The 71,598-nt window shown below is 45.2% G+C and overlaps 2 protein-coding genes, 1 long non-coding RNA gene and 1 pseudogene across 9 annotated transcripts; 2 read left to right on the top strand and 2 right to left on the bottom strand.

Moving 5' to 3' along the window:
- Window positions 1-2,168: 2,168 nt before the first annotated feature.
- Window positions 2,169-4,138, bottom strand: LOC100384318 (LOC103629597-like pseudogene; annotated as a pseudogene). Of its 2 annotated transcripts, NR_159418.1 has the most exons (5): window positions 4,010-4,138; window positions 3,624-3,909; window positions 2,884-3,502; window positions 2,721-2,794; window positions 2,169-2,401 (listed from the first exon to the last, which is right to left on the bottom strand). The product of NR_159418.1 is annotated as a protein-like pseudogene, transcript variant 2 (transcript). The 2 variants fall into 2 exon arrangements; NR_159417.1 differs by having other exon boundaries at window positions 2,884-3,909.
- Window positions 4,139-17,873: 13,735 nt separating this feature from the next.
- On the top strand, window positions 17,874-46,236 carry LOC100275614 (protein LNK2). 5 transcript variants are annotated; one of them, XM_020541990.3, is made up of 10 exons: window positions 17,946-18,201; window positions 22,308-22,568; window positions 34,244-34,613; window positions 34,765-34,882; window positions 35,003-35,108; window positions 43,973-44,686; window positions 44,799-44,950; window positions 45,181-45,320; window positions 45,414-45,500; window positions 45,624-45,875. In XM_020541990.3, the coding sequence occupies exons 1-9, from the start codon at window positions 18,172-18,174 to the stop codon at window positions 45,497-45,499; spliced, it is 1,977 nt and encodes a 658-aa protein (XP_020397579.1). In that variant the 5' UTR covers window positions 17,946-18,171; the 3' UTR covers window position 45,500; window positions 45,624-45,875. The 5 variants fall into 5 exon arrangements, with proteins under 5 accessions (XP_020397581.1, XP_020397580.1, XP_020397579.1 ...); XM_020541989.3 differs by having other exon boundaries at window positions 17,947-18,201; window positions 45,414-45,522; window positions 45,624-46,236; XM_020541992.2 differs by lacking the exon at window positions 22,308-22,568 and having other exon boundaries at window positions 17,874-18,201; window positions 45,624-45,878.
- A 17,544-nt stretch (window positions 46,237-63,780) lies between these two features.
- Window positions 63,781-64,568, top strand: LOC103635219 (uncharacterized). Its single transcript, XR_002264374.3, has 2 exons — window positions 63,781-64,142; window positions 64,303-64,568. It is a non-coding gene; the product is annotated as an uncharacterized lncRNA (long non-coding RNA).
- Window positions 64,569-65,143: 575 nt separating this feature from the next.
- LOC100279381 (uncharacterized) lies at window positions 65,144-67,283 on the bottom strand. Its single transcript, NM_001152395.2, has one exon. The coding sequence runs from the start codon at window positions 66,963-66,965 to the stop codon at window positions 65,382-65,384; it is 1,584 nt and encodes a 527-aa protein (NP_001145867.2). The 5' UTR covers window positions 66,966-67,283; the 3' UTR covers window positions 65,144-65,381.
- Window positions 67,284-71,598: the final 4,315 nt, after the last annotated feature.

Raw genomic sequence — 71,598 nt, 5'->3', positions numbered from 1 at the left:
TTGTAGCATTGAAGCATCCATGTCTGCCGGTTTAGTGATAACACATAGTACTATTAGAAAAATAACTCTGACTGGAGGGGTTAAGCTATCCCTAATGGCATTAACTAATAAAGGGTCAGCTCTGCCCACTATGCAACATCCCCCAGGACGAAAGGTGGCCCACATAGTTTCCATAACACGAGAGTGGATGAAGCACAACGAGGAGATTTTTTAACTGAGGTCTGAAAATTTGTTTACACTAGGAATTCAACTCAGAACCTAAGAGTTTAGTACTACACCACACAAAAACCAAAAAAGTATAACAAGGTTGCTCGTACTGATTCCAGGGTGTCACCCATTTGTAACATGAATCCAATGTCACTAAATTATGATGCTACTAAAAGTAAGAAGCTGTGAAGAAAGAAGTCATTGACAAAGTGAAACCTGATGCAAGGATCAGAGACTCCTATAATAGGAATACAGTAGAACACACCACCGCAAAGGGAGTAGTTGGTAAGAACATTGGTAAGAAAAACACGGTGATGAACTTCTTTATTAGCTCACAGATAAGTCACATAGTTTTGTACAAAGCTATCACCATTAAGACTGGACACATGACCAATACAAATAGAGCCCAAATCATTGTTACTAAGTGTTCTACTATATATAATTAATAAAGTATATCTACTATAATAAGCTAAAACATGTCTCAATCTGGTATCATAGTTGTCAATTGTGCTTGTCTGTTCTCCAGAAATTTGTTGATGGCACGACTCCTTGGATTTTGAATCAACGAGTGTCGAATGACTGCAATTTAGAACATGATTTGTAAAAACATGATTATTTTAAATCATTATAATTTTAATTTTTTTAACAATATATTGCAAAAACCACTCACTCTGCAACCGGTGTGTAGTGTGATGATCTGGGTTGCAATGAATGGTGCTATGGTCCGAAGTTTCCAAACATCATATTGTTATTTATAGTATAGAATTAATGATAAACATGAAAATTGAATATATGTTGAAAGATGCTAGGTATAGGAGAAATTACTGTATTTATTGTTACGACGCATCATTGTTCCAATAATTATATTCTTGTCAACTTTAGCTAATGCCCATCGTAGAGCATTTCTCTGTAGGAGATCGGTCCATACCCCCATGACAATTAGATTCCACCTATAAAACACATACTAATTGTTTGAATAAAACCTAACAAATGTTTAATGTTTTAAAAAGAATGTAACTGTGAATTAATGTATAACTATGAATTAATATGACCAGGAATCCATTAGTACAACCTCTCTGTATGGCCTTCCACCGATATACTTTAATGGTTCCAAATGAACAACTATGTCAATAACGTCTGAGCCATTCACATGTGATTAGTTACCTTTGAATAATTTGCAAACTTCAGATGTTATATATATATATAGTTAGGGGCCCATGCGTTGCAACGGTATACAAAATATTAAATAAAATATTAGTACACAACAATTTTATAAAAACGAACACCATATATATCACTGACCTTAAATAAGAGATCCCCAAGAAATTCAATATAACTTTGCCTGGTATGCTAATTAACAATAGGGAGAAGCAAAAGAGTCAAGAACTTATTCAACAAAGATTGAGTTCCTAAGTGCAGCAACTCGAATAGATTATAAATTATTAGTAACACATTGTATTTACAGGAATATAGTCATACCATAACACATTCCCTTTTCTACTACTGGAACTAGGCTATATTATGGTAAATTGATTTGCTCAATGTTCTGGTAACTTTGGTCTCTGAAAGACTTGATAATTGCTTATTTGTTTACTTAGGTTATTGTTGGGGACTTGCTCTCAAATGCTTCAGCTTAAGAGCAAGGCAACACAAAGAATGTTAAACGTTAAAGTCATTCATCCTTCAAAACATTATTTCCCTTAGGATGTAACGATTTTCGGACGAAGGTTACGAAGGACATACCTTCGTAAGCATGACATATAAAAATAGAGAGGAAATCATACGAAGTATAAGAGACAACATGAACAATTGAATATGTTGTTATTATTGAATCATTTCTATTTTATTACTATGAAGAAATAGAAATGATATCATGTTACAAGTGTACCTTCAGCTTGAGGGAAGGTAAAGGGTACAAGCGTGACGCAAAAGCAAAATGCCAAGTCAGCGTGAACAGTACTGGAGCATTGTTCATCTATTTATAGGCACATGACGCAGCCCATGTAAAATTACACTCATGCCCTTTACATTTGCTAATAATTCTATAGTAATTCATCGGGGTCTAGATAGCCTTTTCCCCTTTAAGTCGGTTTCCTTTTCTGTTATCACGCCGAAGCTCCCTTGCGCACAGCTTCGGCTTCGTTCCATCCTTCGTATCCCTTGTGCTTCTTCACACTGTGATTTTGACTCAAGTCTGAAAGGTCCAAGTTCGAAGGTACTTGCTCATGTATTATACTACAGAAACATTGTTAAATCATGTTTTTGAAGAGCTTCGGAAGCCGAAGGTCCCCAACAGTTATCTTTGTTGCTGTTTTGGTCATGCCCTTCTTCACATCTAATTGAAGATATCTCTAAGGCCAATGATGATAGCCTATCAGGTGCACTGGGGGAAATCAATGCTACAATAGTTAAAACACCTCACGTATGAAATATGAAATCAAATTTTCAGGATATTGTTTCAAAGAGAATGTAATGTCACTAAAATTAGGAAGGACAATTGACCGCAAATGTACCTAAGACTTCAACAATAGTAGAAAAAATGGACATACTCCAGTGTCAAAACGTGGAATGATTATGTGGCCCTTCACTGAAATAAGAATAAATAGCTTTGGATATAGTTAATGCGGATTAATGGAAATAATACGGAGACGATTTCCTAGGAAATTCAGCGCTCACCTGCTCGCTATCGCTCCGGGCAACTCATTGACCTGCCCACCTTGCCACCGGCATGGTCTTACTAGCGGCTATAGTTGACCAGCTTCGCTAAGCTTACCCTGAAACTGGCCTTAGCCCTGCGGCCGTCTCCGGCATGGCCACATCGGAGGCAGCTTCACGTACCCGGTTGTGCCCATCTCCATCTGCGCGATACGCATGGCGCCGAACAGCCTCTCGGGCAGCTCCTCCTCAGGTTGGGACTCGACAAGGAACCCCATGTCGATGGTGACCGACATGATGGCGCCGAGCGCGAGGTGCAGAACGGCTTGGCGACCCATGTCGATGGTGACCGACATGATGGCGCCGAGCGCGAGGTGCAGAACGGCTTGGCGATCGCCAAGCTGCCGATGTCCACGTCGATCTCAAGGTAGCCATCATCCCTGTGGTAGCGGCACGTGGGCGCATGCCCAAGCAGGCAAGCCACGCACGTAGCTGCTACGGTGGCGCAGATGAGCCACGGCCCGTCGACGACGCGCCGTTGTCGTGGATGAAGCAGCCCAGCAGCGAGTCCGTCGGCTGGGATGGGCGCTTCCACCACCAAGTAGAACACGACGTTGTACGCATCTGGCCGACCTGATACCTATGGGATCAAAAGAAAGAAAAGAAATAGCATCACGCGCCTCCTTGTATGTCCCTGGTGGAATCTAGATGCGGCATGGCACGACCAGGGGTCGGGGCCTGGAGGTGGGGGTGCAGTGCACCTAGAGATTGACGGTGAGGAGGAAGTGGGTGGAGGGGTCCTTCCCAAGGCACACACAACGGAATGCGGCGGTGACGCGGTTCTCTTCGCGGGCGAGTACGTGGTCGAGGAGCACGCGTGAGCGAAGCCATTTGATGACGGCGGGGCGGAGCAGCTAGTCCGCGGCGGACAGCGCCTTGCCGCGCTTCCCGCTGCCACAGGAGAAGTAGCCGCGCGCACACAGGTGGAAGATATCCCTCGGCGGTGAGGCCTAGCCGTTGGTGCCCCGGATTCATCAGGGACCATACCTTCCGACCGACAACAGTGGATCGGGTTGGATGGTGTGGCAGAGATAGGATGACCACCCCACTATGGTTGGGGAAAAGACATGTGAAGAACCAGTTGTACCTTTCGACGACTCGAGCCTTCTTCCAGTTTGCGACGACAGCAACAGCCCGCCCAAGACGACGACGGCCACCGACACCGCCGCGCTCCGGGACAAATCTGATCATAGCCTCCGACAACAACAGCCCTCCCATGACGACGACGGCCACCAACCCCACTGTGCTCTGGAACAAATCTGACTGTATCCTCCCTCCGCCGCCCGAGCCTCCCCTCCTCTTCCATGGACTTTGAACACGGTCGTAGACCGACTCCATGAACGGGACCACCGTCGTCATCCACCATCTCCACTGAGGCACCGCCTGACGAACAGATCCACGATGCTATCTAATTTGGACGGGCATGGAGGTATGCAAGCGTTGCCTGCTCTTGCGGGATCTGCAACGCCTCCGCCAGGGCCGCAGCGCGCACGCGCCCATCAGGGGCAGATGCAGCGGGCTTATCCTTGAGCTGGGCGAGGGTTGGTGCCAGCATACCCTCTAGGAATATGAGCTTGGGGATGGGGTGGCGAGGGCCAGCGGCGTCGCTGGAGCCGGAGAAGAAGGCCAACTCGTGCTGGTGTCTCGCTGGGGGCAGGGGCGGTTGGTCGTGAGACAGGGGAACTGGGGTGGGGGTCGTTGGGTGGGTGGGGGCATCACAGGGCGATACGACCATGCGGCGGCCATACGAGATCCTGGGCGGCGATCTCGGGTGGGATTCTTGAGGTGCTTACGGAAGTGGTCGGAGGAGAGGCAGAACATGGTGCACGGTGTGGACACCTACACACCGTGCTTATAGAGTAGTAGGGATATATATATACATATGGAGGGAAGGGTCATTACCTATGAACGTCTTATGTGGTTGATGGTAAACATCATGAAATGGCATAAGATATTTTGGAAATGGAGGAAATTGAATTGGTTTAGTGAATGGTTCCACAATAGTATGTGTTATCAATCCCAACTCTAGCCCATGCCCAATATTTCGAAATTGAACCTCCTCCCAGTTTAGACAGAATGCCATTTTATACAATGTATATGTGCATCCTTGTTTGAGTAAGACGTCGAACCGTTCGACATTATTGCCACTTGAAATTGCTTCGATTTTGGCTCCCTAGATATTTTTTAGAATACATGTCGTATAAGTCAAAAAAGTTTATGATATAATAACATGATTATATTGACTCTATTTTAAAGCTTGATGAAGTGACTCACAGTGATATCGTGTAGGATGAAGTGTTGACTATCACGACGCCTAGGGAACTTAACAACTACTCTCGCAAAGACACTCTTTACTTGTGGTAAGTTATTGACATTTTGAATATCGTCAAATAGCACGAAACTACATAAAACACGAACTTTAGCTTAGGTTCTTGGTTCATATAGATGTGACAAGTGAACCATGTACTTATGAAGGAAAGGGACGCAAGCCTGCAACTGTCATATTTTGGTTAAGTGTAACTGATGTCATTGATCCTATAGGATCGATCATGACATCATTGCAAAGATACAAAAAATCATGAAAAGGATTAGATGAGATAACAGAAAACAATAGTAGTGTAACATGTAAGCTTTTTATTGTAAATTGCACATGTCTTCTGTTGATTTAACTTGACCGTTTTTATGTTTTGCAGTTAAACTACATTGTTGTTTGTTATCATACAAATTAGAACGGCATTGGACTACAATAATTGAGCAAAATGCTGAAGAGCATTGTTACATATATAAGATTTTTATCTTGTTGCTACTATGCCTTAGATTTACAGGGAGGTTTCTAAAAAATGAAGTAGTAGGCAATGGTCATGCTTTCATTTTTTATAATGCATGTAAAACATTGTAGCAATGCTACTCTGCACTGACTTTTGAAATGTTAGTTATGACCACCTATTAAACTATGTATTGATGGGGATGAGCAGAATCAATGATGAATATGTTGGTACATATCAAATGGCAGTTAGAATGTCTATGATCAAGGGTGTCTAAGTAGCTTTCAAGAAGTAGTCTATGCGAAGATATAAAGACTTATAAGGCATTCCCAAAAGCATATTTATTGATAAGTTTGGGTACCATTGGTATCAAACAGGTAAGGTTATCATAACTGGAAAAAAATGATTGAATGGTATGTTTGTCAAATTTTTTTGGATGTTTGGCTACATAATCATAAGGTATTAATAGTGTTTGTTGTTTGCAGACTTATATCTTAATGATTAAAGAGAGTAAAGGGTCTATTGAGGCTATTATATATCTTGATGATTAAAGAGTGTAAAGGGTCTGTTGAGGCTAAAGCACTAATATTAAGTAGAAAAGTATGGAGAAAAGAGCAAAAGGTATGAATTAGACATGTCGGTAGGGAAGGTTTTATGCATAGTCACAACAAGAAGTACAACCGCCTTGGTGGTGAGCAGCAAGAGGTGAGATAGTAGAGATTTTTTGGAAATCTAATTAACAGAATATTTTAAAGCATTATGGCAAATCTAATTTGCAACACATACATATACTTTATCCTGTTCCACACTTAGTGTGGAAACATAAACAACAAATTGTTATAGGGAGTGTTTGACATTAGCATATATTTACACATGCATATACTTAATTACTTTATCATGGTTCACACTTAGTTAGAAAACATGAACATACAATTGTTATAGGGAGTTGTTGGGGACCTTCGGCTTCCGAAGGTCCTCAAAAACATGATTTAACAATGTTTCTGGAGTATAATACATGAGCAGGTACCTTCGAACTTGGACCTTTCAGACTTGAGTCAAAATCACAGTGTGAAGAAGCACAAGGGATACGAAGGATGGAACAAAGCCAAAGCTGTGCGCAAGGGAGCTTCGGCGTGATAACAGAAAAGGAAACCGACTTAAAGGGGAAAAGGCTATCTAGACCCCGATGAATTACTATAGAATTATTAGCAAATGTAAAGGGCATGAGTGTAATTTTACATGGGTTGCGTCATGTGCCTATAAATAGATGAACAGTGCTCCAGTACTGTTCACGCTGACTTGGCATTTTGCTTTTGCGTCACGCTTGTACCCTTTACCTTCCCTCAAGCCGAAGGTACACTTGTAACATGATATCATTTCTATTTCTTCATAGTAATAAAATAGAAATGATTCAATAATAACAACATATTCAATTGTTCATGTTGTCTCTTATACTTCGTATGATTTCCTCTCTATTTTTATATGTCATGCTTACGAAGGTATGTCCTTTGTAACCTTCGTCCGAAAATCGTTACATCCTAAGGGAAATAATGTTTTGAAGGATGAAGGACTTTAACGTTTAACATTCTTTGTGTTGCCTTGATCTTAAGTCGAAGCATTTGAGAGCAAGTCCCCAACATTGGCGCCCACCTCCGGTGAACCCTTTCTGACCACTTTCGGCAAGCATCGACCTTCGTCATGCCGCCAAAGAAAGCTTCAGCAACAGGAGCTGCCTCTCTGCAGCCGCTGGACCCGAACCAGGAGACCCTTTCTCTTCGGGAGGCCCGAAGCCAGAAGAGGAAGGCCACCAGTCCAACGCCTCAGGAGGACGACTTGGACCAAGAAATCAGGAATATGGAGATGCTTCATCAGCAAGTGCAATGGAAGAAGGAAAAGATAGCTCGGCTAGCTGACCTGCAAAGGCAGATAGACGAAGCCTCTGAAGAAGTTCGTCATCTTGCTCAGGATGAGCAAAACCGAAGGCCCCAGCACAGAGAGCTTCACCAAGAGGGCTTCGTCAACGAGGATGGCTGGTATGAGGACTTCCACCATGGAAATTTTGCATTTGACGATGCTTCTCCTCTGTCAGCTGAACTGCAGGCTACACCTTGGCCCCCGTCTTACAAACCACCTCAGCTCCCCATGTATGACGGACACTCAGATCCGAAGCAATTTCTGATGAGCTACGAAGCAACCATATCTTCATATGGTGGCAATACTGCAGTCATGGCGAAATCCTTCGTCATGGCAGTCAAAAATGTTGCACAAAACTGGTACTCCTCTCTTCGGCCAGGAACAATCACATTATGGCAAAAGCTGAAGGACATGCTTATCACCAGTTTCCAAGGGTTTCAGACGAAGCCAGTCACTGCTCAAGCTTTATTCTAGTGCACACAGGATCATGAAGAATACCTTCAGGCGTATGTCCGAAGGTTCTTACGACTGAGGGCACAGGCGCCAACAGTGCCCAATGAAATTGTCATTGAGGCCATGATTAAGGGGCTTCGGCCATGACCTACAACCCAATACTTCGCCAGGAAACCCCCTCAGACCCTGGAGAAACTGCTTCAAAAGATGGATGAATACATCCGAGCTAATAATGACTTTCGACAGAGAAGGGAGGAAGCTTACAGATTCTCCGAAATGACCAGGGGCTTCGGAGGAAGAGTCCATCCTAGGCATGTCAGATCAATTCATTCCACTCAGAATGATGACAGAGCAAGCTAGCAACAGAGGCCACAATATTCCTCCCAGGCTTCGGGGCAGCAACAGAGCTATCCTCGGCCCCCAGCTCCAAGGGGCAGAGGCGCCAGGGGCTTCGGAGGAAGGTTTAGGGATCAGCCCAGAAAAATTTATTGCCTATTCTGCGGTGAGGACAAGGGCCATACTACCAGGATGTGCCATGTCACCATCCAGAAACAGAAAGAGATAGCAGAAGCTGCAGCCCAACAGAGCCAGCCGAAGCAAGTTATGCATACTGCTTCGTACCACTCACCGTACATTCCAGAGTATGTGGGTAACCATTCTGCAGCTTCTGTTGCTTCGGCAAGCTAATCTCAGGCATCTTGGCAATAGCTTCCACCTCCACTACCAATACAACGAGGCCAGCAGCCAGAAGGGAGCTAGCACACTCATCAGCAACGAGACTTCAGAGAGGAGTCCGAAGCTCGCACAGTCAACAGTACTGTACCAGAGTCGAAGCACATCTACTAGAAGATATCTTGCTGCTGAAATAGTTCCTGCATTTGTTACCATTTTTCTTTTTAATAAGGAACAATCATTGAAAGCCTAAGTTTTTCTTGTCGTTTTCAATTTCTTGTAACAGCTTCATTTTTGTCATAGTGAAAATATATCTTATACACAGACATACGGAATCCAAAAAGTTGCCGAAGCATGAAAACTCGTTCTTAAGAGCTCGTGGTTATAAAAGTATCTCTGAAGCTACAAAAAGTCGTTTTAAGAAGCGCAGTGTAAGTTTTTGTCGGGGCAACAAAAGTCGTTCTTAAGGGAACGCAGCGTAAGTTTTCTGCTCAAAAGTCGTTCCAAAGGGAATGCAGAGCTTACAGCGAAAAATAAACGCTGATACCGCCGAAATAAAAGGCGAAGAAGCTCCTAAGGGAGGCTTACAGCGAAAAATAAACGCTGATACCGCCGAAGTAAAAGGCGAAGAAGCTCCTAAGGGAGGCTTACAGCGAAAAGTCAACACTGATACACCGAAAAATAAGCGGTGAAGCCAAAAAATAAACGGCAAAGAGACTGTGTTCTACTGTGGGAACGTGTGTGTATCTTCGGCACAAATATCATTTTGCATATCATAGCATCATCACATCATTCGCATAACATGACATCATACATCATATTGCATTAATGGCACAAGAAGGGAATACAATGTTAATCTTCGGAAATTGTTTCGAAGAAATTGTGCCAAGGCACAAAATAAAGTTTGAAGAAGTACAATTTTTGTCAACTTTAGTATCAGAGGAGATTTATTGCTTACGAAGCATAATATTTTCACGAATATGGATATTCTTCACAAAGCATGAAAAGAAGGGAAGGTGTTTTTTCGCCAAAGGCTCAAAAATGGTATGTATGTAAAGTTTCATGCATCGTAAAGAACTGAATTACATACAGCTTATATATTACTTTCAAAACTATAGAATATTACACACTTTGTTCAGCAAATATTACATCAGTATTTTGAATGTTTTTACAACAATAGCTATTCTTCTTTTAGAACTACTTCCGCAACTTCGTTTAGTAGTTGAGTCACAGCTTTGTCCATAATAGCTTCGGCCATCTTAGTAATTTCATCTTCCTTTTTTGCTTCGGGGTCGGCTTGTGACTCGAAGGGCTCCGGGGGAGGAGATAATTCGGCTGCGATATAAAACATGAATAAGTTCGAAGTCACAAGAATAAAACATAAAGTCAAAAACAATTAGACAATACCTATCCGCCTTTCAAGTTCTGCAGTTTTTTTAGCTGCCTTTGCTGCTTCTCTACCATCATGGGTATCTTTTTCACTTTTCTTTATAATTTCGTGAGCCATCCCTCGGCCACCACTTTCCCAGATGTCGGTGAAAAACTCTCTGCCAACAAAGCTTGCTTCGGCCGAGGGGTCTTTTATATCTTCAATAGAGAACGCAGATTCGGCTTGGGCCAGAATCTTCACATGCTCGCATCCTGCCTTCTCCAAAATAGCTGCAATTCCCCTGGCACCTGAGAAGGCACAGACATCTCCACGGCCACTTAAAACTTCCTCAAAAGCTTCGGCTTCACCGTTGATCCAGTCGATTGGATCTTCAGGATCGCCCAGTACGAAGTTGTCTTCATTCGAATATGTGCCGACGCTGGCGAAACTAGTCTTAATTTTTCCCACACATTCTATGGATTTTTCATAACATCTTTCTTTTGAAGACCGAAGTTCTGCAGTTGTTTTCTCCCAATGATTTTTCCAGTAATCACTGGCGTCTCGGTCAGCTTTGGCAATTGCACATTTTAATTTTGCTTCTGCCAGCTGTCTCCGAAGATCATCAATTTCGCATTTCTGGGCTTCGGCTTGGGCTTTTGAAGTAGCTTCGTCCTCTTTTATCTTGTTCACCAATGAGTTCAAAATTTTATCTTTTTCAAGACCTTCGTTCCTTAGTTCAATTACCTCAGAACGAAGGTTGTTCAAAGCTATAGTGCATCCTTCATCTTCGGCGCTTTTTTGCGCCCTGAGGGCGTTGCTAAGAATAAGGCCCTAAAAAGGAATGCGGTATTAAGTATAAGCAAGTGGAAAAATTTTGCTTTTCAGTAAAATTCATTTCCTCACCTTTAAGCTATTGTATGCTAAGCTGTCGGCCAGTTCATCTTTTGATAGCACCGAGAGCTCGTCCTCTAGTGTCGGGAATCCGAAGCTTTTGCTCATCTCCCGGCAGACAGAAATCTCCTTGCTGTCTGGGAGACAATACAAGAAGTCTTCTTCTCCGCTACCGTTGAAAATCAATGCCCCTTTTGGATATTTCAATTTTTGGGCATAGAACTGAGCTTCTCGCTTTTCTTTTTTAGTCAACTTCTTTCCCGAAGCATGTCGTAAAATATAATTGAGAGCTTCGGAAAATACTTCGGGGGGGGGGGGGGGGGGGGCAGTGGCAGTTTTTTTAGCCAAAATTTGCTCTGCCGCTTTTGTCTCTTTTTCTCCGGTTTCCAAGGATTTCTCCTTGACGGGCTCTGAAGGCCCAGCTTCGGTCTCAGCCTGGTGCTTTGTAGCTTCGGCTTCAAAGGTTGTTGTCTCAATTTGTGCTTTTGGAGCTTCGGCAATTTTCCTCGGAGTAGAACTTGAAGACTTTATTGTCTCTAGTACATCTAGAACATTAACCATCCTTTTTCTTTTGGGGGTCATTGCTGGACCTTTCTGGGTTTTTGGCACTTCAACTTCTGCCGAAGGACTTAAAATTTCTGATGTTTTTGTCCCTTCAGCTCTCGGCTCTTCAATTTTTTCAGCCTTCGGCGTTGCAGTCAGCTCTTCAGTTTTCTGCGCAAGTGTAGGTTCTTTGGCTTCAGTAGCCGAAGAGGTCTCACCGCCAAACTCGGGCACTGAGGCCGGTTCGATGAAGCGCGGTCGGTGAGTAAGGACCTTCACCTTTTTCCTCTTTGGTGCGGCCTCACTTAGAGCAACTGAAGCATCACCTTTTCCAGAAGTTGCGCTTTTTCTCTTTTGCCCTTTCAGCGGGTAGCGGTAATCAGGGTACATAAACCCAATAGCATCGAAAACTCTATTCAGCCTCTTCTTCTTCCGGCCCCCGAAGGTCGCAGATAGCGCGTTATCTTCTGTCTTTGAATATGGCCCAAGCAGTTCGTCGCTTGTAGCTTCGATGCACTTCAGCCAATCATCATCTGGCTCAATAAACTTACCCTCGTATCTGAAGGTGTATTTCAACCTAACCAGTCCACCTTCGTCAGGCTTGCTGATAGTTTCCTTTGGCATTTCCCATTGCTCTACAAGCGGCCACACTCTGAAGGCTATGTGCTCCTGGACTAAATCCCTCGTCCCGATGAAAGAACAGACTATGCCGAAGGCCTTTTGGCATTCTTCGGCTGCTTCATCAATTTCCACCTTCGGTTTTCGAAGGCCGAAGCGCTGCCAGATAGGACGCATTATAATATCTTTAACGTCTTCTCGTGCCTTTAAATCGTTTTTCACGTAAAACCATTCCTTCATCTAGTCCCCAGGCCATCTTTTCCGGAAGGTTGGCACGAGACAGCTCGAGCCAGAACGAGCGACGAAGCTATAGCAGCCAAAATTGTTATGATATTGCTCTTTGCCCCAGGGTTTCGTCTCATATAATAGTTCATGCATATTGCAGAAACTTTTTGCATTCGGCTCCAAGCCCTGGCTCCTCATGGCCCAGACGAAGATCCCATTCTTATGATTGCTTCAGGAGTATTTTGATGAAGGTAGTCTTGATAGATCTTTAAAACCTCAACCACAAATTTGCTTAAGGGAAACCGAAGCCCAGCTTTAAAAAGCTTTGGAAGATCACAACTTCATTCTCTTCGGGAGTAGGCACAGTCCTCTCTCCGTCATCTGTCCTCACAGTAGACATGTCCCGAAAATATCTTCCCCTCATGTTATCGAGATGACTCTGTTTAATACTCGATTTTCCGAAGACTGTGTGACTTGGTCACCACGGTCGATCTTCGGAGTCTTCACCCCCACTCTCCACGTCATAACTGTCACTATCACCGCTGTCTTCAGATAAACCTTCTAAAATCTCTCTAGTAATCTTCTCTGTATTAGTCTTTGCTATTGATTCAAGAAACCCAAGATTCTTCTCCTCAGAAAGGCCCAGCTTTGTTTCGGCGGCAGCTTTGTTATCTTGAGACATCTCCGGAAATGTTGAAAACGTGCTCTTAAGGCCGAAGCTAAAAATTCTAAAAAGCCAGGCAAGCGTTGGTATGCAAGAACTAAAAATTGCGAAAGCAAGAGCAGATGGCAAGAGAGCGTGCAAAATGTGCTTGCGGTATGCTCTTATTTATACGCCTAGCGCGTTGCAAGTGGGAGGGCCCCGCTTGTCATTGACTGATGCTATTCTAACAAAGGGAAGGTGTTTTTTCGGACCTTCGGCTTAAGGCCTTCGTCCATATCGCAATCTGAATTTATCATTCTAACAAATTAATATTGCGAGGGGCTACTGTTGGGGACGGCTTCTGAAGGTCCTCAAAAACATGATTTAACAATGTTTCTGGAGTATAATACATGAGCAGGTACCTTCGAACTTGGACCTTTCGGACTTGAGTCAAAATCACAGTGTGAAGAAGCATAAGGGATATGAAGGATGGAACGAAGCCGAAGCTGTGTGCAAGGGAGCTTCGCGCGTGATAACAGAAAAGGAAACCGACTTAAAGGGGAAAAGGCTATCTAGACCCCAATGAATTACTATAGAATTATTAGCAAATGTAAAGGGCATGAGTGTAATTTTACATGGGCTGCGTCCTGTGCCTATAAATAGATGAACAGTGCTCCAGTACTGTTCACGCTGACTTGACATTTTTGCTTTTGCGTCACGCTTGTACCCTTTACCTTCCCTCAAGTCGAAGGTACACTTGTAACATGATATCATTTCTATTTCTTCATAGTAATAAAATAGAAACGATTCAATAATAACAACATATTCAATTGTTCATGTTGTCTCTTATACTTCGTATGATTTCCTCTCTATTTTTATATGTCATGCTTACGAAGGTATGTCCTTCGTAACCTTCATTCGAAAATCGTTACATCCTAAGGGAAATAATGTTTTGAAGGATGAAGGACTTTAACGTTTAACATTCTTTGTGTTGCCTTGCTCTTAAGTCGAAGCATTTGAGAGCAAGTCCCCAACAGGAGTGTTTGACATTAGCATATAATAACACATGCATATACTTAATTACTTTATCCTGTTTCACACTTAGTTAGAAAACATTAACATCAAATTGTTATAGGGAGTGTTTGACGTTAGCACAAATCAATATACATGATAAAAACGAATTCCACGAGCAGAAACTATAATACCTTGGAGCACCCAACAGTTTGCAACCAGTCAGCCAACAGTGACCATCAAGTTGGAGATAAAAAGAATTATTGACAACAGTTGATTTTCATATGCAATGCATAATTTTCATGTTGTTATCCGTTGTGAGCATACTTGAATACTAATTCCAACATCAAAAGGAGTGAACACAATGTGTACCTAAGACGGAAAAAGGGGAGGTGGATGGTCGTATCAAAAAATCTGCTCATAGAATAGCAAAGATCCTGAAGAAAGCACAAAACAACTAAAAGTATTAAAACAACTGTATTATCTCCTTTCAAATAAGTGGACATGAACTGTCATTCGAACAGAAAAAGGAGTGAATACAATGTGTACCTAAGACTGATAAAGGGGAAGTGGATGATTGTATCAAAACTCAGCTCCTAGACTAGCAAAGATCCTGAAGAAAGCACAAAACAACTAAAACAACTGTATTGTCTCCTTTCAAAGAAGTGGACATGAACTGTCATAGAACCCCCCCTAATATATCGAATAGTTCAATGCAACAGAGATAAAAACAAAAGTAATAAATTCGATAAACTGTAGGAACATAATCATGTGGCATTAGCTTTGTACACAATAATTAAGACACAACGGAACACCTTATTTCGGACCATGGCCTGCACTTATAGTTGTATAAAGTATTGGATGCTACTCAATAGTAATGAAAAGTTATATTGGTTTCATGAAAACAGACAGTGGTAAGAGTATGCATACGAAGCAACTTAACTAAAGCAAGACGCGTGGCCTAATGTAACTTGCTGAGATACTTAGTAGAGCATATGAGCGCAGATATGAAGTGAACTAAATATATACAGGATCAGTATAACACGTGAAGTCTGAATCTATCTTAATATGGCTAGAACCTAAAACAAATGAATGTGTAAACCAGATAGGCACAAGCCCAAAATTCATCCCAGGTTGATGTTCGGTTTGATTCGTCCGTAAAAATACTACTATAAAAGATAAAAAACGAGACTTACAGTGGAGTTGAGAATGCCGACACCTCCGAAAGCAATCAGTTGCAATAAGTCAAAGAGCAAGAAAAACATTAAACTTGTGATAACTTAATACAGAGACTGGCCTACAGGGTGTAGAGAGAATTTGCAACAAAGAACAATGTACAGAATTTCGATGACTAAATGCTTAGTCTGAAAAAGCAAATGCATAATAAGTTAATCACTTGGACAGTATTGCAGATGCTCAGCATTAAAAATCGGTTTCCCAAGATATTAGGATATATGCTGATGATAAGGTAATCATCGACCAATGTAAATTAGAATTTTGTTATCTAGTCTATAACAAAAGCCATAATTTTGTATACTTAAAGGATATACTGGGATACAATGCATTCGAACATGGAATTTTGACTCACCTTAATAAATAAAATATTAAGGTGACAAATGGTGAAACTCGATGCTAGTTGTCCATACCATTCTCATGCAGCTGAACCATATCTATTTTTGATGAAGTGTGCCCAGCTGCTACAACCTAGATGCATGATCACCAAGGACACATGTAAGCTTTCCAATAGAGCGAATTTCCTCTTTGTACATAAACCTTTTTGTTCCTTCCATAACTTTATTGAAGGGAAAAACTCCTGCCGTTACGGTCAAGAAAAGTGATCGAAAGATTGAAGCCATTAACGAAAAAATAGATCTGCTTGTTATAAATTTGATGAGATTGTACAGATTGTCTGCCTATTGTGATTTAAGCAACAAAAATATGTTTTCTAGCTGTGACCCTATGGTTATTGTTGATCTAATTCCATTCTGTGGTAACCTTTGCAGCTTTTCTAGGATTGGAGTTGGCAAGACCTTACTGAATACGACGTTTTGGCAATGTTAAGCTATGTATATACAGTTGCACAGTGCAAAATTTTATATGTGGGACATTCATAGGTAGCCTGTTGCTGGGTTTAATTCAGTCAAAGCCTTGCAAATGTATTACTAACTGATGGATTGCCTGAGCCTAAAATCAACTTAGTTAAACTGCATCTTCCTGTTTTCTTCCTAAAATGTTATCTTAGTGTCTTCTCAAACTTTCACCTCCAGTTAGCAGTTGTTATGGAGCCGTGCAACTTTACATACTGCATAAGAAGCAAATAATCTATACTGATGGATTGTCTGAGCCTAAATATCACCTCCAGTTAGCAGTTGTTATGGAGCTGTGCAACTTTACATACTGCATAAGAAGCAAATAGTCTATACTGATGGATTGTCTGAGCCTAAATATTGAGAATTAACACAAGACTTAGTTAGTAATGTCATGGGATGGGATACATCATACAATTTAAAGCTTGTACAATTGTGTGGTCTATACGGTAAAGTTAAAATACTGTCAGCCACACTTGTTGTATTTTAGACTTTTAGACTTTGCACACAAAGAACAACCAAGTTTGTGGGGCTGGGTGTTAAGCAGCTGGCAGCATTTTTTGCTGAACAACTAATTGCAAGAGAACTGCGCAACGTTATATATAATAGAGAAAACAGGCCTTACAGAAAAAACACACCTTCCTGAAGCAATTCCCTCTCTCGGCGGTTGCTGCTTGTGTGTGTCGGCTAGGTGGCGGCGTCAACCTCGCCGAATTCGTTCCCTATCTCTTCTTCCACAAACGCGAGCTATCTTCCACGCACTCGCTCTGTCATGCGTCTGCTCACCCTGCTCTGTATACGACGAGCCCGTATTTATCCTCTTCATCGAGGCACTCAATCTAAGTGGAGGGAGTGCGCGATTTTGAGGGAGATCGTGTGGGATTGCACGAAGCGGAGAATGCGGTAGTAGGGAGAGCTGGAGGAGGAGGTTGTGCAGATGGGAGAGACATCACGCGAGAGTGGGGGAGGGGCGGAGAACGCGGTAGCGAGGAGACGACACACGAGGGTGGGGGAGGGGTGGAGAACGCGATAGCGAGGAGGTCGTGCTGTGGCGACGGGAGCGACGACGGGGGGGGGGTGGGGGAGTTGAGGCGCTAACCACCATGCTTCGACAGTGGGCTTTGGTTTGGGCCACAACAAGTAAATGGGCCTCCCAGGAAGCGTGTATTCCGTATTTGCAAGCCAAACTTAGTGCCACATCAGGTACTAAACTGTGCACACACCTGTTTATAAGTGCCAGTGTGGATACAACATGTGTAGTCTTGGTTGGGCGCCAACCTGTGTAGTCTTGGCTGGGCGCGAGCTTTTAACCCTACACAACTAGCTTTTTTGGTAAAATTTGCTCACGTGTGCGGAGCACATGTTTGGGAATGAGAAACGAACGGGAAACAAAGAAGAGTCATGTGTGGGAACGGGGAACGACGAGGGTGTGGATGTGAATGTGTGGGAATGAGAAATGACGAGGGTGTGGATGGGAATGAGAAACGAGAAACGACAGGGTGTGGATGGGAATGACAAATGCCACGGGTGGAGATATGGAATCAGAATGACAGAAATAGAAAAAGCAGTCTACACCTTACCTCTTTAATTAGTAGTAAAGATTTTGGATATTCAATCTAATATGACCCGTGCGCTAAATTTTCTACCCTTATCACAGGTATAAAATTCATCATATCGATACCCACGCTTCAACCGCCATTCTAGTCGATCCATCCCGTGGTACAAAACCCTGCAGCCAATCAGCGCGTGGCATTTGATCGAGCCCTCTTGACCACTACCCAAGATGCGCGTCCGCACACGTGGCTTCCAACGCCCCCACTGCAGCCGCCTGCCCAATGAGCAGCGGCCACGCATTCTCCCTTCCCTGGACTATTCTTGGTGGGTGGAGAGAGCCGCAGAAGGCAGCTGGAAGAGGAGAGGACCGCGCGAGGCTCCGTGCCGGCGAGTTCGGGTGCTTTTCCTGCGGTCCGAGATGCGATCGTTGGGACCCGGGAGATAGCGCAGCTCGGGTTCGGGTTCGGGGGCGGCTACCGCGACGGCGGCCGCCACCTGAGCAGGATGTTTAACTGGAACGACGAGCAGCACCAGGTGCCCCTTCCCGTCTGCCCTTCCTGTGTTAGTCTAGAATCTTGCGTTATGCTTGCTCACCTGACTGGATCTGCTCGGGCTCTATAACTCGTTGCGTCATTCCGTGCACCACGTGCTCTAATTCACTAGGTTTTACTAGTTCGGATGTGATTGTTCCGGAAAGGAATTTTGCTGTTATCCGATTTCGTTGGGGGTTAAAGTTGGGAGATTTGGTGGTACAAGGGACTGCGAGCGGAAGCGTGGAATTCTTGCTACGCAGGTCGACTGCATCCCTTCAGGTTGCAGCAGTGCGAGCCTTTTGGACACTTTCTGTAGTAACAAGCATGGCTAGGGGATAATTCTGCTTAGATTGCCTCTACTTCTCAAGCGTGTAAGACTGTCTAATCCCCAGAGCAGTGCTGAAATATTGGGACTTGTATGATCTATTGGAAGAAAGTTGTGGGAGTCTTTATAAGGGTGCGTTTGGTTGAGCCAACTGGAATGGAGCGGCTCCGTTCCAATTTCCAATTTCTAGGAATTGAGCCATTTCATTATGTGGTTGGCGATCAGAACATAATCGCTCCATTTTTTGTTTGGTTGAAGAGTAGAATAGAGCCGAGCCGCTCCGTTCATTGTTTTGTTGAAGAGACATATGAGTGTGGAGTGGAGGAGAGGAAGTAGAGCGCCCGCGTCCGCGAGAGCGCTCGCATCCGGTCGTTTTGGTGGAGCGAGAGCATTCCAAATATTTGCCATATATAGGCTCCAGGAGCCGCTCCGCTCTCCTCCGTTGGAAACCAAACATCAAATAAATAAGAATTGAGTTGTTCTATTCATCTCTGCTCCTCAACCAAACACACCATAAGTTTCATGGCTCTTTGAATGTTCTCTCCATAGTGTGTTGGGGAAAAAAGGTACTGAAATGAGCCAGTACATGTTTTAATGAATTTGATGGTTTTGCTGATAGCTTCTGATGTGAACTGCAAACTGGTATGTAGTAAACCACAAAGGCAAATTTTCTTATTTTCCCTGCTCATTTTGGTGCATGCCACTCAGTTGGCAATGTTCTACTCTGTTGATTTTAGTATTTCGTCATAAAAATATAACATTTTTCGGGAACCATGAATTCATATATGCTCATATGAGTTTAAGGACATAACATATTGTAATGAATACTTTGGACCTTTATTGATAATTGGTAGAAATGTGTCTGGTATATTTCTTTTGTATAAGGGTCTTTTTGCATTATTTTACATATACATATTGGGCTGTAGCCATTCTTTTCAATGCAAGCAGTATCCAACATGGTACACAGAGCAAGATTTTCATGCTAGGGTTTACCTCGCCGTTGTCATGCTCCTGATTGCGGCTCCTCTCGCTGCGCTGTGGGGTCTTGGCTTTTCTGATGTGGCTCCTACTAGTCACGACCCCTCACTTTGTGGCTCTTTGCCCAGACGCTCTCTCGCTTGCTCAACTATCATTGGCCGCTAGGACGTGGATGCACCTGGCCATCACGGCGCCTGTGCGCCAGCTGCGCCCACACACGCTCATCCATGTGCCAGTGACGCCCACACACGCTCCATCATGGCGCTCATGCGCCTGCTATGTTCGTGCGTGCTCACCTCCATGCCAACAGCGTTCGCAGGCGCTTGCCCTTGCGCCAATAGAACCCACCCGTCCTCGCTCGTGCTGCCTGCACGCCTTTGCTTGTGGCTCCTGCACGCACTTGTGCTTGTGTGCGGTCAATCGGTCCACATGCTCACGTGCTCTACTCTATTGCGACTGGTTGTGGAGCTCTGCTGACTTTTTTTGGGTCGAGCTCTGGTTAAAAAGAGAGAGATGTCATCCTTTCAAGTTCCTTCATCTAATGGTGGTTAGGTCCCACACTGTACCATGCTCTTCAATGGCACCAACTATCGTGATCGGGTCTTGCACATGTGGTGGCATGTGCATGGTCTTCGACTTTGGGAGTTAATTAGTGGCGAGCTATCATGTGCACCATTGCCTTGTCCTTCTGTTCAGCCATTGATTTCTACAAGAACATTAGAAAACAACTAGAAGAAGCTTTGTGAAGCTTACGATGATGATATGGCCTCTTATATGTCCCAATTTATGGTTTATCAGGCATGGATAGATGAGGATGCTCGTGCTGTTCTTGTCACTAGTATGGATGAGCGTTTGACTATAGATTTGGACCAGCTTGATCATGTTTCTAAAATCTAGGCTTTCCTTTGACAACGCTCTAGTTAGTCCACCTATCTTGCTGCTTTGCGTCAGGAGTAGTTATTACAGCAGGGTGACAATATAGTTGAGTTCTTTTGGCAGATATCTATGGTGGTGTGAGCTTGACATTCTTGGTCTTTAGTTGTCACTTGCCACTTGTGATTCCTGATGGAAGCAATAGAGTCACCTTGAGCTCCGTCGTACGTACGTTTTCTTGACTCGCCTTTACGCTGAGTTTGAGCCTCTTTGTGCTTAGTTACTTGCTCATGAGCCCTACGTGTCCCTAATGGAGACTCTTACTATTGCTCATAATCAATAATTTCAAGTCGTCCGACTAATCGCGATTAGTCGGGTTGGTCGCCTGCTTGTACTCGATTAACCGGACAACTCGGTTAGCCAAGCTGGTCATCCGACTAGTCACCGATTAGGGCGATTAATCGTTCGATTAGTATTTCCTGGTCGCCACGGCTAGGGTTTTAGTATTGAGTTATTTTCAGCCCATCTACAGGATACTTTAGACTTGCCTCTCCTCTCCTCTGCCAATGCCTAGATGCCAAAACCAGCCTACGCTTCCTCTGTTGCCCGACTGCTGCAGACCTCCAGTCGTTGGCGGCGGCCCCTGCACCCTAGAACTCCAGCATCGGCGGCTACTCAGCTGTGCCCCCTGCTGGCGTGCTCCATTCACCAGCCCCTATGCCCCTCTGCCTGCTCGGTTTCTCGTCTGCTCCAGTCTAGAAATCAGGGGCTAGATCACTGGCGGCTGTGATAGAGCACAATGCGACTGCGACAGACTACCGGCATCTCCACTCTCCAGCATCATTGACGAGATGAGCTTGTCATCTCAAGGTTCCTCCTGCTCCCCCCTTCTCCCCCTTCTCTGTAGTTCTTCTGCTAGTGCCGAACTAGTGGATGGTTGCTGCTCTAACCCTAAGCCAGTGCTAAGTAGTGACTTGCTCCTATGTCTGTGTTATCCTAAGCCAGTGCTCTAATATGTTATTTTGTTTAACTTAGCTGTTTGTTCTAATTTATATTATGTATATAGGTATATTATATATATATATACCTATATAAGTATAACTAGTAGTCTAAAAGGTCTAGGACGACCAGGGGTCATCTAGGACCGACTAGGGGTCGACTAATCGCCCTGGCTATCGCCTAATCATGACTAGTCGACCGGTCGGTCCTAGGGTTCGACCATGCGACTTGAAATCATTGCTCGTAATGACAAGACTTGTTTTCATTCTGCTGGTTTGCTCTAGTCAACCTTCACTTTAGTTTTGGCCATTTGATCTGTACCTCCTGGAGTTCCTGCTTTTCACAAGGTGCCTTCTTCAGTGGTATCTGGTTTTGGGAATGGTAGTTTAGGTGGACTTCATTGTCATCACTGTGATCGAGATGGAGATGTTGAGGCTTATTGTTACAGGAAGAAGGTCTAATCTCGTCGAGGTGGCCGTTCATCACAAGGTACGGGTAGTGCGCCTACTAGTGGCTCTTAGAATACTAATACACATGAGATATGTTGCTTCACCATCTTGGTACCTGACCTACTAGAACTACCAGTTCAGTTACTCCTGCCCCTACACTATCTGCTATTACTTCTCAGTCCTCCACTAAGGGACTACCATCCAATTTAGGTATCAACCCATGGATTCTTGACTAGTGCTTTTTTTCATATGACACCTAATTGTACACATCTTTCTTCCATTTGCCCTCCTATTCCTCTCACTGTTCAAACTCCTGATGGCTCACCTCTTTTGGTTATTTGATGTGGTATTATTTCATCCTCTTCTTTTCATGTTCCTAGCGTTTCTTAAGTCTGCAAGTTGACCATGCAACTTATTTCTGTTGGCTAGCTTCCCCATCATGGTTGTTGTGTTATTCTTGATTCTGACTCTTGTCGTATTCAGGATCTCATCATGAGTTTCTTGGTTGGTATTGGCGATCACCACTGTGATCCTTGGAGTGTTTGGGAGCTTGACTGGCTTCGTCTTCCTTCTGCTCACTCTGCCAGTCTTGTAGGCTCTGCTTCTCCTGCATTGACTTCTACTTCTTTTGCTCAGTGGCATTATCAATTGAGAAATGTATGTGGTTCCCGGCTATCCACTCTTGCCTGTTGTGGTCTTTTGGGAGATACCTTGGTGATGTTTCTTTGGATCAATAACATGATGGTAAGGTTGGCAAATAGCTCTAGCTTCATATTTCTCTTTCTCTTGTCTGATAATACTAGTGATATCAACATAGCTCGTGGTCTGGTAAAGCATGAACTCATCTTACATTTGGGCACAAGTGCATGATGATGTCATTACTCTTCGCTACATGCCTTCAGAGCAATTGGTTGAGTTCTTCACAAATACCCAAAAGAGAGTTCAACATTGATTCTTTCTATCTAAACTTAGTTCTTGTGATCCACCTTGAGTTTGAAGAGGGTGTTAGATATATGTGTGTCTTGTATATTTCTTTTTTTTGGAAAAACGCAGGAGAACTGCGCCTCAATATATTAAGAAGAAGAGATAAATCCAGATCAAAGAGATCTGGACAGATTATAAGGCCTCCTCACGGAGGCCAGAAACACAGGAAACTGAAAAAATCCATCAAACTAAACAACTCCCTAGTCTCCAGGAATTAGGGCAGCAAGGTATGAAAGACCCTTAGCCCCGGCCATCTCCCAAGACTGCCTCTCCTCCCTGGCTAACTTAATGGACAGATCTAAACTAGGAGTACAACCATCAAAAACACAACTATTACGATGCTTCCATGTTATCCATGCTCCTAAGGCCACAAGAGAATTAAGTCCTTTACCAGGGATACCAGAAGCCAACCCAGAAATCTGCTCCCACCAAGCCATAAATGAAGAATGTCCTGGCTGGGGAGTCAGACTCTGAAACCCAAACGGTTTAAGAAGAGTAAACCAGAACACTCTTGTGAACACACAGGAGACGAGGATGTGATCAATAGTTTCAGCTTCCTGGTCACAAAAGAGGCACCTAGCTGGATGATCCAAGCCTCTCTTTGCAACCCTGTCAGCGGTCCAGCATCTCTTGTTAGCCACCAGCCAAAGAAAGAACCGACACTTTGGAGGTGCCCAGGTTTTCCAAATCAGGTGATAGTGACCAAAGGACGTTGACCCAGCAAAGAGGCCCTCATAAGCCGACTTAGCCGAGTATTTACCATCTGCTGCAATACTAAAAATATGCTTATCCTCCACTTCAGGCTGCAACACTATTTCTGAAAGAAGCTCCCAAAGATTCAGATAATCCACTAGAACTCCCACAGACAGAGCACCCTTTATATCAGATATCCATTTTCTGTTGGCAAGAGCCTCAAGCACAGTTCTTCTATTTGCAATCCTTTTAGGAATGATGGCAAATAACCTAGGCGCCAGACTACACACATTCTGCCCCAAGATCCATTTATCTGTCCAAAACAGAGTGTGTGCTCCATTTCCAACCTTAGAGACCAAAATAGTGGAGAAGAAAGCTTCTGCCTTTTTTGGAACTTGGATAGGGAGATTTGCCCAAGGTTTTTCTGGATCAGTTTTATGAAGCCATAACCATCTCATACGAAGGGCCCAACAAAGTTCCTTTAAACTAGAAATACCCAGCCCTCCCAAATGGAGGGGTCTGCACACCCTTCCCCAGGCAACCAGACAATGTCCTCCCCTGACTTCCTTGCGGCCTTTCCAAAGAAAACCCTTTCTAATTTTATCAATTGCCTCCAAAGCCCATTGAGGAAAATCAATGGCCATAGCTAAATAGATGATCATACTGGAGAGCACATGCTGAACCATAATCTTCCTACCGGCTCTTGTCATAAGATCAGCTTTCCAACTCGGAAGACGGTCGGCCACCCTGTCTATGATAGATTGAATCTGTTCTCTGGTCAGCTTATGAAGGGAGAGTGGAATTCCAAGATATTTGCAAGGGAATTCAGACCTCTCAAAAGGCAATAAATTCTGGACCAACACAAGGTCATCCGTAGGGCACTGGATGGGAAAAACATTAGATTTCTGCTCATTGTTGCGGAGCCCAGACGCCTTTCCAAACAAATCCAAGATATTTAATGTAGTGGAAATGTCAGCAGCCGAGGGCCTCAAAAATATGACAACATCATCAGCATACATAGAGATCCGGTGGAGATTAACCCTGTCCGACAGGCGCTGCAATAAACCTGCTTCCTCGGCCCTAGTAAAGAGCAGGGCCAAGATGTCCATTACCAAGATAAAAAGCATTGGGGAAAGAGGGTCGCCTTGCCGAAGTCCTCTTCTGTGAATAATCTTCCTCCCCGAAAAACCATTAAGAAGGACCTGAGTAGACGAAGAGGCCAACAGTCCACAGATAATATCCCTCCAAAGCTGTCCAAACCCAAGCTGCGCCAAGACCTCAATAAGAAAAGGCCACGAGACCGAATCGAAGGCCTTGGTGATGTCCAATTTGAGAAGCAAACTGGCCTTCTTCTGGCGATGAAGGAATCTGGAAGTCTGCTGCACCAGCAGTCTTGTATATTTCTCGACCTGCAGGGGGTAAGACAGCCCCCGAGCATTATATTAAGAAGACCTTCTCACGTAGGTCGAGAAAACTCCTGAACCCCTGCCCCACCCATACACAGTGTCACCGTAGCCCGTGTGATAAACGACCGCGACCAAGACCGAACCTTAGACTCGTGCTTTGGCATCAGACACACGAGAAGATTTTTTTAACCACAGCCTGAAATTCGCTCCCACGGGGAGTCGAATCCAGGACCTGAGGAGTGCTACTCAAACCACCTAACCAACTCGGCTAGATCCCTTTCGCTTCTTCTGACTTATGCTTTGTGCTTGATTATTTCTCTGATTTTTTAATTAGACTTTGGACCTTGCACCATTTACCATCACTAAGTGCTCTCACTTCTTTCTGGATTCTAACATTCTCCTTCTGGTCTCAAATTATTGTTTTGGACACGAGCATATATTGGACTATACTCGCTACATATGGTAGAGGACTTTTGATTTTAGACAGAATTTCAAATATATTTTTTTCTCGAACACGCGGAAGAACCACACATCACTATATTAAGAAGATAGGAAAAAGGTCTAGAAAAGACCCAATACAAGGTGCCCAGAAGGCACCCGAGAAAGGAAATAAAAGGAGAAGAAACTAAAAACAAAAAACCATACTACTGCCAAACACTCCTAAGAGCAGAAGCCCCAACAAGGCTCCATAATAAGGCCTTATCATGGATGGACTGCAAGATTGTGTTGATGTTTGGGGAAGCATCATAAAAAACACAAGCATTTCTATGCTTCCAAATTTGCCAGGTTACTGTAACATCCCGTCCACTCCCAAACCGGCGGTATTTACTCCCTGCAGCCTCTAGGATCATATATCATCCCCACAGACCAACACGAGTCTTTTTGTGCGCACTTTGTTCTCACTCATGCGTACCCGAGAAGACTTCTCGGTCGGTCACCCATTCCAAGATTGCTCTAGGTCAAGCACGCTTAACCCCGAGGTTCTTTTGAGATAGGCTTCCGAAAAAGAAGATGCACCTTGTTGGTATGAGTACTCTATTAATTCTATTAAGCCTTGTGCCAGGATATCACCATCTACTGGGACCAAGATATCACAACTAATCCTGAAATGGCTCCTGACCTTCCCGCTCCTGACCTTCCCGCTCCCCCCGACGTCTCACCTCCCCACCAGCCCTCGCCGGTGCCCACTCCGGGGCCGGCGACCACCTCCCATCACGCTACTGCCTCTACGGATCCCTCCCCCCCTGAGACGTCGGCCCCGATCCTCACCCCTACCTCTTCCGCTGAAGCGTCTCCCTGTGACATCCTTGGGCGGTCCAAGTCTCAACGATGGACGGACAACAGCCCTGACTCGCCGGACGGAGATCAGTCCATATTGGCGGCGGGCAACCGGCCGTCTTTTCGTGACGTCGTCCTCCACCCGCGATCCTCTCCTGGTGCTATTTCAAGGTCGCCGTCGCCCAGAATCCTTGCCGAGCAGTCGTCTTCCGGGGCAACTGCTACGCAGCCATCATCGAGTGTGCCCTCCCCACTTGAGATCGCGGTACAGAGCCCCCATATCTCGCCGGGGTATAAGCACCGCTGGTTTCGTGGTCTGGAGAGAGCCCCGAAGAAGGATGCCGACGGTTGGGTTAAAGTAAGGTCGAAGAAGACAAGGCAGCGGAGTGCTAAATTGCTGCGGGCTAGCAAGGCTGTGCCCGTCGACTTGATCGGCCGCTGTTTCAACTGCTTTGCCGACGACCACTTCGCTGTGTCGTGCCGCAGGGAGCCAAGGTGTTTTCGCTGCAAGGCTCTGGGACATCGATCCTATACATGTCCAGGGCCGGTGCGTAACGACAACAGGCTCACGGTTCACCGGCGGTTATCTAGAGGCTCCGTGTGGGATAGACTGGGTTCAGCTGCGCCGGCGGCCGGTGTTCAGACAGCAGTGAAGACGACGTCTGTAACCAAGTCTTCGCAGCAGGCTTCTAAAGCGTCAGTTTGGAACCGGCTCCGCATCCCGGCTTTTCATCCAAGTCGATTCGAGGGTCGTAATAAGGTTTGGCGCAGGATTTCACCCCCTAGTGCTGAAGGTGAGAAGAGGAAGGAGACTGTGTCGACGACCGTCGCGACATCGTCCACGGTCATGGAGGTCGCAACTGCCGCACACTCGCAGCAACCCCTCCCGCCTCGCCCACGTCGCAGGCGCCATCGCAAGCGCCGTTCATCGTCGAGGGGTGGTTCGGATCCTGGTCAAGGCCAAGATGGAGCTGTCTTGCCAGGAAGTGATGAGACCCCTTTGGAAGGAATAGCAGTACAGTCTCATGTGCCTTGCATCATTGGCTGGAATAATCTTCTAACGCAGGCTGAAGATGATTTGAAGAATGCAGTGTCTATTGTTATTATCAGTGACTTGGTGATTCCGATTGCAGAGATTGCAGAGGCGATTGCGCTTAAGTTGGATGTTGAGGCATCTTCTTTGGTTCTGCGGCAGTTTACCAAGGCCAATCTATTGCTCATGCTTCCAAATGAGCGTTTAGCTCTGGTACTAACAGAGAGGTGGAGCTTGATCAGATCCAGCACGTTCTCGTTGCTGTCCAAGAAATGGTCCAAGCTTTTGGGTTCGTCTGGAGTGAGCCTGCCGATCCCTGTGGAAGTGCAACTGACTGGTATTCCTTTACATGCATGGGAGTTATCAACAGTTCAGCAGCTACTGAATCAGTGTGTTTGGGTGCATGAAGTCCATCCTGATACCCTGGAGCTCCGGAATCTTGACGTCTTTCGTTGTTCTGGATGGTGCTTTGACCCGGCAACCATCCCTGCTTCCAGAGACCTTTGGATTGTGGAACCTACGGGAGTTAACACTGATGATGGAAGGCTTGGCCTTGTGTATCAGATTTCTATTAGTTTCTCGACGTTGAGGAGTGATCAGTTGATTCCTTCTCAAGATTCCGGAGTAGATGGTGGTTTTTCAAGACAGAGGAGGCGTCATCGTTCCCGCTCTCCTCCTCATGGCGGTGATGATAACGAAGGCAGGGAAGACGGTGGGGAACCTCGGGGAAGGAGATCAATCTTCGACCGTTTGGGCTCAAAGTCCGAAGCATCGCATCGGGACCGTGGTGGCACCTGCCCCCCACACCTTTCATCCTCTCCGGCTGTGGACGTGGTAGTCTCCCAGACTCCGTCTGAAGCCGGGTGGGGAATGACTTCTGATGATTTGGCTGCGACAGGGACTGATTCTGTTGATATGTCTCCTATGATGGCCATTGCTCCGGCGACAGTGCTTGTCCAGGGCGACCCCCCCAGCCCTGTCGATGAACCTGCTGATGTTGAGCCTTTGTTACCGGTTTCTCTTCTAGCCAGCGGGACACCTAAGGGCGCCACAGTTCCGGCTGCAGCGCTTGTCCAGGGCGATCCTTGTCCTGTTGATGAGCCTGTCGCTGTTGAGCTGGTGATGCCGCCCCCCTGTTCTGCAGCGGCATCGGGGCTGTCCGGTGGTGGCCCATCTCATTCCTCCCTGCCAGGACCATCTTCCCCCTCTTCACCCTTGAGGGCTCCGGCAGATTCTTGCACTTTGGGAGGAGGCGAGAAGGACCAGGCCATACAGGTGCCACCCCCGATATCCCCGTCTCGGGTCACAGTCGACATGGGTGGGCAGAAGTCAGCTTTGGTGGATGTGCGAAATTCGAGTCGCCCCGCACGGAAAAGCCCCATCATTACATATTTTCGGCAGAGGAGGAAGAAGGACAGTCAACCAAAGCAGCTGTTAGACACGTCCACGCCCCCCCTACGGCTGCTATAAAGTTTATTGATAGGCTGACCAAACCAGCAGGTGGGATTCTGAGGGCGCCAGTCAGAAGGCCGCGACAAGGCAAAGCTACAGCCAATGAGGTGGTACCCCGACGCAGCAGAAGGGTCGCTGGAGTAGGAGTGGAGAGGCTGCCTCCTCCACCGGCCACGCAGGGCAAGAAGCGTATCTTGAAGGAACTGGGTATTGGGAATGCTGAAGAAACTGAAAGTTTAAGGCCAGAAGACCTTGATGAGTATGCCAGGGTTTTCAGCAAAGGGCTTTCAGAGGTGCAGATCACGGCCATGGCAGCGCTATTTGGGTGGTCTAGGCCTATGGAGATGCTGCAAGGCGGACCAATCTGCTGATTTTTTGGGTGTCCCTCACTGGTAGTCGTTCTTCTTTCATTCCTTATGGATCCCTCCAAAATTCTAATCTGGAATGTACGAGGCCTTAATGGGGCTGCTAGGCAGGATGCTGTACGCACTTTGGTGGATTCAGCTCGAGTTGATGTGGTTTGTCTTCAAGAGACTAAAATGGTGGATGTTTCTCGGTTCCTTTTATTGCGGATGCTAGGACCAGCTTTTGATAATTTTGTTTTCCTACCTTCTGTTGGTGCTAGTGGTGGCATTTTGGTAGCTTGGAAAAATAGCATTGGTGTTTGTGCTGGCAGTAGGGTGGATGAATATAGCGTCTCTGTGAATTTTCATTCTAGCACCAGCTCTCCTTGGTGGCTTACATGTGTGTATGGTCCACAAGGGAACCGTGACAAGATTCAGTTTTTGCAATCTCTTAGAGAAGTAAGAGCTCTCTGTAATGGGCCGTGGCTTGTGCTCGGGGACTTCAATCTGATTTTAAGGGAGGAAGAGAAGAATAATAATAACTTAGACCATGCCATGATGGGTAGATTCAGGAGATGGGCAAATGACTTGGCTCTTAATGAAATTCCGTTGATTGGCCGGAAATATACATGGTCAAATGGGCACTCTAATCCTACCCTGGTCAAATTGGATAGGGTTTTCTGCACAACAGATTGGGAGGAACAATTCCCAGATTCTCTTCTCCAGAGCTCAGCCACGGATGACTCCGACCATTGCCCTTTGCTGCTTGGGTTTCATGATTTCAGCAGAGGAAAAGGGAGGTTTCACTTCCAAGCTTTCTGGACTAAGATGGAGGGTTTTCATGATGTGGTAATTCAGGCCTGGGCGTCTGTTCCTGCAGGGCCTTGCCCACTTATCACCTTGGCCAAGAAATTAAAAACAACGGCTAGATGTTTGCAGAGCTGGAATGACAAAAAAGTTGGGAAGATTAAACTGCAGCTTGAGATGGCTAGGGAGCTCCTACATCAATTAGAGGTGGCGCAAGACAATCGCTCTTTATCTCCTGCTGAATTGTGGCTCCGAAACATGCTCAAAAAGCACTCCCTTGCCCTCTCCTCTATTTCTCGTACCATGGCAAGGTTGAAATCGCGGATTGGATGGCTCAAAGAAGGGGATGCCAATACCTCTCTTTTTCATGCACAAACAAGGTTCAGGAAGAAAAAGAATTTCATTGCAGCAATTCACTCAGAGGATGGGCAGATCTGGACCGCCCAGGAAGGAAAGGCAGCAGCCTTCTTTAATTTTTATCAAGGGTTACTTGGTACTGCAGAAATAAGGAATGTTACAGTGGATCTGGATGCTCTAGGGATGCCATCTTATGACCTTGCTACCCTTGATGTGCCTGTCTCTGAGGAGGAAGTCTGGGATACAATTAAGGCCCTTCCTTCGGACAAATCCCCGGGTCCCGACGGGTTCACTGGTAGATTTTACAAAAGCTGCTGGTCGGTAATCATGACTGATTTCATGGCGGCCGTTCACTGCATTTGGGCTAGAAATTTCAGAAACCTGGGTCCTCTGAATTCAGCTTTCATTACTCTTCTTCCCAAGGTGGAGGGGGCCACTAGTGTGAGGGATTTCCGCCCAATAAGTCTGGTTCATAGTTTCGCGAAGTTGGTGACTAAATTGTTGGCTAACCGGTTAGCAGGCCGGCTGCAAAATATGGTTTCCCCCAATCAAACCGCTTTTATTAAGAAACGGTTTATTCTGGACAACTTTATGCTAGTCCAGCAGACGACCAAATTCCTACATTGTCAGAAGCAAGCTCGTATCCTTCTCAAGCTTGACATTTCAAAGGCTTTTGACTCGGTTTCGTGGGCCTTCCTTCTCGAGGTCTTGAAAAAACTTGGTTTTGGTCAGATCTGGTGTGATATAATAAGTGGGCTGTTAGCTACCTCTTCTACCAGGATTTTACTAAATGGTCTGCCAGGGGATTGGATTGGGCATCAACGCGGGCTGAGGCAGGGTGATCCACTATCGCCTATGTTATTTATTCTTGTAATGGATGTCTTGAATCTGCTTGTGCAGCGAGCTTCTGAGGAAGGGCTTCTTCAACCTCTCTCTACAAGGAATATGCAGCACCGTATCTCGCTGTACGCGGATGATGCAGTGATATTTCTATGTCCGACTGCTCCAGACATCAGTATGGTTATGGATATTCTTCATTTATTTGGTTCAGCTTCGGGTCTAAGGACTAATATCCAGAAGAGTAGTGTGTTCCCAATCTGCTGTGGGGAAGAAGATTTGAATTGTTTACAAGACTTGCTGCCATGTAATATTTCAGATTTCCCATGTAAGTACCTTGGTCTGCCTTTGTCTCCCAAGAAACTCACAAGGGACCAGGTTCAGGCCATCGTTGATAGAGTAGCTAGCCTTCTGCCAGGATGGAAAGCTGAACTTATGACCAGGGCTGGTAGAGCTATTCATATGCAGTTTGTCATGACGGCAAATATGATTTATGCAGCTTTGGCACTCGACCTTCCTGTTTGGGCCATCAAAGCTATTGATAAGTTGAGGAAGGGCTTCCTTTGGAGGGGCAGGAAAGAGTTCCGTGGTGGTCATTGCCTCTTGGCTTGGCCTAAGGTTACCGTCCCAAGGAGCTGGGTGGTCTTGGGATTAGTGAGCTAAAGAACCTATGTTGGGCTCTGAGAGCTCGTTGGCCATGGCTGCAGAAAACAGACCCCAGTAGGCCTTGGACGGACTTCCCCACTCGTGTATGTAAGGTGGTTAAAAATCTGATTGCTGCAGCCATTATTACTAAGCTCGGTGATGGAGCCAATACCCTCTTCTGGAAGGATAGATGGTTGGATGGGAAATGTATTAAGGACATAGCTCCTGCAGTGTTTGATTTGGTGCCCCCGCGTCTTGCCAACAGACAGTTGGTCAAAGATGCGCTCCCTAATTTTCAGTGGATCTCCGATGTGAATGGGGCAATTTCAGTTAGAGTCATTGCTGAATTCTTGGAACTTTGTGAAGTGCTTGATGCAGTTGAGCTCCAACCTGGAATAAGGGATCGCCACTTATGGAAATTCAGCGCTTCAGGGGAGAATACAACTAGTTCTGCTTATAAAGCTCTCTTCCTTGGTTCGGTTCAGTTCGAACCAGCAGAACGTGTGTGGAAATCTTGGGCTCCTGGGAAGTGCAAGTTCTTTATATGGCTTGTGGAACATAATAGGTGCTGGACTGCTGACAGGCTTATAAAAAGAGGACTAGACCGACCTGAGCAGTGCCCCCTGTGCGACCAAGAGGCTGAAACCATGAATCATTTGCTGGTCAAATGTGTTTTTGCCAAACAGTTCTGGTTTCATTTCCTTAGTTTAGTGGGGCTGCAGGATCTGTGTCCAGCTCATGAGGATTCCTTTGAGTCGTGGTGGAAGTCTAGCAGCTCTCGGGCATCTGATGTTTTGAGAAAAGGTTTTAATTCTTTAGTGATCCTAGGTGCTTGGACCATTTGGAAGCATAGGAATAGATGCGTCTTTGATGGTTGTAATCCCAGCCTGGTCACAGCCCTTAGAGTGGCTAGGGAAGAGGCGGTGCTATGGTCCTTGACTGGAGCCAAGGCCTTGTCCTTCCTCCAAGTTGATGAGTTGCTAGCTTAGATCAGCGGTGTGGGTCGTGTTTCCTCCATGATAGTCGGTGATCCTTAGTTAGTCTCTAAGTGGTGTGTGTGTTCTGTACCGTGTGTGTGTTCTGTACCGGGGTTCTATCCCCCTTTCTATTCTTCTATTAATGCAATGATACGCAGCTCTCCTGCGTATTCCAGAAAAAAAAAGATATCACAACTACCAAACTCACAAAGGAGTTAAAACCTTTCTTCTTTGGCTTAGGCACATTCCTTTCTGCCTCTCCCCACCATTCTTGAAACACCGCTGCATCAGTCGAGGGAGTAAGATGTTGCAGCCCCAGCCTGCTTAGAGATCTGAACCACACCTCCCTCGGAAAAACACAAGCCACCAGAATGTGTTGCACTGTCTCGTCTTGCTGGTCACAAAGGGGACATCTTTCCGGGAGTTGAAATGAGTGAAAGCCTAAGCCTAACCCAGGGTTGGGAGATGTATTAATAGACTCAGGTTGTTGGGCCTAGCCCATTACACAGGAGTATAACTGTAATTACAAGGGGCTAACCCCAAAACCCTAAACGGGTACTCTTACACCGGGTGATCTATTCCCCGACGAGCTAGCTGATCAGCCGTCCAGCATCGGTTGAGAGATGCCAGCCAGATGAAGTATTTACAGCGGAGGAGCCCAAGTCTTCCATATTATATTGCACCAATATGGAAGAGCTTATACACAGATTTGGCCGAATACAGACCCGAGGAAGAAGGCAGCCACCGGTGTTGATCAGCAACATTTGGCTGCAACTGCACCTCTTGGATTAGATCCCAGACTAAAGGGAACTCACACAGCACCTGCGCCGGCAGGCTCCGAGAGATATCATGCACCCAACTGTTTGCTGTTAAGGCTCCTTGGACTGTTCTGCTCTTCCTGGTTTTTTTTGAGACCCGACTTGTTAAAGTAGGAGCCATCTGGAGCAAAGACTGACATGCAGCCATCTCTGTCCAAAAGATTGCTGGCCCCATTTCCAACAATAGAACAAACAGAGGCTGCAATGAGGGCTGTAACAAATCTATGTGCCTTTATTTCAAAATCAGCCCATGGCCTATCTGGTTCAGTTTTCTTGAGCCAAAGCCAGATCAAGTTTAAGGACCAAGCCATCACTTCCAAGTTGTGAATACCCAGCCCACCAGGAGATAGGTCGGCAGACCTTTGACCAACCAACCACACAATGACCTCCTCTTATATCAGTTCTTCCTTTCCAAAGATCTGGACTATTTTTAAGGACCAACCCATCACTTTCAATTATATTTTTGATCTGGACTATTTTTCAACTTGATCTTGTAACAGAAAATATCCATATTATGTGATCCTTTAAAGCAATTTGGATGAATGTGCTTGTTAGGCTTCCAGAGGATGAATTTAGATAATTTTAATTATTTTCCTCTTATTTTGTTGGACATTGATCGCAGCCCTGGTCGCGGGGGGGGGGGGGGGGGGGGGGGGGCATCCATCTAAACCCAAGCATCCAAAATTGGACTCCTGGGATGGATTCCTGCTCTAGGAAGGTTTCTTAGGGATCTAAGCAAACAAGCTGGTATGCCCAATCTTTATTAGTTGTTTTCTTTTGGAATGCAGGTAAGGGATGCAATATGGGCTGAATTCAATGAGTGTGATGACCATATTGTGCCTTGTCCTAAAGGTGCAGAAGATAACACGATAGTTAGTTCCAGGGTTCGCAAGAACAATGAGGAAGAGGTGGCTAGTATTGCTGCCATCACTGAACAGTCTGCAGGTGTTCAAAATGGACATCAAGGGATGGAAAAGCAGACTGCAAGTCACACAAGTGCACATATTTCAGCCACACAAATTGACATGGAATCCTGGCCTGATCTTCCTTCCCTGAATCCTACACTTGATAGAAACTATAGTGATGACAACATAGCATCCACATATCTGGATTTTTGTGCTGCAACCAGTTTACAAGAAGTGACCAGAAATTCTACAGGTTCACTTCTTTCAGCATGCTTCATTGCCAAATGTTTATTGTATTTCTGCTTCAGTTTGAAAGCTTTTAGTGTAACAGATGTACCTAAACACATGCAATTATGAAAAATAAGATGATATTGAGTTATATAGCTGTTCTTCATCTGATACAGAGCAACTAGATGGTAAATCAGAAGTGTTTGGTAATGATCAAGAAGAAAAGAGTAACAGTTTCCTTGATTGCGACTGGGGCAATATTGGAGGTTTTGATGATTTTGACCGTCTATTTAGGTATGATTGGAAACTCAAAACATTTTACTCAACTCATGAGTTGAATTTGCAGTCATTGATTCTTTCATTGCTGGATAGTACTATCAACTTTATAGTCTTATCAAGTGATAATTTTTGCAGCCATAGTGACTCCATATTTGGTAATGAGATAGTTGCCAACGACAGTGATTTTCTTTCTGCATCTTCGAATTTGATGGATACTGCTGTGCTATCAATCCCAGTTCCGGTTTGTGAATATAGAACTTTGAATTTTGCTGTTTTTTCGACATTCTTCTCACTGTGATTTATTTGTTTCTATTAAAAAACATTTACCATTGACTAAACTTGTTGGAAACCCTAACCCTAAATCAGGGTAGGCATGTGTGTATATATATTAATATAGTATGGGCTGGGTCAAAGCCCAATTACATAGACACTAATACAGTAATCCAACACTTCCTGTATTTGCGACTCTAGCCTATACAGATGTTGAGACTGAACCGAAACTCCAAAAATATTGTGGATGGTAGCCGCTTGGTGAATATGTTGGCGAACTGCGAAGTGGTCGGGACACGGAGGTCGTGGACATCGCCGATGTTGACACACTCGTGGACGATGTGAAGGTCGATCTCCACGTGCTTCGTGTGTTGGTGTTGCACGAGATTGATGGAGGGGTAGACCGCGCTGATGTTGTCGCAGTAGATGAGTGTGGCACGCGCGAGGGGGCTGTGGAGCCCCTAAAGCAGTCGATAGAGCCAGGATGCCTCAACCTCAACCACGCCGTTGGCCATAGCGTGATACTCGGCCTCGGCGCTAGAGCAAGAGATGACGGGCTACCGCTTCGAAGACTTGGAAGAACCATGTCGCCTACTGAGGTGATAAGCAGAGTCGACCCATTACCGATAATGATGGAAGAAGAAAAGGTGGGGTTGTGGGGATGGGGTAAAGCATTAGCATTGGGGTCAGGAGTGGTGTGGTATGAGGTGCCGGAGTTAGCAACCCAAGTAGGAGTGGGCTGCGAAGACATGGGGTACGAGGAGAGAGCCATGGAGGCACCCCTATAGAGCCACCGGGAGGGGTGCTGGGGCTAGCAGTGACGAGCATTGGTGGTGGTGACGACAGGGCCTCGATCGTCATGAAGCAATCTTGGCACCATGGAACACAAACGATCCAATAGCACGAAGGCCGGAGGGTGGTAGAGATAGACGCAATCATGGAGAACAGGGTTCTTGAACCGATTAAAGGCCACGAACGTTACTCGGCGAAGCTGTCCGTCGTGAAGGGAGACACACGGTAGGGAGGCACGTTGACTGCAGCATGACGGAGGATCGGTGTCGAGGGAGCGGGTGCAGAAAGGGGTCACCTGGGAGCGGCGTAATGGGGCACGACAGAGGGGGAGCTCGAGGAGTGCACAACCATGGGGATCCTGTAGGGATGGAGGCCACGCCCATGGCGAGGAAGTATGTGCCAGTAGGGGCGCCGACGGTCGGGTGCCCTACACGAGCGAGGATGACGATGGGGAGAGGCACCATAGTGAAGGGCGCGATGGAGAGCACGTCGTCGTACGCTAGAGCCACCATAGAATGAGCACGTCGTTGTCGTATAGTGTCACGGAGGAGTGCAGCCTTGGGACTGTGTAGGCAGATGTAGTCGAAGGCATGATGGAGGACGCCATCGCGCGTGATGGGGAGCCCTTGCTGTCCTTGGGCATGTTGTGCGCCATTAGAGGGAGGGCGCAGGCGGTTGCGCTTGGATGTGCAGCGCGATGGTTCGCCTCGAGATCACCATTGGCGGTCGCCGCATGCGGATCAGCGGTGCTGGCGAGCTGGTTGTGGGGAGGGGGTGCTGCCTTGCTGCCTTTGCGCAAAGGGCTAAGTCACGCCTAAACGCAGGGCGAGGAGGGCGCGTCGTCGTCCGCAGTTTTAGAGGGGTAGGATGTCGTGGTGGGGGGCTGTCGGTCTAGCAAGTGTCAACACTGGTCGTGACACACAGGGACGCTGGCGGAGGGAGCGAGCGTGCGGGCGTTGGCGCGCGTGCATGCAGAGTGGAGGAAGGAGGCTGGGGCGACGGGGGTCGCACTCGCGGGCCTGATTGGGGAGCAGCATGGAGGCCGCGGTGACGGCGACTGCATCAGGAGATGGAAAGGAAAATGAAAACCAAGCTAGATACCATGTTGGAAACCGTAACCCTAAATCAGGGTAGGCATGTGTGTGTGTGTGTATATATATATATATATATATATATATATATATATATATATATATATATATATATATATATATATATATATATATATATATATAATAGAGTATGGGTTGGGCTAAGGCCCAATTGTATAGACAGATACAATAATCCAACATAAACAACCATCATCTGATCGTGGGTGTGGGTCACTTGTTCTCAAATGCTGTGAATCAAGAACAAGACAACACAGTTATTAAAGATTAAGGACATTCGTCCTCAGAATCATTATCTCCTTTCGGATATAATGATCTTCAGACGAAGGTCATGAAGGACACCCCTTCATTATTTATAAGAATAGGAATTCATAGAGATAATATAAGTTATCCATTTATCCACTCACATATTTATTTCATGATATACACACGAACATTAACAGAATTTATATTACATTGATACCTTCGGCTTGTTTGAAGGTGTTGACGCGAGAGCAATTACAATCCAACGTGAACAGTACGAGGGTACTGTTCACCTATTTATAGGCATGGGACGCAACCCGGATAGAAATACATTTATGACCTTAACATTTGTTCATAACTGTAACATAAATCATCAGGGACTAGCTAGTCTTTTCTTCTTCGGCTCAGCATCATGCTTGATCTTCGACACCACTTTAAGCCAAAGCTGGTGCTCTTGGGCTATAACTTCGGCATTCATCGTTGTCATCTTCAGGCTATATCTTCGTCTTAAAGACCTTCGACGGAGAAGACTCTCATCATGAACCTTTGTTTATGACGAAGTTCTTGTAATACTCGACATTATGCTAGAAATAAATGGTTAGTCGTATTTTTGAGGACCTTCGGAAGAGGAAGGCCCCCAACAGTGGGCCTTCTTTGCTTCTGTCTAAAGAAATATCTAACGATATTACGAAACAAGAAAATAAGGTACACAAATAAATGCATTTACATATGTTCCTATACGACAACAACAAAGCCCTTTATTCCCAAATAAGTTGGGGTAGGCTAGAGTTAAAAACTCAATAGAACTCACAAATCAAGGTTCGGACACATAGATAGCTATTTTCCATGCACTCCTATTCAAGGCTAGATGTCCTCTCTAAGTCTCCTTACACATTTCTGTAACCCTTATCTGCTGAACATTTCATCTTTTTGTAAGCCAACATTTGCACCATACAACATAGCAACTTTAATCGCCATCCTATAAAACTTGTCTTTTAGCTTCTGTGATACCCTCTTGTCATATAGAACGCTAGATTTTGACGCTAGTTCATCCACCCCGCTTTGATTCTATGACTAACTTCTTCCTCAATATCCCCATCTCTCTGTAGCAACAACAATAACAACAGTCTTTTATCCCAAGCAAGTTAGGTGAGGCTAGAGTTAAAAACCCAATAGAATTCATAAGTCAAGGTTCAGACACATGGATAGATGTTTTCCATACACTTCTATTCAAGGCTAAATCTTTGGGTATACCCTATTCTTTCAAATCTTCTTTTAGTGCCTCTTTCCATGTCAACTTCGACCTTTGTCTTCCTCTCTTCTCAGTGCTATCACGTCTTACGATCCCACTACGCACTGGCTCCTCTGAAGGTCTTCGTTGAACATGTCCAAACCATCTCAACCGATGTTGGACAATCTTTCTTCAATTGGTGTTACCTCTAGCATATCACATATATCATCACTCCACACTCGATCCCTTCTTGTATGGCCACATCTATATTTTCTTGTCGAGCGACCAGCTTGTCGATTTCGGTGTTCGACCAGTCAACAAATCGTGATTAGTTGACGACTAGTTCGACTAATCGACCTCTGATCGTCCACTAGTCTTCCTGTCCATCCAAGACAAACACACACACACACACATATATATATATATATATATATGTATATATATATATGTATATATATATGTATATATATATATATATATATATATATATATATATATATATATATATATATATATATATAGACGGTATATATAAAGAGTAAACATGACATGAATTTTGCAATACTGATTTAAGAGAAGATATTTGTTCATCCAACTAAAAACAGTAGCTCCCCAATGACCCTAAAGTAATGTTGGTGTTCGAAACAGCAAGGAAACACTTACTACCTAAAGAAGATATTCATACAACTGAAATTCATCAACAGCAGCTCCCCTTCCACCTAATTCATGTTTGCCTTCATCATCGTTCATTTGTCTTGCTGCCTCTTGTTCTTGTTCATCTTCATTAGGAGAATTGTCATCTTCACGTATGTCTTGGGCTGCAACTGCTGCATTTCTAGGTCGTTTTCTGGTTCTAGCATAGGTCTGTGTCTGAGAGGAGGAACCAACACCTGCAGCAGCAATAGTCCTAAGCAAATTTTGGTCCCTGAGACCTGAGTTGCACCTAGAGTTTCATCCACAACACCCAAATGTTAAGTGCGTGTTTGGTTAAGGGCGTGTGCCAGAAAAAAGTGTCACACCCGGATTTAAGGAACAAAGTCGGGTGCATCTCATATATGCTCCAGAGAAGACAACACATATAATAACAGAGTGCATAGAGATAAATGTCATAAATATCATAAATGTACTTATTACATAGCAGAAGTCTTACAAAAATAAATGATAAAATAAAGCGAACTATATATTATTCCCTGACGCCACAAAGCTGACTGGGAAACGCCACCTAGATCAAGTCGAAAGCCTCAGTGTTAGGCGGCTTCTCTTCGACCACCTGTTCTTCTCCTGTGGGGGGTGGGGATGTGAGACAGCAAGAGTGAGCTCACACATGTTCATCGCTCAACAAGTTGTGGGGAATAATGTGCATGAACTCACCAAAGGTGGGAGTTCATGTGAAGTGTAAGGCTGATCAACAAAATAAAGGTTGAAGCAGAGCATTGCTTTTATAAGTTGGTCAAAATTTTATTAGCAATTACTAAGTATAAGTAAATACCAAACCTTAGAAATAATAAATAAAAGTAATAATAAAATAATCCCAATGCGATGAAATGGCAAATTAAGTTTAAGTTCCATAAATTAATCATGTGAGTTTCCGAGCCGCTCATGACCGTGAGCACAGCTAGTATATCAGTTTTACACTATGCAGAGGTTGCACATCTTTACCCACAAGTCGTGTTACCTATTTGCCACGGAGTTGATCAGACCCCATACATCTCTACCAAGGAAGCGAGGCAGGGTACCACTACAAGGCCTTTACAAAGTTCCACTAGCTTCAGAAAACCCGCTACAGTTTATAGGAAGCTCCATTGCAGGAATTCCTCGCCTGACCGCCATCGCAGCAAAATCAACCCAAGAACCTCCCTACACTGACCACTCCGCTACTGCCCTTGCCCCTTTCGGGTAAGGTATTCATCCACTAGCTTTCCTAGTTAATCAGCCAAGGGCGTCCCATTAAACCCTTGTGGTAGCACTGTTTTTCCGGGTGGTTCTCCATGTTGCCATTAACATAATGATCTTGTCATGAACAGTAAAAAATGAACAGATAATAAAAAGTGTAATCATGAGTAGTGAATATCTCTATACCCAAAACCACATAAAGCAATAGCATGTACTACCCAAAAATTTAGTAATAAAACCAGTGGTGAAACAAAGTATAAAGATAGTCAAAATCTAGGGTAACCTATTGGGTCCCATCAAAATTAACCTATGCAGATCATTATGATTAATAAGAACATGACTGGGTAAAAAGGAAGTGATCAAGGGCACAACTTGCCTTCAATGAGCTTCTGCTCAGCAACTTCTATCTGCTGAACTCCAGGATCCTCAGTAGCTTGCTCGTCTACTCGCATCAACACAATACATACATAGTATAGCAAAAATTAACATCACACCAAACATGTAAGTAAAATACACAATAATAATCTAGACATTAAAATAAGATCATAGGAACTGGAATCATTAAATTTGAAGTTATAGATTTTAAGTTATGAATTTTCCAAGGTTTTATGTATTTAATACAAGATTAAGTAATAGATAAATTTTACTGAGTCTTTCATGCCAAAACAGAGGCACTAATGGATAAACAATAATATTACAAAATTTTAGGAACTGGAATGGACCAATTTGGAGTTCGTATGAATTTTATATGAATTTGGCAAGTTTCTAGCTATTATTTATACATTAAAAATCTATTTATATTTTATTTTATCTGATTTTCGAGTTTTCTGGACTGGGCCTCAAATACAGAGAAGTGCAGAGGCTAGCTGGTAAATTATCCTAGACTCAGTGAACAATACCCCCAGGACGGCGGGTTGCGAAAAATTTGAGGTGCGCCGAACCCTGGTCGGACATGGTATCCTGATCGAGCGACTAATCGTCGCTATTCGTTGACTAGTCGGACGACCAGACGATCAGGTGTCCTAATCGGGTCGCCTGCCCTGATCGACCACCCAAAACCGACTAGTCCGACTAAGTCGGACGACTTGAAAACACAACCACAAATCTAACACAACATACACATTTCGTAGCACTTATTTGTTGAACTTGTAGTCTTTTTGTAGGCCAACATTCTGCACCATACAACATAGCAGGTCTAATCGTCGTCCTATAGAAAGTCAGATGGTTGACGCCACTTCATCCTTCTTGCTTTGATTCTATGGCTAACATGTTCATCAATATCCCCGTCTTTGTAATATTGATCCTAAATACCTAAAGGTGTCCTTCCTAGGCACTGCTTGACCTTCCAAACTAACATCTCCTTCCTCGTGTAATGTCAAAATCACACCTCATATATTCTATTTTAGTTCTATTGAGTCTAAAACCATTGGATTCTAGAGTCTCCCGCCATAACTCTAGTTTTCTATTTACTCCTTCTCGACTTTTATCAACTAGAACTACATTGTTCGCAAAAAAAACATACACCAAAGGATATCCCCTTATATGTCAAAAGGTAAGGGCTCAAAGCTTATCCTTGATGTTAGCCCTATTCTAATCGAGAAGTCATTTGTGTCCCCATCATTTGTTCGAAGACTAGTCACAACACTTGTTGTACATGTCTTTACTAATACTTTGTTGGAACTTTATGTTTTTTTCCAAAGCCCACCACATAACATTCTTTTGCTCGATGTTGGTTCAAATAGATCTTCGTTATTCCTCTCACGATGCTCGATAACTATCTCTCATAGTTTCACAGTATGGCTCATCAACTTAATTCCCTGGTAATTAGTACAACTTTGAATATTTTCCTTATTCTTGTAGATCGGTACCAATATACTTCTCCACTCGTTAGGCACCAAGTTGGTTAGGTGGTCTAAGTAGCACTCAGGTCCTATGTTAGAATCCCAGTGGGAGCGAATTTCAAGTTAACGTTAAAAAAGATCACTCACTGGTTTCTCTGGTTGTGTGCACACGAGATCGATTGACCTATGGGGAGGGGGGTGGATCCTCATGTAGGGGCTGGGAGGGCTCAAAGAATGAGTAAAGATCTGACCTATATGGGGCGGACCCTCATGCTGCACACGGGTTCTTGAGACTCTTATCAATCAAAATTTGGTCTGTTCTTGAGACTCTTATCAACCAAATCCCCACAACAAGCTTGACTAAGATAATCTTATCTCCTTGTCTCCCCATATCCACCACACTGTTCTTGAGACTCTTATCAATCAAAATTTCTACTCCATTTCTATTTGCAGCTATCCTTTTGTACCAATGTTTGAAATCGGTATTGTCTACCACCTCGCCTCCTGACCCTTCTATTTGGTCTGTTGGACGTATAAGCTATTTACATGTCTTCTAGTCGTTTCAACTAACTCCTTTAACTTAACTATAAGCGACCCTACGTTCCAGCTATCTAAATGCATCATAGTTGGTTTGGCGCTTCCTTACCCTTCGCGCCTGTCGGTGATGCGGAGACACTTGCATATTTTTCATTACACCTGGATACCGATGTAGCACGCTACTAAGGAAGTATCGACCTGATCCTTGCTTCCTTGACACCGTGTCCATATCGCGACATGGCGTGTCACCAAGGCGGTGCCGACCTGGCCCTTGCCCATTTAGCACCATACCTAGGTTCTGATATGACGTGTTGCTAAGAGGGTTACACCCCAACAGATTTTTTTGGGTTAACTTTGGCTCGCCAAGCCTAACACAACCCTTCTCATTTACACATGTTCTTATGTTTAGAAAATATTTCTTGGCTACTCTGGTTACCCACTTTTGGTAGGTATCAAATGCTAATGCTAAATCTGGAGCGGAGCTGAGATTAAAATTCATCTGACTTGTGAATATTCTGGGAAACTAAATCAGTTCTTGCATGAAGTAGAATTCATGTGATGTACTCTGCCAAACTATTTAGATTACTTCGGAGCTTTTCTGTGTCAAATTGTAGCACCAATTGATATGCTGTTGTTTCTCATCTGGATTGATGTCATAAAACAAAATAACATTGTTTGAGACTGCATTAGCTCCAGAAAATTTGTAGCTGGTAGAGCAGGTTATTTGGTGCCCTAGAAAATTGTGGAGCTGGAGTTGTGAATCTTTAGAAGACATTTAGATAAGTTGTTTTGTTTATTGTTTATATTAAAAATATTTTTCAAAACCATTTAAATTTATGTTATAAACTACAGCTCAACGTTGGAGCTGGAACCTGATTGCGTATCTGTCAACAAGCTGTTTCTGAAAAAAACTTTAGATCTTTTGAGAAAATCTTGCCATACTAATGTGATATCTCATATTTGTCAGTTCTGCTCCAGTTGGTTCTCTCAAGCCCATTATAAAAGTTTTTGGTGCGCTCAAGTACATTAAGCACAAAGTGAAGCTTTTATTAGCAAAATGAGCTCTTCCTAAACTTAGTTTTTGAGCCTGTGATTAATCTGCTTACTTTATTGGCACTTTTTAGCACCTGATTTGAGGGGAGGGGGTGATTTTTCTTTAGTTTAATTGTAAATTAACCACTCCATGTAGGTCGAAGCACATAAGAGGCCAGTGTGGTCACGTAGAAAACCAGAGGAAAGAGGTAAAAGTAAAATATCCAGCAGTACAAGTGGCTTCTCCCACAGCAAAGTAGAGAGTTCATCGACGAATTTGCAAACTCCTATGGAACCTGTACAGACTCCTCAATATGCACTGTTCCAGGATAGCAAGAAGATAGGAGAAGTTCAGCATGCTAATCAGTTTATGTTTCCTGGATATGGGTATCCTCCTGCATATCCATTTCCTACCATTCCGTTAGTGTCAAACATTCAAGCTGAAGGCTATCAGACAAAACCAGCTGGCACAAGCTACCGAACTTCGGAAGATTACCTAAAACAGTCAAGTTCCACAGAAATGTCACAAGATATACCATCAAGACCACTAACAATGACACCACAAGAAAAGATAGAAAAGCTTAGGCGCCGGCAACAAATGCAAGCACTGATAGCTATTCAGCAACAACAGCAACAGTTTGGTCAACAGGGTCCTGGCAGTGACACAATGGTGTCTCAAGCATACACCCCTGGTAACAAAAATCCGGATTCCTTAGGGAGTTCAATTGTCATAGATGAAAACACAAATAAGGTTATTTCGCCTGAGATGATTCCAACTGACCATGACCGGGTTCACAAGAGTTCTGCAATTTCAGATGATCCCTTTATAGAGGAAAAAATATATTATCAGCTACAAGATGCTCTTGGCAAGGCAATTTGTTAACCATTTCAGTTTCATTGATTCTTCATATGTTTACTGAGTATTATTCAGCTGCTGGAGATGTTCAACAGTAAACTTAACTTTTACAATTCTTCTGACGCAGTTGGATACCAAAACTCGACTATGCATTCGAGATAGTTTGCTTCGTTTGGTCCATAGTGCAACAGAGAGAAAGATTGATGGTGATAGGAGCACTAACAAGACTAATAAAGATGAAGATGAAGCTTCGGAAGACGCATCTACTAGGAAAACAAGGTAGAGTACACCAAAAATGGGTTTGTTAACGTGTTCCTTTATTACTATCAGGTAATTGACAATATCCAACGTAAAGTCACCCACAGTGACCTCAAATCATGTTTTATTTACCATCTATGCAACATCGGACCAGAAGTTTATGTGTGTTTGTTTTTGGGTTAGTCTGTATCTGAGTGTTTTAATCACTGAAAGCATTCAGAATGGCTCAGTTTATATTTCTATGATCTCAGGTCTCCAAACAAGGAAGCAGAAACAACCACTAATCCAATTGATCGTATAGTGGCCCATTTGCTGTTCCACAGACATTGCTCCAAGGTTGCAAAAGCAACAAAAGAAATAATATCGTCAATCCCCTTGACTCTAGAACCTGGTGAGTTGCCTCTGCATCTAAACAGTATGTTACCATATATGCTTGCACAATCAAACCACATAGTAACCCTTTTGCAAATTTCACAATGTGTAGAGCCGAAGGTACCCTTGGGAACTCCTAGGGTTCCATCAAAAGATCAACGAGATGAGCAAGAAATTGTGTTGCAACCATCACAATAATGTGAGATGTGCTAGAAGATAAGGTTTTACTCAATTTGAGTAAACTTATTTGCATTTAGTTAGCCTATGAATCTAATGTCGTCCTTCTAACGAGTATACACATGCTGATTAATCAACTGTTCAGGATAAAAAGTTATGCAAATCCAGTGATGATGGCAGTCTTATGATCGCCTGTGGCCCTGGAGATCGCTTGTGTAATATGTAGCCATTTCAACATTGTAGGATCCTTTTATTTTCATCCTGTAAGAACATCTCAGATTGTATAGGAACCTACGATTTTGTGCCGAGCCGTAAAAAGAGCAAACCTTGGCTCTGGACATAAGGCGTGTTTAGGAGCAAGAGGATTAAAGCAAACCTTGGCTCTTGGCTCTGGACATAAGGCGTGTTTGGGAGCAAGAGGATTAAAGTTGATTGAAGGGGCTAAAATCCTTTTCTATTCAATTTAAAATAGTAAGAGAGATTTTAGTCCTTTCAATCTTTTTATGATGCGTTTGGTTGCAATGATAAGACGAGACGAGATGAGATAATCCTTCAAATAATGTTGTTTGGTTTAGGGTCAAAGGTTGAGATAGGATTATCTCAGTGTTGTTCCAGTTATCCCTCAAAATTGGAGGAACGAGAGATGACGCCACAGAACGTCCTGTCTCGCAACCAAACGCACCATTAGCTTCTCAATCCCCTTCTAAACAGCTCAATGTATGGTTTGCCCCATTTATGTGAAGAGAAGGCCTTTTGTATCTTGCGTAACCGCCTTATGTTTGGAGGTGGCTACTTACTTGGGGAAATATTGACGGCACATGAACTAAGTGTCTGAGGCCTAGTTTGGGAGCCCAAATCCTCGCGGGAAATTTGCTATTTTCCTGGTGTTTTTGGCCCACGTGGGAAGCTTCCACGGACCACCGCTCTGTCTTGTTTGGAAACCGGCTTCGCGCGGGATGATGACCCAGTCCGAGCCCAACTTCCACGTGGAAACTCGTCCGGCCTTCGGACGTCGGGTGACTACCCCCGACTCGTCACTTCCTCTCGCCTCCTCTCGTCACGGACGCGTCGCCACCCCTCCTCCGCTGGTCGCCGCCACCACTTCGCCGGTGATTTTGTCAGGTAAATCCAACCTCTTCCGCACCTTTTTGGTCTTGCTAGGATTTATTTTCTCTGTTTTCGCTCCTTAGACGGCGACGAACGTGGGCTAGATGGATGGTAGGAGCGAGCGCGGCAGCTTGTATTTTAGGGTCTGGGGACGACGGTGACGAACACATGCTGTTGGGGCCTGGGGGTCGTGGTAGAACTGACTCTGGAAGTCTTTGATCTTCTTGAAAGCGTACTGTTGTTCTAGCCACGCGAAAAAGCATCCCGCACAACACTTCCCTCATGGTCGTCTGCTCGTTTGGCCCTAGCATTTCCTAGTGGTGATTTCCTCTTCTTGATTTCTTACCCTCATGATCTAGGTAGAAATCCGTTCGTTGATTTATCCCTACCTCAACAGCAACCACCTCTCAACTATTTTGGTTTGATATCCGCGTTTGCTGTAGAAAAGGATGAGCACTGTGAAGCAAATGACATAAAACGAATGATGGGTAGTTGTGCTGATTTTTTAGTGGGATATTGGTTGAACGATTGGTAGAGATGAAGAGGTTTATCAACGGTAGAGAATTTTTTAGTCCGGTAATTTTGTTGTGTGCCATTCGGTTCCAAAGAGCAAAAGGAAATTCCACTGTGCTCTAGTAATTTTGCCATGGCGAGATGTGCTCTAGTAATTTTGCCATGGCGACCTGAAGCTTATTCATCTTGTAAATTAATCTCAGTCTACAATATCTTATTAATCTGAACTTGTAAATTATTTGAATATTTCTCACTGCATTGAACTTATAGTTGGTGTCACGTGGCAGGTTGTTGGTCCAACTTAATTCAAGCTTAATTCAGTTTGTCGTCCTTGAATAGATAGCCTACTTTAAGGTAACCAACTATATTCTTCAACGTCGCTATATTATATAAGAGGTAGCACAACTATATAAGTCCATGATTAAAATTTATGTTTCTAGATAATGGGTTCTTGGGAGGAGCATGTTAGGCGATTTTTGTTGGAGGAGGAAGAAGATGATGATGAACTGTTCTTTGTTATTCTCCCTGCTATAATCTCATGCCTCTCAGAAGAGAAAAGGCCCATCCACACATCCTCCCTCACCGGTGCTAAAAAGGTTAAAGAAATTCTTGAAGGGCATGAGAGCTGGTGCAAATCTGAGTTCAGAATGGAGAAGGAAATATTCAAAGCCACATCAAATTTTCTTAGAAGAGAGAATTTACTACGTGACACGCGAGAAGTTAGCATTGAGGAGCAGCTTGGGATGTTCATGTATATGATCTCCCACAATGCTAGTAACCAAATTGAAAGTCGCCTAGAGGGGGGTGAATAGGGCGAATCTGAAATTTACAAACTTAATCACAACTGCAAGCCGGGTTAGCGTTAGAAATATAAACGAGTTCGAGAGAGGGCGTGAAAACAAATCGCAAGCGAATAAAGAGTGAGACACAAGGATTTGTTTTACCGAGGTTCGGTTCTCGCAAACCTACTCCCCGTTGAGGTGGTCACAAAGACCAGGTCTCTTTCAACCCCTTTTCCCTCTCTCAAACGGTCCCTCGGACCGAGTGAGCTTCTCTTCTCAATCAAACGGGAACAAACTTCCCCACAAGGACCACCACACAATTGGTGTCTCTTGCCTTGGTTACAATTGAGTTGTTCGCAAGAAAGAATGAAAGAAGGAAGCAATCCAAGCACAAGAGCTCAAAAGAACACAACAAATCTCTCTCTCTAATCACTAGAGCTTTGTGGAGTTGGGAGAGGATTCGATCTATTTGATTGTGTCTAGAATTGAATGCTAGAGCTCTTGTAAGTAGTTGGAAGGTGAAAAACTTGGATGCCCATGAATGTGGGGTGGTTGGGATATTTATAGCCCCAACCACCACAAAGTGGCCATTGGAAGGCTGCAGTCGCATGGCGCACCGGATAGTCCGGTGCGCCACCGGACATAGTCCGGTGCGCCACCGGACATAGTCCGGTGCGCCAGCCACGTCAGCAGACCGTTGGGGTTCGACCGTTGGAGCTCTGTCTTGTGGGCCCGCCTGGCTGTCCGGTGGCGCACCGGACAAGTCCTGTAGACTGTCCGGTGTGCCACCCGCACGTGCTCTGCTCCTCTGCGCGCGCAGGTGCGCATTTAATGCTTTGCAGACGACCGTTGCGCGCGAAGTAGCCGTTGCTCCGCTGTCACACCGGACAGTCCGGTGTGCACCGGACACTGTCCGGTGACTCACCGGACAGTCCGGTGAATTATAGCGGAGCGGATTCCCGAAGCTGGCGAGTTCAGAGTTGCTCTCCCTTGGGGCACCGGACACTGTCCGGTGGTGCATCGGACAGTCCGGTGAATTATAGCGGAGCGCCTCTGAGAATTCCCGAAGGTGTGGAGTTCAGCTTGGAGTCCCCTGGTGCACCGGACAGTCCGGTGCGCCAGACCAGGGCACACTTCGGTTATCCCTTGCTCTCTTTGTTGAACCCTTTCCTTGGTCTTTTTATTGGCTTATTGTGAACCTTTGGCACCTGTAGAACTTATAGACTAGAGCAAACTAGTTAGTCCAATTATTTGTGTTGGGCAATTCAACCACCAAAATCAATTAGGAAATAGGTGTAAGCCTAATTCCCTTTCAATCTCCCCCTTTGTCTCCTCCACCTGATGGCGAACGCTGCTCGTTGCAGAGAGGAAACGAGAGGGAGAAGACAACCAGGAAGGAGAGGTGAGTTCTGTATTTTTATTCCAAAACTGTCTTTCTCAGTACAAGTGCTACTATTTATTACAACCAGCTATTAAGCGTCGGCCCACCCTTCAACGGATCCACTCGGCGCCGGACCATTTGCTATTGGGCTTCCTTGTTCGCCGGCCCATCACTTCATCAGTTCCTGCTCTCCTGTCGTCCCCCAACTCTAGGTCGCCTACAGGAATACTGACATTCCCCTCTTGTTGACAGACAACTTGCCCCCAAGCGTCGGCCCCTGGAAAACGAGCGTGCAAAGCTGCTTCATCTTCCCAAGAATCCAGCGCTTCATCAGACTCAGACCAACGTACACGCACTTGGGGCAGCAGGGCACCACTACGAGATATCACCCGCCTGTCCAAAATCTGAAGAGGAACACGGGGAGCAGCGAAGCTGTCTGGCAATGTGGTGCTAACTTGGTGGTGCCCTTTGGATTGTTTAAGCTGAGACACATGGAATACAGGATGTATTCGCGCTGTCGAGGGCAACTGCAACTTGTAAGCAGCCTTGCCCACTCGTTGTAAGACTGTGTATGGTCCAAAGTAACGAAAACTCAGCTTATGATTGGCCCGTGTAGCAACTGATGACTGTACGTAAGGCTGGAGCTTCAGATAGACAAGATCTCCGATACTGAATTCCCGATCAGACCTGCCCTTATCTGCTTGTGCCTTTGTCCTCTGTTGAGCTCGCAAGAGATGCTGTCGGACAAGCTGCACCATCAACTCTCTGTCAGATAACTAGGACTTAAGAGCATCCGAAGTAGGAACATTCTCAGTTGTAAATCCAAAATGGCGAGGAACATGTCCATAAAGTACTTCAAAGGGAGTCCGACCCAAAGAGGAATGGAAATTGGTATTGTACCAATACTCAGCCAAGGGCAACCATCCCGACCATTTGGAAGGACAGGAATGCACAAAGCAGCGAAGATACGTCTCCAAGCACTGGTTCACCCTTTCTGTCTGCCCGTCCGTCTGAGGATGATATGATGAACTCATCTTTAGTGTAGTACCCGACAGATGAAACAACTCTTGCCAAAACTGACTTGTAAACACCTTGTCACGATCCGACACAATGGCTGTGGGAAGGCCATGGAGCCTGTAAACTGAATCTAAGAACAGTTGGGCTACCTTGAGTGCAGAGAATGGATGCAACAATGGTAGAAAATGTGCATATTTGGAAAAATGATCCACCACCACCAGGATTGTATCAGCACGATTAGAGTGAGGAAGTCCCTCCACAAAATCCATTCCGACCACTTGCCATGACTGTTCTGGTACTGGAAGGGGTTGCAATAACCCTGGGTACTTGCTTCTGTCAGACTTACATGTTGGCACCCAGAACAATTGGCCACAAATTCTTTGACTGCTGATTTCATTCCAGCCCATGCAAAGATTTGCTTGATCTTGCGATAAGTAACAGGAAAACCCGAATGCCCCCCAAGAGGGTTGTCATGTAGTGCTGACATAATGTTCTTGTGAATACTTGGATCATTACCAACCCATACCCTGCCTTTATAACATATAATGCCCGAGTGCAAGGTGTAGTGGGTGGAATCAGACTGATTGGTAGCAAGAGCAGCCAAAAGAGCTTGTGCTTTAAGAGCATCTCCAACAACGTGACCTATAAAAATGCCTTATAATTTAAAAATAAGTAAATTTTATAGAATTTAGAGCACCAACAAAACACCCCGCTCCAACAGTAAAGCCCCAAATCTAGATTATAGGGCAGCCCACTACAGTGTAGTATATTTGAGGCACTTGAGAGAGTGCCCTATAGTTTTTTGACAAAATTTGTTGAATTGAGGCACTGTTGGAGTGGTTTTTCCTGTGTAGAGCCCTATATTTCAATTTGAGGCACTAGTTTAAGGCATTGTTGGAGATGCTCTAACATCTTGAACATAGCTATCAGCAACCTGAAGTAGCCATTGAGGAACTGCAGTAGATAGACTGAACAAGGCGGATTCAACAGGTGGCATGCGAGACAAGGCATCAGCTGCCCCATTTTCCACCCCTTTCTTGTACACCACCTTATATTGGAGACCCAATAACATGGAGAACACTCTCTGTTGCCAAGGAGTGTTGAGCTTTTGTTCAGATAAATGAGACAAACTTTTGTGGTCAGTAAAGATAATAAATTCGGCATGTTGTAGGTATTGTCTCCATTGATTGACTGCAAGGAGAATAACAAGATACTCCTTTTCATAGGCTGACAGTCCTTGGTTCTTGGGTCCTAAGGCCTTACTGACAAAGGCCAATGGGTGACCTTCTTGTAGCAGCACAGCACCAATACCATACCCCGATGCGTCACACTCAATAGCAAAAGGAATTTCAAAGTTAGGCAATGCTAAGACAGGGGCAGAACATAGTGATTGTTTAAGTGTATCAAATGCCACTGAATGATCCTGAGTCCATACAAACAGAACCCCCTTCTTTAGCAGCTCAGTCAAGGGCTTGGCAATCATGCCAAAATGCTTGACAAATTTTCTATAGTACCCAGCCAGTCCAAGAAATCCTCTGAGTTCCTTGTAGTTAGTAGGCACAGTCCACGATTTAATAGCCTCAACCTTAGCAGGATCTGTATACACTCCTTTGCTGCATATAACATGGCCTAGGTAAGCAATTTGCTGTTGTGCAAAAGCACATTTGGAGAGCTTGATGTGCCATTGATCTGTTAAAAGCAATTGCAGGACCTGTCCCAAATGAACAAGATGACTCTCCCAGGTTTTACTATATACCAAAATATCATCAAAAAACACCAGTGCACACTTCCTTAGTAAAGGAGCTAGGGTGGAATTCATGGCTCCTTGGAAAGTAGCTGGTGCCCCAGACAACCCAAATGCCATGACTCGAAATTCAAAGTGTCCATGATGCGTTTGGAATGCTGTCTTATATTGATCTTGTGGGTCCATTCTGATTTGGTGAAAACCAGCCCTCAAGTCTAGAGTAGAGAACCAACAGGCACCATGGAGCTCGTCCAGAAACTCATCTATCACTGGCACTGGAAACTTTGTTTTGAGTGTAAGAGCATTGAGGTGACGATAGTCCACACAAAACCTGTAGGTTTGGTCCTTTTTCTTAACCAAAATGACAGAAGAAGAAAATGCACTCTTGCTTGGCTGAATAATGCCTGACTGCAACATTTCAGCAACTTGATTTTCAATTTCTGTCTTCAGAGCAGGTGCATACCGGTAGGGTCTCATCTGCACGGGCCTAGCACCAGGTATCAATGGAATTTGATGATCACACTCTCTGGCAGGTGGCATGCCTTTGGGTACATCAAAAACTGAAAAATATTGCTGTATCAAATCCTGTATAGCAGCAGGTAGCTTCTGCAATATAGTATGTTCTTTGTCAGAGAGCTCGAACAAGGTGCAGACCTGGACCATTGATTCCAATAGTACTGACGAAGTAAGACCATGAAGGGTTACATAAGTTCCTTTAATAGGAATGGTCAACCACTTATGTGCCCAATGAACCATCATAGGACTGTGAGCCTCGAGCCAATCCATACCAATAATCAGGTCATACGTAGATAGGGGCAGCACCCTTAAGTTGGAAGAGAATGGCACACCACTCAAGGACCAGGAAGCGTCCAAAGCTTGGCTGGAGCAGCACAAGTAAGAACCGTTTGCTATCTGAACATTAACAGGTTTGTCCAATTCGACAATATTGGGCAAGACAGAAGCCACTGTTGTACTAACAAAAGAATGGGAACTGCCTGAATCCAATAAGGCCAATACGTCCATACCAGCAATATGTCCCACAAAGCGCATGGTTCGCGTAGCATGAACTCCTTGCTCAGCAGCCTTGGACAAGAATGAATTCAACTCAAAAGTGTCCTCCTTCTCCAGGATCTCGGGGTCATCAGTATCAGGCAAAGGTACCATTTGCCATAACTCTTCCACCATTTGCAACTGAATAGTGTCAGCACATTTATGACCCTTGGCATACTGTAGTCCACACTTGTAGCACAACCCTTGTGCTTTGCGGTAAGCATACAAGGATGCTAACCGAGAGTCAGTAGAAGAATTAGGGGCCCCTTGTGGTCGCTTGTCCTCCATCCTCGCATTAGGCACCACCTTGGAGTCCTTAGGCACCATCGATTGTGCTTGAGTGGACTGCATAGATGGAGACGACTGCCAGTTTTGAGGCCACCGGCGAGGCTCACGTTTCTTGATCATCTCACCAGCTTCTTCCTGCAATTGAGCCAATACAGCAGCAGTATCGAAATCCTTGGGACGTTGAATCATTACTACTGCCTTAATATCGTCCCTTAAGCCATCAACAAACTTCATCGTATAATAAAGAGGGTCAGACATGTGCTGATATGCATTGTGTTTGTCTACTAACTGTGAAAACTCATCGACATAAGATGACACCGATCCTGACTGTCTGATATGGAAGAGCTGTCTAAGTAAAACTTGGTGTTGGTCCTTGGCAAAACGCTCTCGGATCAAAGCACAAAAACTCTCCCAAGATATATAACCCAACTGATTCTCCACTGACTGCAACCACCTAGCTGCAGGCCCCACAAATTGCATGGAAGCGACCTCAATCCACATGACATAATCGAACTCAAACATGCGAAAATAGGCCTCACATCGGGACTGCCATAACTTGGGATTTTCGCCATCGAAGGAAGGAAAATGGAGCTTAGGCAGATTACCCAGAGGCCGACTATGGTGATCCCCAACCCCCTGTGGCCCAGTATGATGTCCCAAGGGCGCATCAAATGTCCGTGGAAATAAAGTATGACGAGGAGGTGGACCAGGGTCGTGCATACCATTGTTCGGGAGATGGTGATGGAAATGGGTATTTCCAAAACCAGTCCCCCGATGTAGAAGAGAGCCATGCCCCATGGGCCCGTCGGTGTGGTTCGCGGACGCAGGTTGGCGCTCCGCTGCCGACGCGAATGAGCCAAGTACCCCAGCGTGGGACGCTGGTTCTTCGACCGCTGCGCGCTCCAGGAACCGAGCGACCTTGTGGAGCTCCGCCTTGATGCCCTCCACGGAGGAATAGATGTCGTGGACCGACCCTTCGATGCGGGGACGCCATGCTTCGAAGGAGGAAGTGATGTTCTCTAGGGATGCGACACGGCCGGATGCATCCGCCGCCAGCGCGTCGAGACGATCCATCGCAACCGCCTGCATCTCCGCCATCTGGCCGTCGAGATGCGCCCGTAAGTCACGCCCCAGGTCCGCTCAGGGCAGAACGCCTTCCACCCCGTCAAATTTGGCAGACAATGATGCAATATTCTCGGAGTTCTTCCCCACGATAGACTCCAATTGCTTCCAGCGCTCCTTAGTAGACTCCAGCCGATCGCACATCTGCTGCAGGAGTCTTGATTGCGTCGCCAGCGTCTTCGATTGGGCCTCAATGGACTTGGACTGCTCGGCTATTGCCGCCGCAACGCCGGGGTCTGCTGCGCCCGACATCTTAGCCCTCTTGGTGTAGTGGAAGGTCGTCGCCAGGGCCGGAACCAGATATCTGATACCAATTGTAAGCGTCCTCCACCTGATGGCGAACGCTGCTCGTTGCAGAGAGGAAACGAAAGGGAGAAGACAACCAGGAAGGAGAGGTGAGTTCTGTATTTTTATTCCAAAACTGTCTTTCTCAGTACAAGTGCTACTATTTATTACAACCAGGTATTAAGCGCCGGCCCACCCTTCAACGGATCCACTCGGCGCCGGACCATTTGCTATTGGGCTTGCTTGTTCGCCGGCCCATCACTTCATCAGTTCCTGCTCTCCTGTCGTCCCCCAACTCCAGGTCGCCTACAGGAATACTGACACCCTTTTTGGTGATTGATGCCAACACAAACCAAAGCAAATGTAGAGGTGCATAATTGAACTAGTTTGCATAATTGTAAGTGCAAAGGTTACTTAGAATTGATCCAATATAAATTCATAAGATATGCATAGATTGTTTCTTTATATTTTCATCATTTTGGACCACGCTTGCACCACATGTTTTGTTTTGCAAATTCTTTTGTAAATTCTTTTCAAAGTTCTTTTGCAAATAGTCAAAGGTAAATGAATAAGATTTTGAGAAGCATTTTTAAGATTTGAAATTTTCTCCTCCTGTTTCAAATGCTTTTCCTTTGACTAAACAAAACTCCCCCTTAATGAAATCCTCCTCTTAGTGTTCAAGAGGGTTTTGATGTTAATTTTGAAGAGGGTATACCAATTTGAAATTATATCACAAATAAGATACCAATTTGAAAATACTTTTTAAGACCAAATTAAAAAACTAAAGTTTTAAAATTGGTGGTGGTGCGGTCCTTTTGCGTGCGGTCTTTTTGCGTGCGGTCCTTTTGCTTTGGGCTCATGCTCTCTCCCCCTTTGGCATAAATCGCCAAAAACGGAATCATTAGAGCCCTTTCTAACTACTTTCTCCCCATTTGGTAAAAGACATATGAGTGAAGATTATACCAAAGTCGGAGAGTTGCTCGGAGCGTCGGTGAAGGATGAGTCATGGAGTGGAGTGGAAGCCTTTGTCTTCGCCGAAGACTCCAATTCCCTTTCAATACACCTATGAATTGTTTTGAAATTCACTTGAAAACACATTAGTCATAGCACATGAAAGAGATATGATCAAAGGTATATGAATGAGCTATGTGTGCAAAACATCAAAAGAAGTTCCTAGAATCAAGAATGTTTAGCTCATGCCTAAGTTTGGTAAAAGTTTGTTCATCTAGTGGCTTGGTAAAGATATCAGCTAATTGTTCTTTAGTGTTAATATATGCAATCTCGATATCTCCCTTTTGTTGGTGATCCCTTAAGAAATGATACCGAATGGCTATGTGTTTAGTACGACTATGCTCAACGGGATTATCCGCCATGCAGATTGCACTCTCATTATCACATAGAAGAGGAACTTTGGTTAATTTGTAACCATAGTCCCTAAGGGTTTGCCTCATCCAAAGTAGTTGCGTGCAACAATGACCTGCGGCAATATACTCGGCTTCAGCGGTAGAAAGAGCGATGGAATTTTGCTTCTTTGAAGCCCAAGACACCAAGGATCTTCCCAAGAACTGGCAAGTCCCCGATGTGCTCTTTCTATTAATTTTGGAACCCACCCAATCGGCATCGGAATAACCAATTAAATCAAATGTGGATCCCCGAGGGTACCAAAGCCCAAACTTAGGAGTATAAGCCAAATATCTCAAGATTCGTTTTACGGCCGTAAGGTGAGCTTCCTTAGGGTCGGCTTGGAATCTTACACACATGCATACGGAAAGCATAATATCCGGTCGAGATGCACATAAGTAAAGTAAAGAGCCTATCATCGACCGGTATACCTTTTGATCGACGGATTTACCTCTCGTGTCGAGGTCGAGATGCCCATTGGTTCCCATGGGTGCCTTGATGTGCTTGGCATCCTTCATCCCAAACTTGTTTAGAATGTCTTGAATATACTTTGTTTGGCTAATGAAGATGCCCTCTTGGAGTTGCTTCACTTGAAATTCTAAGAAGTACTTCAACTCCCCCATCATTGACATCTCGAATTTTTGTGTCATGATCCTACTAAATTCCTCACATGTAGATTCGTTAGTAGACCCAAATATAATATCATCAACATAAATTTGGCATACAAACAAATCATTGTCAAGAGTTTTAGTGAATAGAGTAGGATCGGCTTTTCCGACTTTGAAGCCATTAGTGATAAGGAAATCTCTTAGGCATTCATACCATGCTCTTGGGGCTTGCTTAAGCCCATAAAGCGCCTTAGAGAGTTTATAAACATAGTTAGGGTACTCACTATCTTCAAAGCCGGGAGGTTGCTCAACATAGACCTCTTCCTTGATAGGTCCATTGAGGAAGGCACTCTTCACGTCCATTTGGTAAAGCTTGAAGCCATGGTAAGTAGCATAGGCTAATAATATACGAATTGACTCAAGCCTAGCTACGGGTGCATAGGTTTCACCGAAATCCAAACCTTCGACTTGGGAGTATCCCTTGGCCACAAGTTGGGCTTTGTTCCTTGTCACCACACCATGCTCGTCTTGCTTGTTGCGGAAGACCCACTTGGTTCCTACAACATTTTGGTTAGGACGTGGAAGCAAATGCCATACCTCGTTCCTAGTGAAGTTGTTGAGCTCCTCTTGCATCGCCACCACCCAATCCGAATCTTGTAGTGCTTCCTCTACCCTGTGTGGCTCAATAGAGGAAACAAAAGAGTAATGCTTACAAAAATGTGCAACACGAGATCTAGTGGTTACCCCCTTATGAATGTCGCCGAGGATGGTGTCGACAGGGTGATCTCGTTGGATTGCTTGGTGGACTCTTGGGTGTGGCGGTATTGGTTCTTCATCCTCCTTGACTTGATCATTTGCATCTCCCCCTTGATCATTGCCATCATCTTGAGGTGGCTCATCTATTTGATCTTCTCCTTCATCAACTTGAGCCTCATCCTCATTTTGAGTTGGTGGAGATGCTTGCGTGAAGGAGGATGGTTGATCTTGTGCATTTGGAGGCTCTTCGGATTCCTTAGGACACACATCCCCAATGGACATGTTCCTTAGCGCGATGCATGGAGCCTCTTCATCACCTATCTCATCAAGATCAACTTGCTCTACTTGAGAGCCGTTAGTCTCATCAAACATAACGTCACAAGAAACTTCAACTTGTCCAGAGGACTTGTTAAAGACTCTATATGCCCTTGTGTTTGAATCATATCCTAGTAAAAAGCCTTCTACAGTCTTAGGAGCAAATTTAGATTTTCTACCTCTTTTAACAAGAATAAAGCATTTGCTACCAAAGATTCTAAAATATGAAATATTGGGCTTTTTACCAGTTAGGAGTTCGTATGATGTCTTCTTGAGGATTCGGTGTAGATACAACCGGTTGATGGCGTAGCAGGCGGTGTTGACCGCCTCGGCCCAAAACCGATCCGAAGTCTTATACTCATCAATCATGGTTCTTGCCATGTCCAATAGAGTTCTATTCTTCCTCTCCACTACACCATTTTGTTGTGGCGTGTAGGGAGAAGAGAACTCATGCTTGATGCCCTCTTCCTCAAGAAAGCCTTCGATTTGAGAGTTCTTGAACTCCGTCCCGTTGTCGCTTCGAATTTTCTTGATCCTTAAGCCGAACTCGTTTTGAGCCCGTCTCAAGAATCCCTTTAAGGTCTCTTGGGTATGAGATTTTTCCTGCAAAAAGAACACCCAAGTGAAGCGAGAATAGTCATCCACAATAACTAGACAGTACTTACTCCCGCCGATGCTTATGCAAGCAATCGGGCCAAATAGATCCATGTGTAGGAGCTCGAGCGGCCTGTCAGTCGTCATGATGTTCTTGTGTGGATGATGGACTCCAACTTGCTTCCCTACTTGGCATGCGCTACAAATCCTGTCTTTCTCAAAATGAACATTTGTTAATCCTAAAATGTGCTCTCCCTTTAGAAGCTTATGAAGATTCTTCATCCCAACATGGGCTAGTCGGCGGTGCCAGAGCCAACCCATGTTAGTCTTAGCAATTAAGCAAGTGTCGAGTTCAGCTCTATCAAAATCTACCAAGTATAGCTGACCCTCTAACACTCCCTTAAATGCTATTGAATCATCACTTCTTCTAAAGACAGTGACACCTACATCAGTAAAAAGACAGTTGTAGCCCATTTGACATAATTGCGAAACGGAAAGCAAATTGTAGTTTAAAGAATCTACAAGAAAAACATTGGAAATGGAATGGTCAGGTGAGATAGAAATTTTACCCAAACCTTTGACCAAACCTTGGTTTCCATCCCCGAATGTGATAGCTCGTTAGGGATCTTGGTTTTTCTCGTAGGAGGAGAACATCTTCTTCTCCCCTGTCATGTGGTTTGTGCACCCGCTATCGATGATCCAACTTGAGCCCCCGGATGCATAAACCTACAAAACAATTTTAGTTCTTGACTTTAGGTACCCAAATGGTTTTGGGTCCTTTGTCATTAGACACAAGAACTTTGGGTACCCAAACACAAGTCTTTGACCCCTTGTGCTTGCCCCCAACATACTTGGCAACTACCTTGCCAGATTTGTTAGTTAAAACATAAGATGCATCAAAAGTTTTAAATGAAATGTCATGATCATTTGATGCAGTAGGAGTTTTCTTCTTAGGCAATTTAGCATGGCTCGATTGCCTAGAGCTAGATGTCTCACCCTTATACATAAAAGCATGATTAGGGCCAGAGTGAGACTTTCTAGAGTGAATTCTCCTAATTTTGCTCTCGGGATAACCGGCAGGGTACAAAATGTAACCCTCGTTATCCTGAGGCATGAGAGCCTTGACTTAACAAAATTTGACAATCTTTTAGGAGGGGCATTAAGTTTGACATTGTCTCCCCTTTGTAAGCCAATGTCATCCTTGATGCCAGGGCGTCTCCCACTATAGAGCATGCTTCTAGCAAATTTAAACTTTTCATTTTCTAAGTCATGCTCATTGATTTTAGCATTAAGTTGAGCTATGTGATCATTTTGTTATTTAATTAAAGCCATGTGATCATGAATAGCATCAACATTAATGTCTCTACATCTAGTGCAAATGGAAGTATGTTCAACGGTAGATGTAGGGGGTTTGCAAGATTTTAATTCTACAACCTTAGCATGCAATATATCATTTCTACTTTTAAGGTCGGAAATGGAAGCATTGCAAACATCTAATTCTTTAGCCTTAGCAAGCAATTTTTCATTTTCATCTCTAAGGCTAGCAAGAGAGATATTCAATTCTTCAATCTTAGCAAGCAAATCAACATCATCATTTCTAAGATTGGGAATTGAAACATCACAAGCATTTGAATCAACCTTAGCAATTAAACTAGCATTCTCATTTCTAAGGTTGTCAATGGTCTCATGGCAAGTGCTTAGCTCACTAGATAGTTTTTCACATTTTTCTATTTCTAGAGCGTAAGCATTTTTAACCTTAACATGCTTCTTATTTTCTTTAATAAGGAAGTCCTCTTGGGTGTCCAAGAGATCATCTTTCTCATGAATAGCACTAATCAATTCATTTAATTTTTCTTTTTGTTGCATGTTTAGGTTGGCAAAAAGAATGCACAAGTTATCCTCCTCATTACTAGCATTATCCTCATCGCTAGAGGTTTCATATTTGGTGGAGGATCTTGATTTTACCTTCTTCCTTTTGTCGTCCTTTGCCATGAGGCACTTGTGACCGACGTTGGGGAAGAGAAGTCCCTTGGTGACGGCGATGTTTGCGGCGTCCTCGTCGGAGGAGGAGTCGGTGGAGCTCTCGTCGGAGTCCCACTCCCGACAAACATGGGCATCGCCGCCCTTCTTCTTGTAGTATCTCTTCTTCTCATTTCTTCTCCCCTTCTTGTCGTTGCCCCTGTCACTGTCACTGGATAGTGGACATTTTGCAATAAAATGATCGGGCTTACCACATTTGTAGCAAACTTTCTTGGAGCGGGGGCTTGTAATCTTTCCCCCTCCTTTGCTTGAGGATTTGGCGGAAGCTCTTGATGATGAGCGACATTTCCTAGTTGTTGAGCTTGGAGGCGTCAATGGGTGTTCTACTCGATATATACTCCTCCTTCTTCTCCTCCGTCGCCTTAAATGCGACCGGTTGTGCTTCGGACGTGGAGGGACCATCAAGCTCGTTGATCTTCTTTGAGCCTTTGATCATCAATTCAAAGCTCACAAAATTCCCAATTACTTCCTTGGGAGACATTAGTGTATATCTAGGATTTCCTCGAATTAATTAAACCTGCGTAGGGTTAAGAAAAACGAGGGATCTTAGAATAACCTTGACCATTTCATGGTCATCCCATTTCTTGCTCCCGAGGTTGCGCACTTGGTTCACCAAGGTTTTGAGCCGGTTGTACATGTCTTGTGGCTCCTCTCCTTGGCAAAGTCGGAAGCGACCGAGCTCCCCCTCGATCGTTTCCCGCTTGGTGATTTTGGTCACCTCGTCTCCTTCGTGCGCGGTTTTTAGCGTGTCCCAAATCTCCTTAGCACCTTTCAACCCTTGCACCTTATTATACTCCTCTCGACTTAGAGAGGCGAGGAGTATAGTTGAGGCTTGGGAGTTGAAGTGTTGGATTTGGGCCACTTCGTCCTCATCATAATCTTCATCCCCTATGGATGGTACCTGTACACCAAACTCAACAACATCCCATATACTTTTGTGGAGTGAGGTTAGGTGAAATCGCATCAAATCACTCCACCTAGCATAATCTTCACCATCAAACGTTGGTGGTTTGCCTAATGGGACGGAAAGTAAAGGCGTATGTTTAGGAATGCGAGGATAGCGTAGGGGGATCTTACTAAACTTCTTGCGCTCATGACGCTTAGAAGTTACGGACGGCGTGTCGGAGCCGGAGGTGGATGGCGACGAGGTGTCGGTCTCGTAGTAGACCACTTTCCTCATCTTCTTCTTCTTGTCACCGCTCCGACGCGACTTGTGTGAAGGGGATTCCTTTTCCTTCCCCTTGTTGTGGGACTCTCCCGATGGAGCTTTCCCGTGGCTTGTAGCGGGCTTCTCGCCGGTCACCATCTCCTTCTTGGTGTGATCTCCCGACATCACTTTGAGCGGTTAGGCTCTAATGAAGCACCGGGCTTTTATACCAATTGAAAGTCGCCTTGAGGGGGGGGGGGGTGAATAGGGCGAATCTGAAATTTACAAACTTAATCACAACTGTAAGCCGGGTTAGCGTTAGAAATATAAACGAGTCCGAGAGAGGGCGTGAAAACAAATCGCAAGCGAATAAAGAGTGAGACACAAGGATTTGTTTTACCGAGGTTCGGTTCTCGCAAACCTACTCCCCGTTGAGGTGGTCACAAAGACCGGGTCTCTTTCAACCCCTTTTCCCTCTCTCAAACGGTCCCTTGGACCGAGTGAGCTTCTCTTCTCAATCAAACGGGAACAAACTTCCCTGCAAGGACCACCACACAATTGGTGTTCTTGCCTTGGTTACAATTGAGTTGTTCGCAAGAAAGAATGAAAGAAGGAAGCAATCCAAGCACAAGAGCTCAAAACAACACAACAAATATCTCTCTCTAATCACTAGAGCTTTGTGGAGTTGGGAGAGGATTTGATCTATTTGATTGTGTCTAGAATTGAATGCTAGAGCTCTTGTAAGTAGTTGGAAGGTGGAAAACTTGGATGCCCATGAATGTGGGGTGGTTGGGGTATTTATAGCCCCAACCACCACAAAGTGGCCGTTGGAAGGCTGCAGTCGCATGGCGCACCGGACAGTCCGGTGCGCCACCGGACACAGTCCGGTGCACCAGCCACGTCAGCAGACCGTTGGGGTTCGACCGTTGGAGCTCTGTCTTGTGGGCCCGCCTGGCTGTCCGGTGGCGCACCGGACAAGTCCTGTAGACTGTCCGGTGTGCCACCCACGCGTGCTCTCCTCCTCTGTGCGCGCAAGCGCGCATTTAATGCTTTGCAGACGACCGTTGCGCGCGAAGTAGCCGTTGCTCCGCTGTCACACCGGACAGTCCCGTGTGCACCGGACACTGTCCGGTGACTCACCGGACAGTCCGGTGAATTATAGCGGAGCGGATTCCCGAAGCTGGCGAGTTCAGAGTTGCTCTCCCTTGGGGCACCAGACAGTCCGGTGAATTATAGCGGAGCGCCTCTGAGAATTCCCGAAGGTGTGGAGTTCAGCTTGGAGTCCCCTGGTGCACCAGACACTGTCCGGTGGCACACCGGACAGTCCGGTACGCCAGACCAGGGCACACTTCGGTTATCCCTTACTCTCTTTGTTGAACCCTTTCCTTGGTCTTTTTATTGGCTTATTGTGAACCTTTGGCACCTGTAGAACTTATAGACTAGAGCAAACTAGTTAGTCCAATTATTTGTGTTGGGCAATTCAACCACCAAAATCAATTAGGAAATAGGTGTAAGCCTAATTCCCTTTCACAAATGCTACAAAAGGCTTTTCAACACAGTGGAGAGACTATCCATCGAAAAATATCCGAAGTTTTTGAGATAGTTCCCATACTAACTCAACGGTTTGTGAAGCTTCCTAGCTCAGTTCAAACTCATGCTAGGATTGCAACAGATTCTAGGTTCATGCCCTTTTTTCAGGTGAGCTACAACTACAAACACACAATTATCCTATGCTAATTGCCACATGCCATCATTATATTTCTATATTTGTTTCTTTAATGCAGAATTGCCTTGGTGCCATTGACGACACACATGTACCCATCACTATCTCAGAAGATAGGGCCCCTCCATATAGAAATAGAAAAGGAACTCTTTCACACAATGTTATGGTAGTCTGCGACTTCGATCTCAATTTCACATTCGATCTCAATGTTATGGTAGTGTGTCTACGGGAGACTTAAATTTCACATCAACTCAACAGCTGCCTCCTTATGCTCCTCTATCTGTTGATACTCTTGCTCCTCCTGCTACTGTTCCTCCTCTTGCTCCTCCTGCTACTGTTCCTCCTCTTGCTCCTCCTGCTTCTGTTCCTTCTGCTCCTATTTTTGTTGTTCCTTCAGCTAGGAGTACATTTGAACAGACTCTCCATCCATTCAATACAAATCCATTTGATTTGGATGGACAAGAGATGACAAGTGAAGCTCAATCTGTGTCAGCTATTCATGAAGCAAGAGAGGGAGAAGGTAGCAAAAGTAGAAAGCGTAAGCAGAGTCATGTTGGAGCAGCTCTCGAAGGCTATGTGGAGTTCAAAAAGAGCCAAACTAACAAGGCACTTGATGCTCTTAAAGAACTTTCCATGAGGAAGTGTATGAAGGAAATGGAAGCAATGGATGGATTCACAGATGAGGAGAAGTCATATGCTGTGGAGGTCTTTGAGTCCGAGATTAATAGAGAGGCTTTCATGTCAACAATGAACCACAATGTTCGAAGAATGTGGCTAAAGCGCAAAATCAGGTATGTCCATAGTTAAGCATGTAACAAAACATAGCTTCCAAGAACATGTTAGCATCATACTTCTACAAGTTTCTTCGCTTTTGTCATTTCCTAGTTGTAAAATGTTGGTACATGGTGTAAACTAAACCGTGTGTCAGTTGGTGCTACTTGGTATTTGCAGAGTGCTAAGTGAAAGCAACACTTGAAGCTGACATGGAGAAGGAAAATGGAATAACAATCCACATGAAGCTTGTAAAAAAGGAGTTAAACAAATAATTTATTCTAGTGTCAAAGTTCATAACGAAAGGACTTGTACTCTGTTTTTATGCTATATTGTCTATTTGTACGTGTGAATGAAGATGATCTTATGTGATGTGATGATGGATAGATTAACTTTGTTGGATATTAGATGATCATGTCCTATGCATGTTTTTAGATTTTTAGTGATGTTTCATTGTGTTTTTGTTTTTCTAAATATTTCCTATTTTTCTTTGATTTTTTAATGATATTTTGAAGTATTTTGTCTCAAGAGGGGTTTTTAGCCCCTTGGTTGCCAAACAGTGGCAGGGAAATACACCGGAGTGGAAAAAATCCTCCCAGAGAATTAAAGTGTCATTTAAAATCCCCTTGATAGATTATTTCCCTAGGTTTTTTTATCTATTTGTTGGCAAACTAGCCCTGAAAGTGAAATCCGTAGAGCCGTATTATCGTCCTTGGCATACATTTTCGTAGTGTGAAAATTGTTAATGATTTTTCAAAGAACAATGGATCGTCATTGTAGGGGTAGCGTGATAGTTGTTTGGAGTTACTTGTTAAGCATGGGAAAGATATTCTTTTGGTTTTCAATATTACTACTGATGTGAATTTTAAGCTTTATATTGTTACTGCAATTGCTATTGATGTGTAAGATATCCCCTTCACTATGGGCGCATCATCCATTCCATAACTGCTAGAACGAGAACGCTGCTACTGACCCCGTTAACCCAAGTTCGAAGGCATATAAAATAGAGAAGGAAATGGTTTGTATTGAACCAAATTTCTCTCTGTCCTTTTTTCTCACGTTTATTTGACAACTTGTTATGTACGGGGCCTGTACAAATGTTACTCATCAAACTCCGCATGGAGCACCGATCACCCTCTGTATATGTTCTAGGAGTATTAAAATTACAATATTCACTGTCACAAAAATGAAAAAAACCAATTGAAAATATCCTCCACCGTGAAAAAATGAAAAAAAAATCACTATGTGACACCCACGCTTCAGTGGTATATCCTCTGTTCCACGCCCAATCCCGCACGGTGGCGCTGCGCCCAGTGGTCATACGCCTGGCGCAACCGGCGGCGGAACCGTGCCATGTCCAGGCGCACGTTCTGGCCGTCCAGATAAACCTGCTTGGTTACCTGCCATCCCTTAGCGTTCACGGTATCCGGGTCAGTCAGCACCGGGTCGTCGTTGGCGTACTTCCTGTAAATCGAGCTCTCGGACGGCAGGATTTTGTACGGCAAGTAGCGTAGGCCCAGCCGCCGCGCGGGCTCGCCGTAGTACGTCTCGGCGGCCCAGTCGGTGCCAAGCGGCACCACCTGAATGAACACCGAGCCCGGGCGCATGAACAGGAAGTGCGTCATGGCCGCGCCGTGCACGCCCACCATGACGTCAGAGGCGTTTAGGGCGCGGTACATCCTGGCGAGCTCCGTGTCCTGGCGTGGCTGGAGCACGGCGACGCGGAACCCGGCGCCCGCAGCGGCGCGCACCAGCTCGGCTTCGTTCTCGATCGCGCGCGACCCGTTCCGAGAGATGATCGTGAGCCGTGGCTTCTCAGCCAAGGCTGTCTTGCTGCGCTGCCGGCTCCTCTTGCTTCCGCGATGTTCCTGTCTCCTCGCAGCAGCAGCTTCCTTCTTCTCCTCGATGATCGTCTGGATGCGACCACGGTGAGCGTCATCGAGCATCAGACGGAAATCCTGGATCGTCTGGTTGGCTGGCATCCGCGCGGCGTCGATAGCAAGCTCGTCGTGGATGCGAAGCCCAACCACGGCCTCGGGGAAGCAGTGCGTGCGGCGGTCGTTGGTGAAATCGATGGGCGGGTAGTCGGAGAGCTGCTCAACGATGTGGCCGTACTTGGTCATCCACCAGTCGTGGTACTCGAGCATGACGAAGACCACCTTCTTGTTATAGTGGCGCGCGGTGATGTAGAGCGGGATGATGCCGTCGTTGAACTCGTGGTACACGTTGCCCGTGTAGCCGCCGGTGGAGAAGACGACGGCGGGGACGTCGTGGCGGACGTCGCAGCGGCTGGGCGCTCCCTCTGGCGCGGAGCGGAGGCGGAGCTCGTCGATGGTGCTCATGATGCTGGACTCCCACTTGCGCGTGTATGGGCGGATGTGCTCGTCGGTGGCCGGTCGAGACGAGTTGGGAGGCAGGAGCAGGAAGAGCGAGTTGGAGGCGGCCTGGGTGCGGACGTGCCCGCGCATGACGCAGACGTCGGTGCGGAGCGCGGTGCGGTCGCAGCAGACGGTGTCGTTGGCCACGTCGGCGCACGGCGGTGCCGGTGCGCCGTCGTCGTGCCGCGCCCTCCTCCCTAGCTGCAGCAGCTCGTCCATGGTGGCGGAGACGGGGCTGCCAGGAAGCAGCAGCAGGAGGCAGGATACGAGCGCGAAGCCGGCAAGCATACGGAGCAGCGCATCGTGCCCGTGCTTTCGGTGTTGACAGGCGTAGTCTGCCAAGCGGCCCCGGAGCTCCTTCATCCTGCCGCCGCCTGACTCTTCAGCCGGCAGCGCATCCTCTGCCGCCGCCTCGCCCTTTCTGTGCTGGTGCACCAGCAAGCTCGCCCGGTGGTGGTGGATCATCTCTAAGTCTCAACTCACAGTCGGATTTTGAGTGGGGGCCGGCGGGGGGCGTGGTGTTCGAGCCTTAAAGGATCAGCAGTACTCAGAACCGCCCGGAAGAACCCAGGAAGCAGAAGCACAGGGACGCGCATAGAGAGTCGTGGACGGCGTTAGCACGCGAACGCAGAGTAGAAGAGTCGTCGTAGACCATGACCGCGTCGGCTGGCGTGGACTCGCGTCATTTTAAACATGGCGTGCTGCGTGGCGGTCTGGCGGAAGGAACCAAACCGCGTCTCATTTCTATGGCTTGCGGCGTAAGGGAATGCAATGCAACAGGCCAACCGCCAACACGACCGAAGGCTGCGCCGCTGATGCTGACCAAACGGACCCTGCTGGCCTGCTGGTGCTGGAGATGGACTGGCAATGCAGCAGCGCAGCGGGCAGTTGGTGGTAGCACGGAATCGGCAGCAGGAGGAGGCGGCCGCAGGTCGCTTTCATTGGGACCGCTTGCGGGACTTTGCGCGTTTCATATTCTTTCTTAGCGCGGGTTGCTTATTTGTATGGGAAAGGTGTTTCCGTTCGCCTGCAGGCTGCAGTGGTGCTCTGGGTTACGCGGCCTACATGTGATGATTGATCCGATCCTTCCGTTGGGAGAGGATGTGAATATATGATCAGATCCAGCACCAGCAGCCGATTGAACAGAATCACCATCCGTCCATCCATGATGCATGATTGGTTTAGTTATCCCCATCCAGAAGTCAGCAGCCCAGCGCTGCTGACCTTTTTTTTTCCCGACAATGCTTCCGTTCGCGCGCTGTCTTTGCAGGCATGCGATCGCTCCGGTTGGTGGGCCGCGACGTCCAATCGCACCACACTCTTCTGCTAGTCCCGTTGCGCCGCATCGCCAGGAGTCCCTGCACTCCACTCACCATGATCGAAATGTTTCTTTATAATTTGTTAGGACAGAAATAGAGTTCGATCCTAATTTGTTTCGATCTTTAAATTTTATAATGTAAAATTTAATACCCATTATCACCCTTAGCCGCGACTATCCTCCACCGTAACTATACCGCCTTTGCGTCCTGCAGTTTATCTGGGTTTTCACATGCCATATCGTCACCGTTGTCGCACCACCCTCACCTCATCCAGAGAGATTTACTAATATGCTCACTCCACAATTCATAGACAAAGACAGATTGCCAAATCATAGGCGCAGTTAGCATTTTTAGCAAGGAGGCAACATTGAGGTGCCCAAAAACACAAATACAAACCTCAATCTTCATTAATCTATGCATCGTGCACAGCTCTACGATTACACGTCAACTGGACTTCAACACTACCATGACACCTCGGTGTTCTTCACGCGTTCGATACGCCCACCCATAATCCACTTTTGCAGAATCCATCATACCGTCTCTACTGTTGGGGCCTTCGTCTGCCGAAGATCCTCAAAAACACGGCTAACCATTTGTTTTCAGCATATTATTAAGTATTACAAGAGCTTCTGTTGGTCCTTGTTCCCGGATGTGATACACCAAGAACAAAGCAACACAATTGTTAACGATTAGAGACCTTCGTTCTTCGAAGCATTATTTCGCCTGTGATATAATGTTCTTCAGACGAAGATCAAGAAGGGCATACCTTCATCATTTTAGTGGGTAAAGATATAAATAAAGACATATGAGACATGAAAAGAACGTAAACAATCATACCAAGTTATTAGATTATTTATATTCTTATTCTTATAAACATGAATAAATATCAACGATATTTATATTACATTCGTACCTTCGACTTGACAGAAGGTAAAAAAGTGAAGGTGACGCAAGAGTGATTACAATTCAGCGTGAACAGTATGGGATACTGTTCATCTATTTATAGGCACGGGACGCAACCCGGATAAAATTACATTCGTGTCCTTGATAACTAGTTATAATCATAATATAAATTATCAGGGACTATGTAGTCCTTTCCCCTTTAAGTCGGTGTCATTCTTCGTCTTGGGCATGCCATCATGCCGAAGCTCCTTCAATTGTAGCTTCGGCATATATCTTCATGTCGTGTCTGCTTGCATATCGTCCTGCCAAAGGTGTTTTTGCTTAGAGGATCTTCGGCGGAGAAGAAGGCCCCCAACAGTAACCTCTTCGCGGTGCTAGATCATTTTTCGTAACGAGCTCGATCTGCGAAAAACTTGAAGGCTTCGGAATGCCGAAGGTCCGAAAAACACCTTCCCTGAGCTCATTGCCGAGAAACGATTATAATATTCCAGGCATCGGACGGTCCACCATTCAACGAGTGCAAGCGGCCTGGCGGTTCACCTTCTCCCCTGCAGCACTATATAAATAGACGGGTTGGTGAGGAGTTACCACATCATTCATTGACATTGCACTGTTGTGCTGTTAAAAAATTTGACCATAGCCGAAGCTTTCTGTATTGTGCTCTCGAGCAAACGCTTCATCGTTTAAGGTTAGCTTCGTCAAAAGGTGAAACCATTGAAATGGCCAATGTACGATCAATTGCTAGAATGTCTCGTGAGAGGGACAAAACCTAGGCCACCGAAACAGCGCCGATTTCGAAAGTAATGAAGCGATCAGGTCTGGTTGTGGTAGAGGAGGTTGCTGACGAAGGTGCTTCTAATGCCGAAGCTAAACAAGCTCTGGTTGAGGGTGAAAATGTTGATGAGAGTGAAGAAGACTATAGCATTCTGATCCCAACAAAGCCTAGTCATCTTGAGTTTGAAAAATCTACTGTAACGGAAGATGACATGCGTATGATGATGAAATTGGGCTATTTTAGAGAGGCTGAGAGCAAACTTATTCGATTTGCTGGGGAAGAGGTAATCCCAGAACCGAGAAAGGATGAAGTTGTCGTTTTTAAGAGCTTCTTCAGAGCAGCGCTGCGATTCCCCCTGAATGAAATGATAGGGGTAGTTTTAAAGAACTTTGAGATATATCTTCATCAGTTGATTCCCAACGCTATTGTTAGACTCAGTGTCTATATCTGGGCCCTCCGAAGCCAAGGGATGAGTCCAGATGCTGAAGCTTTCTGTCGAGTGCACGAGCTGCATTACCAGACAAAGGCCAGGGCAGATGGCCTTCATGAAAATTTTGGCTGTTACAGTTTTGTGTATCGAAAGGATACAAAGGCACCAGTTCTTAGCTACCGCACGAAGTAGCCAACTGGTTGGAAGAGTGAGCGGTTCTATATGAAGGCTGACGAGAAAAAGAGGGAGAAGCTGATGACCATGGTTATGAGTCCACTAACTTTGAGCTTCAGGATGACCAGGCCCTTATGCAATATGCAATTGGGGTCACCCTGTCAGTTGGCTGAAGTAGAATTTAGAGTGGTAGCTGAGCAGATCAGTACTAGGGACTTGGTGCAGGAATACTTAGCAAACAGAACATATCCGACGTCAAGTGACTGGGGAATGCCGAAGAGGAAAGAAGTGGGGAAGAAGCATGAACTTGTTCGACTTGCTTACCATTTTAAGTTTGAAAAACAATTCAAGAAGCCTTGCAAAGAATGGCTAGACATGATTAAGACCATGTGCAATGAGATACTTGGGAATTATACCAAGAAGGAAGATCAGCTGATGACCGCAGCCTTCGATACCCGGCTGAAACGAAGATTGAACCGGGTAATGGACGCCTTGAATTTTGAATACCCCGATTATGAAAAGCTTGACAAAGGGGCCGAAGGAGTGAAAATAAAAAGAATTGTTAGTATTCTAAACAGACAGGCTGCCAGAATGGTTGAGGATGAGAAGGCTTCAAAGAAGACAAAAACTGCTCCTGAGCCGAAGGCGGCAGTGTCAAAAAAAGGAAGCCTGAGGTACCGAAGCCGAAGGTAACTGAGGCAACAGAAGAAACTCCAATGCCCTCTACTGCTGAAATAGCAGAAATTCTAAAGGTAATGACTGAATCCTTGCCCATCCAGCTGCTAAGTCCTCTGAGACCAGAACTAACAAAACTTTTATAGAAGAAGGATGAACCTTCGGCTACAAAGGAGAAGACTAAAGGTCAGAAAAACAAAGAATCATTAATGTTATGCAAGCTATTGAGCGGACACCACCGCTAGCCTTGGCATCCAAAATAGTGCCTGTTGCAAGTGCCGAGGCTACTGCCGAAGCTGAAACCTCTGTCGAAGCTGCGGCTGCTGCCGAAGCTACCAATCTAGCAAGTACACTGTCAGGAATTGACAAACTTCTTTCGGATATGGCTGCAGAAGAGACGGCTGCAACTGCAGAGAAGGTCATGGCCGCAGCCTGACAAAGGAAAAAAGATTGCCGATGCTGCTTTAGAAGAGGAAGATTTTGACCTTCGGAACCTGGTGGGTCAAGAATTGTCCGAGGCTGAGAAAAAGGAGATAAAGGAATATGGGATATCCTGTGGCTACCAGCCAGGAGCTATGCTTTTTGGTGGAATCGACGAAGAAGCCTTGGGATGTATTCACGATCGCGTCGGGGCGAAAATAATCGGCACTCTATCGAAGAGTGTCGGTTTTCCGAAGCTTGAGTCTGATATAAGCGGCTACCGACGGCAACATATCGTCAGGAGTCTCTTTTACTCCAATTTTAAGGTAAAATTCTTTTTCCTAGATTTCTGTTATCTTTGTGATGAATTAAAATTTTCTGAAATATACTTATTTTTATAGA

Source organism: Zea mays, chromosome 8 (assembly GCF_902167145.1).
Source record: "Zea mays cultivar B73 chromosome 8, Zm-B73-REFERENCE-NAM-5.0, whole genome shotgun sequence".
Classification (NCBI taxonomy): domain Eukaryota; kingdom Viridiplantae; phylum Streptophyta; class Magnoliopsida; order Poales; family Poaceae; genus Zea; species Zea mays.
The sequence above is the reverse complement of the archived record's forward strand: the minus strand, read 5'-3'. Positions and strand labels throughout refer to the sequence as shown.

Coding starts and splice junctions, on each gene's coding strand:
- LOC100279381 (NM_001152395.2), bottom strand. CDS start 66,965: ATGATCCACCACCACCGGGCGAGCTTGCTGGTGCACCAGCACAGAAAG.
- LOC100275614 (XM_020541989.3), top strand. CDS start 18,172: ATGTTTAACTGGAACGACGAGCAGCACCAG. Junction 34,883..35,002: donor GATTTTGACCGTCTATTTAG/GTATGATTGGAA, acceptor TAATTTTTGCAG/CCATAGTGACTCCATATTTG. Junction 44,951..45,180: donor GCATCTACTAGGAAAACAAG/GTAGAGTACACC, acceptor CTATGATCTCAG/GTCTCCAAACAAGGAAGCAG.